The 68,786-nt window shown below is 58.9% G+C and overlaps 2 protein-coding genes and 1 pseudogene across 2 annotated transcripts; 1 reads left to right on the top strand and 2 right to left on the bottom strand.

The window, feature by feature from the left end:
* Nucleotides 1-8,906: 8,906 nt before the first annotated feature.
* Nucleotides 8,907-10,203, bottom strand: FOXL3 (forkhead box L3). Its single transcript, XM_065920181.1, has 3 exons — nucleotides 10,097-10,203; nucleotides 9,575-9,743; nucleotides 8,907-9,317 (listed from the first exon to the last, which is right to left on the bottom strand). The coding sequence occupies exons 1-3, from the start codon at nucleotides 10,201-10,203 to the stop codon at nucleotides 8,907-8,909; spliced, it is 687 nt and encodes a 228-aa protein (XP_065776253.1).
* A 1,186-nt stretch (nucleotides 10,204-11,389) lies between these two features.
* Nucleotides 11,390-12,404, top strand: LOC136158389 (inorganic pyrophosphatase pseudogene; annotated as a pseudogene).
* Nucleotides 12,405-20,932: 8,528 nt separating this feature from the next.
* Nucleotides 20,933-52,196, bottom strand: FAM20C (FAM20C golgi associated secretory pathway kinase). The gene is made up of 10 exons (XM_065923623.1): nucleotides 51,583-52,196; nucleotides 49,673-49,848; nucleotides 45,129-45,207; nucleotides 29,336-29,428; nucleotides 28,885-29,000; nucleotides 23,683-23,863; nucleotides 23,016-23,125; nucleotides 22,777-22,858; nucleotides 22,189-22,248; nucleotides 20,933-21,753 (listed from the first exon to the last, which is right to left on the bottom strand). The coding sequence occupies exons 1-10, from the start codon at nucleotides 52,194-52,196 to the stop codon at nucleotides 21,504-21,506; spliced, it is 1,761 nt and encodes a 586-aa protein (XP_065779695.1). The 3' UTR covers nucleotides 20,933-21,503.
* Nucleotides 52,197-68,786: the final 16,590 nt, after the last annotated feature.

Genomic DNA, 68,786 nt, shown 5'->3' with positions numbered 1-68,786 from the left:
ATTGTAGAGTCTTAGGTCGGATTTTAAATCCCACTGCCTCTACCGTCTGGCTGAACTTAGCTGGGCTTTCATTAGATTACGGGGTGCTTTGCACACAGTGGTCTCCAGCAGAGACCAGTGGTCTGGTCGGTGAGGCCGCCGGAGTCCCTGAGGGGCAGCCATGGGGGCAGGGGCCCCCCTTCCCGCAGCTCTCAGTGTGGCCTGGCTGCCCCCCGCCACACCCGCGTCCTCTCCCAGGGCTCCCCAACCTTGTCACCCGGGCTCCTGAGGCATCAGCCTTCCCCCCGAGGGACTCCCCGCTCAGATGTCCTGGAGGCAGGAGGGCGCCAGCCCCTGGCACGTAATGCAGGCAGGAGAGGGCGGTGACCCGGGCCCCGTGACCTTCAAATGCCTCCTGGCCTGTGTGCCCTCCCCGGGGTGGGGAGCAGGGGCCTGGCGCGGAGCTCCCCGAGAGCAGGCAGGGAGCAGGACTGGGACGGCATGAGAACCCGGATGGAGGGGCCTGTGGCCCCGAAGTCCTCAGACTCTTTGCAGGAGGCCCGCCACACTGCCCGGGGAACGTGGGTGCAGGTCTGAGGCTGCGTGTCTGGCCCTGCCGGGGCCTCCCTGAGCTTGACTGTCACTGATCATGGCTCCCTGGGGTGCGCACAGCAGGACCCAGTTTGTTCAGCAAACGTGAAGTCGCTCAGTCGTGTCCGACTCTTTGAGACCCCATGGACTGTAGCCTACCAGGCTCCTCTGTCCATGGGATTCTCCAGGCAAGAGTACTGGAGTGGGTTGCCATTCCCTTATCCAGGGGTTCTTCCTGACCCAGGGATCGAAGCTGGGTCTCCTGCATTGCAGGCAGACACTTTACTATCTGAGTCACCAGGGAAGCCCAGCAAAGGCTGGGTAGCATTACCCCTCTGGGTCTCCAGAGAAAGGAGTGTGTGGCGCGGTGCATGATGTAGCTCAGAGCGGCGGCCTTCGGAGTCTGGGACTGTGGAAAGACGTAGAGCTGAATGGATTGTCAGAAACTCCCACCGTCTTCTTCCACAGGACCGGCCCTTCCTGGCCATGCCTTGGGGCACAGCCCTGTGACTGGCTGTGGACGCGGGATGTCTGTGGAACTGGTGCCTGCAGAGGACTCACAGTTGGCCTGCCCTCGTGTACCCCTTCGGCCATCACATCAAGGAAGGAGCTTCCGGCCGGGGGTCTGAGCCGCAGAAACAGCGCAGTGGGCAGCCCTGGCCCCGGCCTCCCCCCGCCTCCCCCCGCCTCCCAGGCTCAGCTCGGCTGGAGCCCAGCCCCGCCCGCCCAGCCCTACTCTGCACCAGCGAACCCTAACCCTAACCCTAACCCTGAGCCCCTTGGTGTCGGGTGGCGGTTTCTCAGCAAGCGTCACCAGGAGCCGACAGACACAAGGGGGGAGGGGCCACTTTTTACTCTAGCCCCAAACATTTTAAGCAGATTTGATGTAGTTTAGAATAAAAAGCGGCGGCGTGTAGAGACCTGCAGAGTGGTGGGGTCAGTGTACATCCAGCTGGGCCCGTGCCTCTGCCCGGGGAACCCTGACTGTTCTGGGAGCTGCTTGGGCTGAGACTGGCCACCCCAGCTGTTCATTGGCCTGGGATGCCGGTTCTGAAGTGATGGGTCTGGACAGGGGGAGTCAGGGTTTTTCTCATTTAGTGGGTCTGTTTTGGCAAATAATCCTTGTCCTTAATCAGTTATATGTGGGGAGTGACTGGGGTTGCTTTGGGTTTCTCCTCAGTGCTGAGAGCCGAAAGATGCCCCACCTCCAAGTGGGGCACCTACTGCCTCCAGGTGAGAAGTCACACCTGGAAACCAGTGTGTTGGCCCTTCTCTGCTGTCTCTAAGTGGACAGATCAGGGAATGGGATGATGTCGGGAGTGACAGAGGTGACACCACTGCAGATCTATGATTATTCAGACGATACTAAGGGGGATATTGGGCTTCCCTGGGGGCTCAGAAGGTGAAGCGTCTGCCTGCAATGCGGGAGACCCAGGTTCAGGCTCTGGGTCGGGAAGATCTCCTGGAGAAGGAAATGGTAACCCACTCTAGTATTGTTGCCTGGAAAATCCCATGGAGGGGGGAGCCTGGGGGCTACAGTCCATGGGGTCGCAAAGAGTCGGACATGACTGAGTGACTTCACTTTCACTTCACTTTTAAGGGGGATATTAAGGTGGCGCCAGAGGTAAAGAACCTGCCTGCCAATGCAGGTTAGATGTCAGAGACGTGGGTTCGATCACGAAGATCCCCTGGAGGAGGACCGGGCAATCCACCCCAGTATTCTTGCCTGGGGAATCTCAAGAACAGAGAAGCCTGGCGGGCTACAGTCCATTGGGTCACACAGGGTCAGACTTGACTGAAGCAGCTTAGCACGCACGCACACACTGGGTTCACACTTCATAGTGGAAGATGGAATTCTTTCCTCTCGGGATCAGAACAAGGCCCGGATGCCCACTCTTGCCATTTCTATTCAACCTTGCATGGAGGTTCTAGCCAGTGCAAAAAAGCAAGAAAATAAAGGATTGGGAATTAGGAGATAAGACTCAGAATTTATTCACTGAGGACATAATCATCTATGTTGAAAATCTGATGGAAACTACAAAAAATGAATACGTGAGTTTAGCAAGGTTTTGGAATACAAGACCCATATACAAAATTAATTGTAATTCTGTAAACTTCCCACAAACAATGATCTAAAATTTAAAAATACAGTTCATAGTAGTATCGGAAACATGAGGTACATGTGAAGATGTCAGTTTTCCCCCAATTGATCTATGCTTCAGCACACTCCCAAACCATCCCAACAGGTTTCTCGTGGAAATTCACAAGCCGATTCTCACATTTATTTGGCATTTCAAAGGCTCTAGAATAGCCCACCCAACTTTGAAAAAGAAAAGCAAATTTATGCGGCCAACACTCCCCACTTGCCATGTGCCTGGAGGCTAGTGCTGTAGATACAGTGCAGCTGTTCAGTCACAGAGTCACCTCTGAGTCTTCGAGATTGCGACACGCTAGGCTCCACTGGCCTCCAGTAGCTCCTGGAGTTTGCTCAAGTTCATGTCCATTGAGTCAGCAATGCTATCTAACCATCTCATCCTCTGCTGCCTCCTTCTCCTTTTGTCCTCAACCTTTCCCAGCATCAGGGTCTTTTCCAATGAGTTGGCTGTTGGTGCCAAATAGACGAGTAAATCCATGGACCACAGCGAGAGTTTAGAAATACACCTAAACACGGACGACAGATTCCCTACAAAGACATCAATACAGTCCCATGGGGAGAGGGACTTAATGGTGCCGAAACAACTGTATGGGGAAAATAAACTGTAACATGTTCCTGATGCTGCACCCAGAGCTTCATTCAAGGTGGAGCCTATAACTCAGTGTAAAGTATAAAACTGCGAGCTTCCAGACCAAAGTGTAACATAAGACGTTTGTGACTTAGGGGTTACAGGAAAGGCAGTCAGAGAAGGCTTTCTGGGAGGCAGCCTGAGCACTGCATCTTACAGTACAAACATGAGCTAGCCAAGCTAAGAGGGGAAGGTGCCCAAGTGGGGCCTGCTGATTGGATCTGTACAGAGAGCAGAAAGCCAGGCAGGCAGGCATGCTCAGCTCGGAGAGCTGGTGGCTCCCAGTCTGGGTGGGGAGCAGGACGTAGTCAGGGTCTCTGGAGGCAGAGACAGGGAAGAGGCCCTTCTTTTCTGCAGTTGTAGATGTGCTAAGAAATGAAGAATAACTGGCCAAACAGGGCTGTGCTTTCTAAGAGTAGTTTTAAGGCCGACGTCTGACAGGATTTGATGGACTGTGAGCGTTGTCCCGTTTGGAGATGACATAGACGGCGTACCTCCTGCCGTCCTCTGCAGCTGTGAGGGCTGGAGGCCCAGCAGCCCGGCGCTAGGGGCCTGGGACCGACCTTGGCTCTCAGAGGCTGCCGGGCGGCCTGGGGGAGGGTGTTTGCCCTGTTTGGAGTGCCCTGCTCGAGGCTACAGCCACAGGCGGGCAGGAGGCACCGAGGCCTGGGCGGGGCAGGGCAGGAAGCAGGTGCCTAGAGGTCTTGGGGAGGACGGTGCCTGCCGAGTGTTCTGTCTGGCTCCTCAGAGATGCTCCCAGGGTGTGCTCTCTCTAGGGGACGTTTGGAAAGTTCCCATGGTCTGACCCTGTGTCTGCACCGCATCCTGGGCGTCCTCAGCACCCGTGGATGCGGGGCCTGAGTTCTGGACACACATTCCCACCTGGGAGGCCACAGAGGCTTAGGCCTGCAGCGAGGCGCCAGCAGTCTGGAGGTGATTACGGATATAATTTCTCTGAGCGTCCACGAGCAAGTGCCCGACGTGCGACCCCACCCCAAGTTACGCCTCAATCGGTGTTAGAAGGCATTTGACATTTGCCTTTGATTTATGTCCTAACTTTCACGTCCAGGGGCTCTGGTCCCGTTCTTCAGCTGCAGTCACTCCTCTGAGAGCGCTTCTCACCGCGTCCTGCTAAGTGGCTCCTGGAGGTGGGTCTCACTAGAGACCCCGTGGACGCCCACCAGCCACTCCGCAGATGAGCTGTTCAGCAGACCTGGGGCTCCCAGGGGCCTTTGCTTTCACACAGATTTCTTGGCACAAAAAGGATCGGAAGCAACGTGCTGCTGTGATGCACTCTCACACGTGTACACTGGTGTGTGTGCACACTCGTGGTGCACAGCTGCCCGAGTACACGTACTCACAGGGGTATGCTCGGCTCACCCCCGAGCACACGCAGTGCACACTATTCACACCCACGCATGCACACTCAGCAGGGCTCGCAAATGCACACTTGGCCAACAGGCGCCTGTGCCTGTGCATGCCCAGCGTTCAGACACACGCAGAGCACCCCCGGTGGGGAACCCTCTCTGCTCCTGATGCTCAGGGCCCAGGGGGGACAGGACTTCCTGTGGTGCCTGATGGGCACAGCAGCCCCAGCGCTGGTGCCCTCTGTCTGGACCTATGTCAAGGAGGGTGACAGGCCTTGCCCCAGCCCCCCAGGCGCACCAGGCCTTCCTCCTGAGTCGCCCCTCTGGCTGAGATGCATATGGGTGAAGGGGGGGCCCTGTGCCCCAGAACCAGCAGGGTTCCCTCTCAGGGGGAGCGGGCCCTCCTGCCCCGGTCACCCGGGTGCAGCACGGCCTTCCAGGGCGCCTGAACGCAGAGGGGTGAGAGCTGGACCGTCAGCCTGGGGCCGGCCTTCCAGGTGCTGGGGTTCACTGCTCCCACCTTGTCTCCCGCACCGCGAGGTCCCAGGATGCGTGGTCCGTGGCTCACCGCCTCCATGTGGATGGACGGAGACCGGTATGAAGCAACGAAAGGCACCAGTGGACATGGAGCCCCTCACCAGCTGGAGCGCCCCGTGAGTGTCTGCAGAGACAGCAGTTCTGAACCCTCTTCAGGGACGAGCAGCGTGATCACAGGGCTTGGTGGGCGGTGGGGACCCACTGGTCGTCCCAGGGGCACTGGGCTCCTGGGCAAACAGTGTGGACCGGAACCACCCCCTGACGGGCGAGTGTGAGGGCCCAGCAGGACTCCGGGAGGGACTGACCCCCATCCCCGCGCCCAAGCCCAGCACGGAGCAGAGCAGGCCCGGTGGGCCCCCAGTGCTCCCGCCTGGTTTCTACCTGTTAAAAATGGCACAGCCGTGAGACCTCCCCCAGCCTATTATAAATCTAATCCCGCGAGTTTCAGCTGAGTGAGCTTACATCTTGTCTGGACTCTGGGCCTGAAGTTGCCTAAAGCTGGGGAAGCGTAATTTCCTGGATGCCAGGACAATTAATTTGTCCTCAGTGGCCGCCTGACAGCTGTGCCTTTGGTTCTGGGGAACTGTTTTCTCCAGAACAGCAAGGTCCATTTACATCGGACGAACTTGGTGTTTTTAACGGGATAAAAACAAGCAATTTTGCCAGTGTTTATGGATTGTTAATTTGGCTGAATACAAACTCACATTACCGGTAACGGACTGTGTCGTCCCTGAGCTCCTCTTGAAGTGATACTGGGGGCTGCACCCCAGGCCGAGCCCCGGGGCTGGGGGCAGTGCGGACCTTCCTGACTTGGAGGGCCGGAGGCCGGGCTGCTGGGGGCTGGGAGGCGGGGGTCAGGTCCCACCCCGAGGGCTCGCATGCTAGTGAATGCCGCGAGTGGGCGGGGGCGGGAGTGTGATGCCTCCATCCTCCCAGCCAGAGAGAGCCATCCCGCCTCAGACGGGCAGCCTGGGCCCCCGCAGTGGGGAAGGTGGGCTGGGCCCTGCCCCGCTGAGCCTGTTTCCTTATCTGTTCCTGCTTCACGGAGTCGGGTGTCTGCTCTTCTCTGCTCATGGGGCTGCTGGAACCGCAGGACGAGGCCATCCGTGTGCGCATGTGGGCTTGGCCATCGGGGCCCTGGAGATGGGGGGCTGCCGTCCAGCACCCGCTGTTGTCTCGGGGCTCCCACCCTCACCTCGGCTGTCCGGGCTCTGTTGGGCCTCGCCTTGTAGCACCAGCCCTGGTGGAGGCCCCTCGCCTGGCGGCTGCTTGGAGCAACAACACCCACAGTCTGTGAGCTGGTGCCGCACCCCGGGAGCGCACTTCGCACGACGGCAGCTTGATCATGGCTCCCACGTGCAGCCCCGGCTCTGGCTAATGGAAACTCGGTGATCCGTGGCACGTGTGGCAGACATCTGCTCAGGGTAATGTGCTGGTGATGTACGTATTAGTGATCAATCAGTGGATTTGCAAGAGAGGCATAAGGTATTTAATTATAACTGTGTTAGGTGGGTGTGCGTGGTGGAGGCGACGTTTGAATAGGTCAGACCAGCCCTCATCCTGCTGTGTTGTTGGGGATTAAATGCCACTCACTCTGAGGGCTGCGGGCCTTTCTGCAGTCGAAGGGTGTCACATGCTTGCAAATTGAAAATGTCCCATTGCTTCGAAAAACATGATTGATATCCTTTGCAAAACAAATGCTACAGTACCCAGATCTCAAAGCCTGGTGCCGCCCCTTGGCTCCAGCCACTTGATCACTGGAATGAAACTCAGGAAGAGAAGTTGAAAGATGAAACGAAACTTTATTTGCTCAGATGGAAGCAGAAAAATATACCCTCAGTCTGTATGTCGTATACTTGTGTGTGGAAACAGCTGTGTCCTATCACCATCTGAATTATATCTGGTATAATTTAAAATGATGTCAGCACAACTGACAATAGACTGTAAGTAACAGGAATGAGACAGACACAACACAGGCCCACAAGGCACACGCATGCACACACATGCACACACTTGCGTGTGACCACGGCACGGAGGAAGCCTGAGCCCAGAGTCACAGCTTGAGTCCCAGGCCTGGGCCACTGTGCTGCACGTCTCTGACCTGTATGGAGCGAGGGCAGCAGGGTCGGGGTGCTGGCCTGCGGGGAGGCTCAGCACCGTGCCCGGCCGACCCGAGAGCCCAACGACACTGGCTGCGCCCCCAGGAGAGAGTTCTGCTGGTGGGTGTCTGCGAGGGCGCGGCGACCTCAGTCCTCTCTGGTTGACCTGTTGGTGGCCTGAGCTGGCTGAGAGCGCATTGGTGGCGTGAGTGGGCATCACTACCAGTGACCACCTTTGGAGTCAGGGCCAGACACGCCTTCTCAAAACCATGAAAGGACCCCAAGGGGTTTCTATTCACAAGGCGGATGAAATCAGGATACTGTGACTTAATGAAATGCCCAGTCTTCTGAATCAGGGTGCAACCGTGTCTCCGACCGATTCAGTCTCGCGGGCCTGCCTCCTTCATCTACCCCAGACCCAGCTTCTCTGAGTCCGATAAAGCAAGACAGTAATTCCGAGTCGAGACAGCAAGGCTCCTTGGGTGTGTTTTTGCCGTTTACAAAATTAGCCAATCATCGTCACCTAGTGAATCAGATTAGGTGTAATCCATACTAATGTTCAAATTAAGTCACGGAAAGCAATTAACGCTGGGAAAAATTGGCTGGTGAAAAATGATAAGGTTGGTCAAATAGTTTCACTGTGCATAATTGTGTTTTTTAAATGCCCGTCTCTACCCAGTAGTTATATCATTTACATTTCAAATGGATGCACCCACCTCCAATGCTTGTAATTGTGCACTTCCTAACCGTACACCTCACAGTGTAGCAGAAATTTGTCAGCCGTCTGCTCTGGAATGTTTGCTTGGAATGTGCCAGAATAGGGCTTCCTCGCTGCTCAGGAGAATCAAGTGTGCTTTGCCCCCACGCTGTCCCAAAGGCCTCCCCTCTTCACCCACCTCCCCACCGCACCCCCCCCGCCCCCCGCCTTCCTCCCCCCAGTTCCTTCCTTCTTTCCTGTATAAAAAAAGTGCACAGAATTTTTTTAAACAATCGTCAAATATTCAGCCCACAACACGAGACGCACTTGTCACTTCCAATCACATCATTCATGACAGGGACACAGTCAAAAACCTTGGGCAACGTTCACAGGATCAATTAATAGCTGACTTGACCGTCTGCACTTCGTTTTTATTGTTTTCAGCTAGAGAAAACGCCCACCAACTCCACCCAAGACACTCAGCTCACCCGCAGCAGTCTAGGAAGCGACCTCTCCATCATTACCTTGACTCGAAGTGATCATGACCCTGACCGTGAGCTCTTAGCCCTCAAGCAAGATCCCTGGGTGAGTCAAGAGCAAACCCTTAAAAGTCCTCCAAGGAGAACTGGTGGGTTTTATCTGAAGGGGTAATGGGGCAACAGGGAAATGAGCGCCTTTCAGCCTGTCACCTCTTTCCCTCCAACCCAGGCAGGTTTCAGCACTGAGCCTGAGTCTGTGAACTTTGTGGAGTGTGGCAGAACCTCATTTCTTTGCTTCAGGTGGACTGAAATCACCCCGAAGACCCCAGACTGACCAGGTGCCAGCCCTGGAGGGGGAGCCGCCTCAGTGCCTCTCACATGGTCCAAAGGTGGAGGTTCACCTGGCGGGCCTCCAGCGGGGGGTGTCTGCCCTCTTGCACGTGGGGTGATCTGCATCCAGGAAAGGGGTCAGGGGTGGAGAGGATGTAGTCAATGCTGAACTTGATGTCCCTGTGCGCCTCCCTCCCCAGGACGGCAGGGCTGGCCGGGGTCGGGGGCTCGCGGGGGGGGATTGGGGTCGCCGGTGCGCTGGCCGGGTCAGGGGGGCCCGGGGGCGCCCCCGCATCTGTCCCGCGCGCACCCCTCGCTTCCGCGCCCTTGGGGCCGCGCCGGCGCCGTCGCCGGCGGAAGTTGCCGTTCTCGAAAAGGTCCAGCAGTGACTCGCAGCCGCCGGCGAAGGTCCAGTAGTTGCCCTTGCCCTTCTCGTGGCCGTCGGTCCGTGGCACCTGTGCGGGCGAGGGGCTCAGCGCCTGGCGTGCTCCCGGGGGGCCCGCCCACCGCGCTCACTCGGGGAGCCCCTGGCGGCCCCGGAAGGATGCCCCGCCCTGGGGGTGGGCGAGTCGCTGGGGAGCTGGCGAAGGCTACCCGTGAACTTTCCAGCGCACGCCGCTGCAAAATGCACCCCCACCGCCCAATCAGGGGTGCCTTGGTCCAGGGGTCCCCGAGCCTGGGACACTCAGGGGCCGCCCAGGGCGGGGCTCACCTTGACAAAGCAGCTGTTGAGGGACAGGTTGTGGCGGATGGAGTTCTGCCAGGCGCGCTGGTTGGCGCGGTAGTACGGGAACCTGCGCATGATGAAGTCGTAGATTCCAGACAGGGTCAGCCTGCCCGTCGGGCTCTGCTGAATGGCCATGGCGATCAGCGCGATGTAGCTGCAAACAGGGGCGCTCAGGCTGGGCCGGAGAGGGGGAGGGACCCCGGAGCGCGTCTGTGTCTGGAGTCTCCTGCCGGCCATGCCCGCGCGGGGACCACTCCGCGCTGCCTTCCCCGGGGCGCCGGGGAGCTGGGGGCGGGGGTGGTTGTTGGAGTGGGGCCCCCTGAAGCTCCCAGCGCAGCTCTGCGCAGACCCGGGAAGCTCACCCTCACACCTGGGGCTTCCCCGGGGAGGCTGGAGAACCTTCTCGGTTACCTCCTAACGTGCGGATGAGAAGTGAGCCCTCCCGCGCGCGAGCCGGTCGGAGGAGGGCCCCCGACCCCTGCGGCCCTGGCCCGGCCCCGCGGTCACCTGTACGCCGGCCGCGTGAGCCGCTTCTCCTCGTCCGAGCTGCCCGCCGGGTAGTCGTCGGCGTCGTAATTGAAACAATTGTAGGGATACTGCGAGCTGTCAAACATCGCGGTGCGCGGGCCGCCAATGCTGCCGCCTCCTCCGCGCCGCCCGCCGGAGCGCTCCAGGTCGGCGCGGAGGTTCTTTCAGGCGCGGACCAGTGGCGTCTGAGCTGCCGGCTGCTCTCCGCCAGAGCGGGGAACCTGGGCTCCTGGGGTCCCCCCGCCCGCCCCCACCCGTCCTCTCGCATCCAATCCCGGAGCGGGGGAGGCCCCTGAAGCCGGTAAAGCGGCCGAGGGGAGCGGAGAGCGGGCTCGCGGTGACCCCCTGGCTAGCGGAGGGAGGAGGGAGCCACGCGCTGGGTGGTCCGACCGACGGCGGGGGCGGGGCGGGGTGGTGTGGGTGGGGGGGCACCACCTCCCGCTCCCGCTTGTGCTGCCCCAGACTTCAGGGCGGAGCTGCCTGGGTCCCCCGAGCCTGAGCGCACCCCAAGACTCAGAGGTCCTTCCCTGGCTTCTGGCTCCCCCAGAGAGCACTCCCGAGCTGCCAGGAGCCGGACCAGAGCCAGACACAGGGTTCAGCCCACCCTGGCGCACTCTGTCCCTGCTGTGCCGTCTCGCTTGTATCCTCCTTGGGGGGCCTTTTGTGGAGCTCTGAGCCCAGTGGCCCCCTGCTCTGTAACTTCCTCCTCAGCCAAGCCTCTGCTTCACTGGTCCCTTCTGGGGGTCACTGGTGGGCACCTGGGGAGAAAAGACAGGGGGAGGACGTTTTAGCAAGAAGTGAGGTGGGATCCTAAGGAGGGCCCTTTGATTCAAGGTGGCCGTACCAGCAAAAGGCATGTCCACGAATAGTCTGCAAAATTCTGGCCATGAGCCCTGTCAGTGCATCTGCCCAAGGCCAGGATACCGGAATAGTCTTCTTCCAGAAGATTCTACCTTCGAAGCTGCACCTGCAGCTCTGAAATGACCTGTGCTCCGTCCAGCCTGTTGCCCCAGCAGGGGATGGTGGCCGGCCTGCTGCTGTGGGCGCCCAGGACCCAGGGCCGCTGTGCCAGCTCTCTCCCGGCTCCGACTCCTGCAGTGGGACCTGAGGTGCACTCGGGCTCAGACACAGTCAGGGGCTCTGCAGCATCGTCTCTACCAGGTGTCAAAATGAAAAATGCTGGGATGTGGGAATGTCAGACGGTACAGCCCATCAGGAAAACATTTTGGTTGTTTCTTTAAAAACTAAACGTGGCCGCGCCAGTCTCCACAGTGCGCAGGCCTGGAGCTCACTTCCTGTCATTTGGAGCTGCCTGCGGACTTGTGCCTCTGTAGCAGTAGCGGAGGCGGCGGCTGGTCTCCGGCAGGATGAGCGGCTTCAGCAGCGAGGAGTGTGCGGCGCCCTTCACCCTCGAGTATCGAGTCTTTCTCAAAAATGAAAAAGGACAATATATCTCTCCATTTCATGATATTCCAATTTATGCAGATAAGGAAGTGTTTCACATGGTGGTTGAAGTGCCACGCTGGTCAAATGCAAAAATGGAGATTGCTACAAAGGACCCTTTAAACCCAATTAAGCAAGATGTGAAGAAAGGAAAGCTCCGTTATGTTGCAAATCTGTTCCCTTATAAAGGATATATCTGGAACTACGGTGCCATCCCTCAGACTTGGGAAGACCCAGGACACAATGACAAACACATTGGCTGTTGTGGTGACAATGACCCAATTGATGTATGTGAATTGGAAGCAAGGTGTGTGCACGAGGGGAAATTATCAGAGTGAAAGTTCTGGGCATTCTGGCTATGACTGACGAAGGGGAAACTGACTGGAAAGTCATCGTCATTAATGTTGAAGATCCTGATGCAGCCAATTATAAAGATATTAATGACATCAAGCGGCTGAAACCTGGCTACCTGGAAGCTACTGTGGATTGGTTTAGGAGGTACAAGGTTCCAGATGGAAAACCTGAGAATGAGTTTGCTTTCAATGCAGAATTTAAAGATAAGAACTTTGCAGTTGACATTATTGAAAGCACTCATGACTACTGGAGAGCATTAGTGACCAAGAAAACTGATGGAAAAGGAATCAGCTGCATGAACACCACAGTGTCTGAGGGCCCCTCCCAGGGTGATCCTGATGCCGCCAAAGCCGTTGTGGACGCTTACCACCACCACGTGAATCTGCCTGCACAATACCAGCAGGTGTGGATAAGTGGTTCCATCACCAGAAAAACTAAGGCGATTCCTCTGGAATACAAGCTGATATTGCTGCATCCTGCTTGTCGGAAAGTGTTAGGTGTCAAAGCAGTAGCTTTTCCAAGCTTTAAATTTATAGAACTAATCAGTCAGATTCTGTTGTCACCAATCCAATATATTCATACGTTATCCATCTAAGAGCATTTGTCATGTCAACTAAAGTAACTTTTAGTTCCTGCTTAAATATCAAGCCGGTTGTAGTTTGGAAGTCATCTGTGACTGAGTATGCAAGATAAGTACATATTGGATGTATATGTTTGCCATGGGTTAGGAAATAAAAATTATTTTGTTTCAAAAAATAAAAAAATTAAAAAAAAAAAAACCAAACCTGCTGCTACCGTGTGACCCGGCGGTTGCTCACTTGGGCATTTATCCCAAGTGAAGACAGAACTTTATGACACTTGTGTTCGTGTTCAGAGTGATTTTATTCCTCTTTTCCTCAAATTGGACTCAGCCCAGATGTCCGTCAACAAGGAGGCTGTTGGTCCAGCCCCACGCCAGGCACCACCACGGCACCGAGGTCCGGCAGCTGATCCAAAAGCCCCCCTGACACAGTGAGACGGGCAGAACCCTCCCCTTCACAGCAAGAAAACCAGTGACCTGCACACTCTCGACTTTTCTTGACTCTGTCAGAGAGCTCAGGTTAGGGCAACAATTGAAACTCAGGGGACCAGGCCCATCACGGGAGAGCAGTCCTGAAAGCCCGTGCCTGCTCCGGCAGGCCGGAGCGGAGAGTTGCCGAAGCCACACGAGCGCAGAGACCCAAGGACGGGCGGGGGCAGGGCCGGCTCTCCCGTGGGTCTCGCTGCACCTGGGAGAGGAGAGGATGCAGGGGACAGTCTAGAAAGACCAGGCTTGGGGGTGCGGATTGGCACAGCGCCCCCGGAACCCATCTGCGTCAGCCTGGGGAGGGCCAGCCAGTGGGGGTCTCGTTCCCAGGGTGTGGCCGGTCCAGAGACAAGGTCTCGGGATGAGCTTCTGCCGCCTAAGAGAGTGGATGGTGGGAGAGGCGCTTCAATCTGTTCACTTGTTTAATTGAATTGAACATGAAGGCTGATCGGTTAGAAAACCTTCCCAACGTGTTTTGGTTTCTTAGGCGTCTGAACCTTGCTTGGCTTCCTTCTGAAAACGACTTATTATTTGGGTCATTATTTGGGGCCTGACAATGGGAAGAACGGCGTCTCCCACCTGTAAGCTGGAAACATCCTCAAGACACTGCTGAGAATGGCGGCCCAGGCATCAGCAGGAGGCCAGCAGCGACTGAGAGCCTCTGCCTTTCTATGCTGACTCACTTCTCAGGATAGCCGTGAGCCAGGGCGACCGCGCAGTCCCCTCCACGGGCCGGGAGGGTGACCAGCTCACCGGAGTCAGGTCACCCGTGTGGGACCCAGGCCCTTCAGGGGAGGACGCGGCTGCAGTTCCAGGGTCGGGCAGCCTGTGGGCGCTCACAGGCCTGGGCACAGGGAGGCCTGTGTGAAGACGGGGCAGCAGCTGGGCATGAGGGCAGCCCTGAGCGCCCGCAGCCCTCCCCCAGCACGTCCGACATAGACGTGCACGGACGACCCCAGAGAAGACGAGGAAGACGGGGACTGCATGTGACCTCTGTCGGGTCTTGTTAGCCCTTACTCACACACTTTTGTATTTTGTAATTAAAAGTTGTGTTTGTTACAGAAGGTTCATAAAGGACAGAAAGGTTGAAAATAGAAAATCTCACAGACAGAAGCTGTCCCCCTCCGCAAAGGTGGAGAGAGGACCTGACGTGCCCTGTCGCTCCGCTGTGGCAGTGACCGTCTGCCCCTCTGGGGTCCTCTCAGCCTCATCAATCTGGACTCCTCTCGGGAGGGGGCTCGCCAGGCCTGAATCCCAGGAAGTGAGACCACCGGGGGCCATGCACAGGGGAGTGGGAACCCTTGAGCCCGGCCGTGGAGTCTGCATGGGCTCGAGCGAGGATTGCAAAGGCCTGGGCTCGGGGCTGGGGGGCAGGCGCCCCTGCAGAAGCAGCGAGTTCAGGGTTGGGGGCAGCCAGGGCTGCTGAACGGGGGGCTGAGTGGGCAGAGCTGCTGGGGTGCTGGGCCACGCCCCTAGTCCTTACATGGCCCCGCTGTCCGGTGGGAAGTGGACCCAACCTCCGAAACACGTGATCTGCCATGGGAGGGGGGCGTGGGAGAACACACTGAAGTCACCCAGGCTGGAGGCCAGGAGACCTTCCAGGATGAGGTTTTTGAGTAGCGCCTGGGGTCAGAACAAAGTAAGGGTGGGGTGGGGCCCACAGCAGGGTGGAAGGCGGGGCTGCGGCCCAGGGGTGCCCGTCAACCCTCCAGATAAATTCTGTCCTCTCCTTCTTCAGTGCTAAAATATTTACCAGTGCACAGAACTCCTGTTGAACACTTGCTGAACACTGACCCATTGACCCCATGGGTGTCTTTGGGCCCGGGCGCTGCACTGCGTCCTGTCCAAAGGGGTGGCAAGGCTACCTCCCCCGGCTCCGGGCCTGCCCTGGGGGCTGGCGGGGCCCGAGCCTTGTCACTGAACAGGCAGCCAGCCTGCTCTGGAACCCATGGCAGGCAGGGCTTGCTGACAGCTCAGCGGGCCGAGGGGCCCATTGGGCCAGCAGCTACATGTCGCTGCTTCTGAGGTCTTGGATTCTGATCGTGAACGCAGGGATCCGGGCGGCGCTTCCCAGGCCAGACTCTGGTCGCCTCTGCCCGAGGAGGCTGGTCTTGCCTTTCTCAGGGTCCCCTCTAGATGGTGCAAGGGAGCCAACCACAGCGCGTCCGCCGCGGCCTCCCAGGCTCCCCCAGGACAACACTGACCATAGGGCACGTCCCACCGAGTGTAGCTGGGGAGCTGCAACCTGGAGCAGGGCGGGACAGCACTCAGGCCTCAGGGGGAGTGCTGGCCAATCAGAGCCCCCACAGCCCAGCGGGACTGCTCTGGACCTGGGCGGCCTGCTGTGGCCCCACAGGCCCCCTGCCACTGCCGGCCCCCTCTTATCCCGTTCAAGCTGCAGGCCGGGAGCCGCCCCCTCCTGGGGGTGAACACAGTTCCCAGTCCCCGGCCAGCCTGCAAACCCCTGCTCCTGAACGCCAACTCCAAGCAGACTAAGAAAGACCGAGGTGTGGACCCCGGGCTGGAGAGGGAGGGGGAAGGGAGGGGTGGGAAGAATCAGGAGACTGGGCTGATTCACAGGCACAGCCGCGTCTAAAACAGACAGCAAGTGGGAAGCTGCTGTAGAGCACAGGGGTGCCCTGTGGGGCTCCGTGCAATGCGGGGTTGGGGGGAGGTCCAGGAGGGGATTGTTGCCTGGAAAATCTCACGGACAGAAGAGCAGGCTATAGTCCACGGAGTCACAGAGTTGGGCATTTGTGAGCACACTCACATAGCTGATTCTGTTGTACGGCAGAAACTAACATGTTACAAAGCAACTGTACCCCAATTTTAAAAGGGTAAGAAAGGCCCCTCTGTGCATGTGGGGGCCCCCAGCGTGGGCTCTCCTGACCAAGGTGGGGTTCGTCCAAGCCCTTCCTGCTCCCAGGCTTCTGGGCGCCTCTGCTTCTGTCCCGTTCTGTCTGGGTGAGGGCTGGGGCAGTGGGTTGAGGGAGAGTTTTTAGGGGGGACTGCGCAGGACCCTGGGAGGGGAGCCTGGGGGCCCCTGAATCCAGCAGCCTGCACCTCTGGGCGTGGCCTTTGGGGGCTGGTCCCAAGAATTGCACACTTGACCTGCTCCCAGGTGGAGAGGCTCTGGGCAGGGCCGGAGTTCACCAGGGGCCTCCTTGTCCTCTGTCTGTCTTGGGCTTGTGGATGGGGGCTGGGAGAGATGCTGAGTCGCCCACCTGCATCCCTGCAGCCGCACAGACACCCTGCATCCCTCAGACCCAGGGGGCAGGGGCTGCGCGTGCCTCCCACCCAGGCACTGGCTGACTTGTCCACTCACCTGCTTAATTCAGGAAGTGCTCTCTGCCCTCAGACGGCCGCCAGCTCCTGTCCCCGACTCTACATAACGAGCTCGTAGGCTGACCAAGGAGGGCTTTTGTTTGGATTTCCCCCCATTTGTTTTTTCAGTCATGCTTGACTTCTTGCCACTTTCTCCATGGCCCCGTGGCAGGTGCTGTCCTTAACACTTGTGACCAAGCACGCCGCCCAAATCTCGTGGGGAAGCCGGCTTCCCAGAGAGGGATTTAACAGCAAGCCTCTCCCGGCCTGTTCGTGTCCTCCGCCACCCTGGGCCCCCGCAGCAGTCTGAGTCCCGGGCACCAGGCACTCCCGCGATAACTAGGGAAAGTCCCCTCGCCCGGCTGGGTTCAGATGGTGAACTGGGCACATCGGAATTCAGGTTCCCGCACAGCCGCGCTGAGACGCACACAGGACCAGGCAGGGGGCCCTCGCCCGGCTCACGGCTCAGCCCTGCCCCCACCTCTCCTCCCGTCCAGCAGCTTTGTCTGCTGTTTGAATCTGTATCAAAGTAATAGACAGACTGTGGCTCAGATCATGAACCCCTTATTGCCAAATTCAGACTTAAATTGAAGAAAGTAGGGAAAATCACTAGACCATTCAGGGATGGCCTAAATCTTATCCCTTACGATTATACAGTGGAAGTGACAAATAGATTTGAGGGATTAGATCTGATAGACAGAGTGCCTGATGAACTATGGGCAGAGGTTCATAACATTGTACAGGAGGTGGTGATCAAGACCATCCCCAAGAAAAAGAAATGCAAAAAGGCAAAATGGCTGTCTGAGGAGGCCTTACAAATAGCTGAGAAAAGAAGAGAAGCGAAAGGCAAAGGAGAAAAGGAAAGATATATCCATTTGAATGCAGAGTTCCATAGAATAGCAGGGAGAGATAAGAAAGCCTTCCTCAGCGATCAATGCAAAGAAATAGAGGAAAACAAGGATGGGCCCAATAAAGGACTGAAATGGGATGGACCTAACAGAAGCAGAAGATACTAAGAAGAGGGGGCAAGAATACACAGAAGAACTTTACAAAAAATATCTTAATGACCTGGATAACCATGATGGTATGATTACTCACCTAGAGCCAGACATCCTGGAATGCAAACAAGTGGGCCTTAGGCATCACCACAAACAAAGCTAGTGGAGGTGATGGAATTCCAGATGAGCTATTTCAAATCCTAAAAGATGATGGTGTTAAAGTGCTGCACTCAATATGCCAGCAAATTTGGAAAACTCACAAGACTGGAAAAGGTCAGTTTTCATTCCAATCCCAAAGAAAGGCAATGCCAAGGAATGTTCAAACTACTGCACAATTGCACTCATCTCACACACTAGCAAAGTAATGCTCAAAATTCTCCAAGCCAGGCTTTAATACGTGAACTGTGAACTTCCAGATTTTCAAGCTGGTTTTAGAAAAGGCAGAGGAACCAGAGATCAAATTGCCAACATCCCCTGAATCACAGAAAAAGCAAGAGAATTCCAGAAAAACATCTACTTCTGCTTCATTGACTATGCTAAAACCTTTGACTGTGTGGATCACAATCTGTGGAAAATTCTTAAAGAGATGGGAATACCAGGCCACCTTACCTGCCTCTTGAGAAATCTGTATGCAGGTCAAGAAGCAATAGTTAGAACCAGACATGGAACAATGGACTGGTTCCAAATTGGGAAAGGAGTATATTGGTCAAGGCTGTATATTGTCACTCTGCTTATTTAACTTACATGCACAGTACATCATGTGAAATGCCAGGCTGGATGAAGCACAAGCTGGAATCAAGATTGCTGAGAGGAATATCAATAACCTCAGATATGCAGATGACACCACCCTTATGGCAGAAAGCAAAGAGGAACTAAAGAGCCTCTTGATGAAAGTGAAAAAGGAGGGTGAAAAAGCTGGCTTAAAACTCAACATTCAAAAACTAAGATCATGGCACACAGTCCCATCACTTCATGGCAAATAGATGGGGAAATGATGGAAACAGTGAGGAACTTTATTTTTTGAGCTCCAAAATCACTGCAGATAGTGACTGCAGCCATGAAATTAAAAGACACTTGCTCCTTAGAAGGAAAGCTATTACCAACCTAGACAGTATATTAAAAAGCAGAGACATTAATTTGCCAACAAACATCTGTCTAGTCAAAGCTATGGTTTTTCCAGTAGTCATGTGTGGATGTGAGAGTTGGACCATAAACAAAGCTGAGCGCTGAAGAACTGATGCTTTTGAACTGTGGTGTTGGAGAAGACTCTTGAGAGTCCCTTGGACTGCAAGGAGATCAAACCAGTCCATCCTAAAGGAGATCATTGGAATATTCATTGGAGGACTGATGCTGAAGCTGAAACTCCAACACTTTGGCCACATGATGCGAAGAACTGACTCTTTAGAAAAGACCCTGATGCTGGGAAAGATTGAAGGTGGGAGGAGAAGGGGATGACAGAGGGATGAAATGGTTGGATGGCATCACCAACTCAATGGATATGAGTTTGAGTAAACCCCAGGACTTTATGATGGACAGGGAGGCCTGGCATGCTGCAGTCCATGGGGTCACAAAGAGTCAGACACGACTGAAAGACTGAACTGACTGACTGAATAGACGGATCCAGTTTCAAAAGTCAAGTCACATCCGATCAGATCATGGAAAAGAGTGGACCCCCGCCCGCATCACCCCTGTTCCTGAAGCAAAGACCCAGAGAGATCGCTTTGTGTTTGTCTCCCCGGGTGTGCTGGGCTGTCATGGCTTGTCTGCACGTTGTCGCCACGCTTCTAAATGGCAAACATTTTATTTTGCAAGTTTTACAACTTCCCTTTTTTTTTTTTTTTTTTTTTTTTAACCTCCCATCTTCCTGCCTGAGAGAGGCCTTGGGCCTCCCCAGTGCCTTTCAGTTCAGCTGCATCACATTCTCCTTTTGAGGGAGACAGCGCTGAGCGCTGACGTGGCCGTGCCTGGGAAGCTCATCACGGCCGAGTGGACTGTCCTGTTGTCTTTCCTTCCTGGTGTGACCGTTACCCAGATGTCACCTGTCCCTAGGCCTGTCTTCACTTTGACGAGGGCTCCTCCGTTCTGCTCTTCCTGGGTCTGAGCCCGCTCTGTGCCTTTCACCGTCACACCGGGGGGGCCAGGCCTCCCTGCCGTTTCCCTTTTCCTGACTCCCTCCCCGCCCCCAGCCCACCAAGCAGCATCTGCGGGCCCTCAGGGTGTGTGCGCACAGTCAGTTCGCTGCATGTCCGTCTGTCCTGCGTCACCTCCCGGCTTCCGGGGGGTGGCCTCACGGGCCTGCCCGAGCTCTGAGCCTCTGACTGTGCCCCCTGTGGTGAGGGGACGAGACACTGTCCTGCCAGATGGGTGTTCATCAGACTCCTCAGGAGCCCCTTGCAGCGAGGCTTCTCTAGGGTCTGACTGTGCATCACCCAGTCTTCACAAGAATCCTATTCACTCAGGTGGACTGGAGACCCCCAGCCCGCCTTCACCGGGAGCTTCCGACCGAGTGATTTTCCACCCGCCCCCAACTTGCCCCTTGGCCCGCCGGCCCCACCTCCGGCTGTGCTGGGCTCCCAGCCAGTCCCGGACTGAGGCCCTTTGTCCTGGCTGCACTGAGGCTGAGCGAAGCTGTCTCCAGGGCTTACCTGCTGCCCAGCTCTGAGCCCCTGGGGCAGCTCCGCGGAGCTCAGGGCCTCCTTTCTGAGGCTGCGTCCCCTCTGGGGGGAGGACATGCCCCCCAAATGTGCCCCTTGGACGTGGCCGTCACTTTGAGGAACAACGGGGCGGACACTGCCCTTTGGGAAGGAACGTTCCGTGGCTGAGAGAATCCTTCTCTGCGAGTGTTCCTCTCCGCCCAAAGCGGGGGTGACTCTGGATCTGGAGAGACTCTTACTGGGGAGAGCACGAACTTAAACACATGTAACCACCACAGCCTTGTCCCTGCTCCCCCTGGCCACCCCCAGAGCAGGCTTCCCCCGCTCCCTTCTCCTTCTGTCTTCAGCTCAGGGAGTTCTGGCAGACGGGGAAGCTCTGGGTCGGGACCAGGGCTCAAAGGCCGCTGCACCGGAACACCGCAGACGGGGCATCTAGACGCAGGCTCTTCTCTGTGTTCTGGGGCCTGGAGACCAGGCCAGGTTTCTGGTGGGTCCTCTCTTCCAGCTTGTGGATGGCCATCTCCTCCCTGAGTCCCCATGTGGCCCCCACGTGTGTGCCCGGACAGTTAGGGGACAGGTGAGGGAACTCTGGTGAAGGCACAGGGGCTGTGATTTCTCTGCTCGAAGAACACGAGGTTTGGGTGAGCCGTCGGCCGGCAGGCTCATCCAGGGCCCGGTCTGCCTGCAGGAGGTGCTCTGACCCCCTGCATCCGTCAGCGGGGCCCTGGGGGGCTGGGTCTCTCTGGCCACCCCTGGCTCAGCCCCAGTGCGTGCCAGCTCCTGCGGGTGAACACGGCGCCCACGTGATGCCAGCCCTGGAGAGACTCGGGGAGCTGCACTCAGTTCCCTGGAAGCAACCACACCAGGCATGGGACAGGCAGCCCCTTCTTCCAGGACAGACACTGGCCGTGCTCAAGAGTGGACAGGCTGCTGGGCAGCAGGAATTGAGGGACGCAGATGCCAGTGAGGCCCTAGCTCATACTTGCTGAATCTTTATTGCACTTTTACCACATTGCAAACTATTCCACGAAAATGCCTTGAAGGCAGCCAGCCGCATGACCCGTCGCATGTGCACCGGCTCAAGATGGTGCCATGAGGTCAGAGCGGCGGCTGGGGCATGGCTGGTCCTTCACTTCGAAACCCACGCGGTGTTCATCCCTTGATGCGAGTCTGTGAGGGCCTCGGGAGCCTCCTGTGGCCCCGGGAAGGGAGGAGAGTTTCTACTGCGAGCTCAGTCCAGAGTGGGAGCCCTTCTCGGGACCATCTAGACCGGCTGGGTGGCCCCATGTGTGACCTGCGGGGTGGTCAGGGTCTGTACAGGTAACATCTCTATGTATGTACATGTACACCAGGTACAAATACAAAACCATAAGTAAAGGCTTCCTTTCCGTAAAAAAGGGTGCTGGCCCGCCACCAGGCCTCCTCTGTCCGTGGGCACAGCGCGCGCCCCTGGCTGCCCGGGTCTGAAGTGAGGCACGTGCCCCGGCAGCCATCTGCCCATGCGGGCTCACGTCCCGGGCGGCTGGCCTGGCTGCGGCCCGCGTTCACTACCTCCCGGCCGCGGCTCTGTGCTCGGGGCCCAGGTCGTCCTCCACGACGCTGTGCAGCCCGTCCTTCTCCACGCAGTCCCTGACCGCCCGCAGCACGATGCGCAGCCGCCGGTCCAGCGCCTCCAGGTGCGGCTGGAACAGCACGGGGGCCACGCGGTCCGCGCGCAGGGACTCGGCCATCAGCAGGCTCAGCCGGTGCTCCTCCTTGGCCAGGAGCTGCAGCCGCAGGTACGTGGACCTCCGGATCCTGCCGGAGACGGAGATCAGGCTGGCACCCGAGGAGCAGCCTGCCTGTGCCCTCACCCCTGCTCCGGATGGGCCTCGGGGGCGCTGGGGAGGGTCCTGCCTGCAGTGAGGTCCGGCAGGCCCCATCCTCTCCAGCAGGAGCGGGTCGGGAGGCAGCCATGGCTCGGCTCAGTCTCTGGGCCAGGGGGACGCGAAGCAGGAGGCTGGGCCCTACGGCCTGTCTCCCTGGTTGTTACAGGGAGGGGCTGGGCTCGGGAGTCACGTGGGGGGAGAGCGGGGGCCGGGGCCCTCGGTGTCGTCCTCTGCATGGAGGGCGGGCCGTTGTGGGGGCAGGGAGCTGGGTCCTGGGAGGGGCGCCACCTGGCAGGGTGGGAAGGCTCAGTCTGGCCCGTGGCTGCGGGAGGGCTGGCCGGGCGTCTGCAGGGGCAGGGCCTACCTGCAGCACTGCTGTAGAGGCACCAGGATGGACAGCTCATCGTGAGAGTGCTTCCCAAACCTGACGGAAGAAGGGCAGAGCTGGGGGGTGGGCGGGGAACACGTGGGCAGAGCTGCCAGGCCGCGAGGACCCCTGGGCTGGCTGGGGGGCCCGGATCCTGCTGTCCCCAGCCCCAGACGCAGGGCCTGGGATGAGGCAGGTGCCCAGAAGCCATCTGGCCGCTGGACCGAGCAGACGCTCGACGGTGACAGGTTGAGGCCTGGCTGGGTGGACAAGGCCCGAGGGCAGGGCAGCCTCAGCTCTGGCCACAGGGGTGGGGTGAGGGCCCCACACACAGTGCCCAGGTGCCCAGAGCTGATTCCCCCGAGGTGTCTGGGCACTTGCAGCTCTGACCGCCAGAGGGGCCTGAGCCCTGCACACACGCCTGCTCTGGAGGCCGTCCCACAGCTCACAGGAGCCCTGGCCAGGACCCTGGGTCACCCCGAGGGGCCTTTAGAGGTCGGGCCATCCTTCCCACGGAGCGCCTGCCCCCTGGGTGTGTCTGGGCCGGGGGACAGCCGGCCCCTGGCGGTGCCTGGAAGGACTCACCCTCTCCCGTTGTCCAAGTGGATGATAAATGTCTCGTTCCCGAACTTCTCGAAGGTCTCGTAGTGATGGCGGTCCATGTTTCCTGTGGGGACAGGCCTGCTGGGAGCCTGCGTGAGGCTCGGAGGCGAGCCCTCCCTCCCCGTCTGGCCTCTGCATGGGGAGCACCGAGGACGAGCAAGCCCGCGGCGGCTGGACCTGAGCTGGGCATTCGCCGGGCGGGCCGGGGGCCCTGGACATACCCATGAGGAAGTCGAAGATGGTCATGTCCATGACATCCAAGATGCGGTGGCTGCTGTCGTAGGGGGGCGTCTGTTTCACCTCCTCGCAGTAGTCAGGGTCCACTTCCCACCTGCAGGGGAGCCGGCATCAGAAGGGCAGACTCGTCTGCAGGACAAGGAGGCCCAAGCCACCCCCTGGGGCTGCCCGGCTCAGCACAGCGGATCCATGGGGCAGCCAGGGGGCCCAAGAGAGAAAACGTGTCACCGCAGAGCGAAGTCTCTGCAAGTGACAGCTGCCCATGGTGGGCTGAGGCTGCGTCAACAGGAGCATGGGGCCGGAAGGTGACTGAACCACACCACCGGAAGGCCATGTGTGTGGACAGGCTGGGACAGCACACTCGCAAGGATGTCTCCATAGCTGGAGGAACAGCGTCTCTCTCAAGAAGGGAAGGGATCTGAAGCCTCGTCCAATCGTGGAGAGACCCCAGGGGGCAGTTGGCCCCCAGTTCCTGCGTGAGGGCCCTTTCTGAGTATTGGCGGCCTCACACTAGCTGTTGCCGCTCACACTGTCTGGTGTGGACGAGACCCCGGGCTCGTTCTCTGCTGCAGGTCGGGCAGAAGCCAGCCCTCCCGAGACCCCGGGGAGGCGGGACTCCAGAGGCCCCGGCTCAGCGTGTCCCCAACGCACTCTGCCTTCTTGCGCTTGTGGTATGAGCGTCGCCAGGGGTTCCGCCAGGTCTTCCTCTTGGCCAGGGACAGGTCGGGCAGGAAGGCGGCCAGCGAGCCCTCGATCTGGTCCGGCTTCCCGCACAGGGCGTGTTCCGTGGAGCAGTAGTAGGAGCACTCCCCATAGAAGCAGATGTTGTTGGCTGTGGGTGGAGGGGGCAGTCAGCTGGGGCCCTTGGGCGGGGTCTGCGAGTTGGCACTGTGTCCGACTCATCCCTCCTTGGGCGGGGCCCTCCCGCCGTCTCACCCTGGACTTCAGCCACCTGCCCGAGCCCTGTGTTGCAGACCACAGGGCCACATGGCTCAGGACACAGAGCTCAAATCGGAATCTGGGTTCTTCCTAATCACCCTCCAAAGTAAGCCTGGGGTCTGTGGAGGTTCTGTTCAGTCGTTTGCAAAAGGTCCTCATTCCAAAGTGAGGCAGCGTGGGGGAGATGCTTGCAATCGTGACCAAATAAGCACCCAGTACTTGCACAAGAACCCTTCCGTCTCACTAATAAAAAGATAACCCAATCTGTAAATGGGCAAAGGAGTTCAAGGATCCTTCTCAAAAGAAAATATAGAAATGGCCAACATGGACAGGAAAAGATGCTGGGCACCGTGAGTCATCAGGGAAATGCAAATCAAATCCACAATTTCTCACCCACTAGGACAGTTTTGATCAAAAGAACAGATAATAACCAGTGTTGTTGAGGGTGTGGAGAAATTGGCTGCACCCTGATACAGCCGTGGTGGGAATGTCAAATGGTGCAGTTGCTATGAAAAACAGTCAGAAAGTTGGATACAGAACCGGTGACCCAGGCATCCAGCTCCCAGGCACATGCCCACACAGACACTAGACACAGATGTTCCCAGCAGACCGTCCCGAGTCAGCGTGGCTTGTCCGAAACATGGGACAGCATTTACCACAGAAGGAATGAAGCGGAACACCGCATGGACGAACCATGAACATTACAGACAGAGCCAGACACCGTGCACTTGAAACTCTGGGAACAGACAAACCTACACAGAAGCTGCAGGCTCTCAGAGCAGGGGGGAGGGGAGGGTGGGGTGACTTTGAACAGTGATGGTTTCTTTCAGGGTGAGCAAATATCCTGGAATCAGTGGGGACTGTTGCACAACACGGAGAATGCACTAAAAACCACTGAACTGCACACTTCAAACATTGGACTTAAGACGTGTGGGTCATGTCCCCACAGGAGGAGAGATTCGAGAAGCGCCCCTGTGCTGGGCGGCGGGCGAGTCTGTGCATGCGTTTTCCTACGGAACCTAGGAACCGTGTTCTCGCGCTCCATCACTGCCTTTGTTTGAGGGGGAAGCAAGCCCCCAGCCCAAGGCCCCTGCGCACCGGCCCCCACCCCGCCAACAGCAAAGCCTGCCCCACCCTGCACCTCAGGGTCCTGCAGCCACTGCTGCAGACCCGGCAGATCGAAGACCGCTCAGCCTGAGGTCTCTTGTGTCGGCACGATTCAATCTCAGCCCCGTTTTCAGGAGGAAAATCCTCTCCAAGCCCTGGAATTCGTATCTGTAACCTCTAAGCCTAAGCTGGCTTTAGACGGAGTCATGTGAAGAGACAGGCATTTCCTGGGCCCACAGCCTTTTCCTAGTCAGAAACCCAAACCCCGCCTGTACCGGGCCGTCAGGGTGGGGCTCTGCAGCCCTGTGCGGGGCCAGGGGCTTCACTCCCCTGAGCCTCGGTCTCGGAACACCGGGCTGTGCAGTTCCTGACCCGGGGAGCAGAGAGGGGCGGCCCACAACCCGCCTCGGCGCATGGAGAGGCTGGGCTTGGGGAGGCAGTGCCCGTTCCCCTTGACTGTGACGCCCAGGGCAGCAGGCCAGTCAGTGGGGAGGACCTGAGGACTCAGACGGGAAGGGCTCCCTGGGGAGGGCCCTGGTCTCTGAGGATCAGGGGTCCCAGCCTGCCAGCCTGAGGGTCCCGGAGAATCCAGGCTGGTTCCTCTCTGAATGTTTCGGGGCTTTGCTGGAGGGAGGGGTGAGTCCTTGCCCATCTCCGACGCCCCGTGGGTGTGTGGGGGGTGTCACAAGGGGCGGGGGTGCTGGGGAGGGGTCTGTCAGCTCTGGGAACCCCTCTGGCCCCCGGCGGGAGTCTGGACACTAACCGCAGAGTGACAGAGGCCCAGGGACCACCCCACCAGTCCCTGGCCAGCGTGGGAAGAGCTGGTTTAAAGGTGGCTGACTGGCGGGGAGGAGCAGAAGAGTCTGGGGGGTGCACAACTGCCCTCTCCCCATCCGCCGCGCCCCCTCGCCGGCCCCCCTCCCCGCACACCCCGCCGCCCATGGCCTAGAGCTGCGCAGGAGGATGCGGGCTGATCTCGGGATAAGAGACGCAGCGATGGAGTCACCAGGAAAGCAGGAGAAAGGTGTCGCACGGCAGACACAGGCTTGGCTGCGGGCCCCCACTCAGTCCTGCGGTGACGGGCACTCGGCTGCCCCTGCCTGACACTGCCCCCCGCTGATGCTGCCCCCGGCTGGCCGGCCACCCCCACCTCTCAGCCCATCGGACACCCCAGTTTCCGCGGGCTGCACACGTCCCCCTGATCTTGACGGACCCTGGAGCAGGGCTGCTCAGGGCCCTGAGGCTGGAGGCAGCGGCTGGACTGGCCTCCCGCAAACGCTGCCTCTGAAGCCTTTCCGCTGTGCTTCTACACCCCCCGACAGGAGCAGAAATGCCAGCAAAGCAGAAACGCTCCAAACAGAATCTGAACAGGCCTCATTTTCTACAGTGAGATCAAAGCTGGTTCCTGTTAGCCTGCTGCTGCTTAAGAGAAAACCAAACGCTTCCCAAGGCTCTCGGGGAGAAATCTGGCTGACGGAGCAGAGGCGGTGGGAACAGAAACAGTCTGGGCAGAGAGGGCGGGTGTCGGAGGCAGCAGGCGGAGCTGAGCCGGAAGCCGGCAGCTCCGAGGACAGGGGGCAGGAGTGCATCCAGGCGGGGACCCACAGGCCCGGGAGAGCGGCCGGGAGCTGGGGCCCCCGCAGTCCTGCCTCTGGGACTGGCCAGGCTGAGCGATGGTGCGGCTCGGGGCGAGGGGGGTGTCAGCGCTCGGGAGACCAGGGAGACCCGGGCCCGGGTGCGGACGGGTGCGAGGGTGGGGCGGGACGCCAGCATCTCAGATCACCCGCCTAGACTAACAACTAACTGTCTGCTGACCGCGGAAAGGAGCCCTTGCTCCTTTACAAACCTCCATAAGACAACACAGCTCTAGGAACATGGCAGGGGCGCAGCTAGGAGGCCCCTGGGCCCCAGAGGAAGGGAAATCCAGCAGAGAAACTCCTTGATTCGTCTCCATTTCTTGAGATGTCAGACTTCAGTCCCTCCCCTTCCTTGCGACAAGTTATTTTGTCCCTTTCGCTCGGGCTTATCAACCGGTTCAGAAACCAAAGAGCAAACACTGGACAGGCTGCGGAACTGGCGACTCAGGGTCATGCCACGGCGGGAGAGACAGAGCCTAGTGCTCCCGCCCCCTGGCAAGAGGCCGGTGGAGGCAGCCCCTTCCGGCCGGAAGGCGGGCTGTGGCCGTATGGAGGGCGCAGGGCTGGGAGGGGACTCGAGGGATGGACCGGTCACCTTTGCTGTGAGGATGCTACAGGTGTAGTGAAACGGCTCAGATTCCAAGTGGCAACTAAACCATTTAAAGCTGGGGTGTGGGGAGGGGGGGCCACTGGGGGCTGGGTGAGGCTGTGTCCCCGGACGTGACCGAGGTGGGCACACACCCCCATAGGCTGGTGGGGCCCAGGCAGGGTGGCCAGACACCCTCCCAACAACACTCTCGTCTGGGCCCTCGATTTCGTCATGTGGGCCAGACACTCGTTCACAGGGGATGGAGCCCTCTTGCCTCGGGGATTCCATCCTGCTCTCCTCTCTATGGGCTCGGAGAGGAGGAACCCTGAGCAGCGGGTGACAAAGACATCCCCTGACGGAACTAGGGCTGAGTGCTGACCAGCTCATCACGAGGCCGAGAATTGTGCTGACCTACAAGGAAGGGGCTTCTGGGCCAGCAGATCTTTAGACTCGGCGAGTGCAGGACCTCGTGTGGATTCTGTCTGTGTGAACTGGTTGGGCAGGTGCCTGGCACGGCTGAGGCGTCCCTGTGGGGTCGGGGAACAGGGCCACACCCTGTGGGGTCTTGGTGGCTCAGCTGGGTCACTCCACTCCACTGTGCCGGCATCACTGGGACAATGCATGTTCCAAGACGAAATACAAGCGACAAAAGCCCCAGGATGTAGGAGGGGTTCCTCGTGGTCCAGCCTCGGGAGGGGGCACCTGGCCAAAAGGGGGTGGTTAGAAAGGGAGCCCCAAGGGTCAGATCTGACACAAGCGGGCAGACAACTCCTCCGTGTATGCACTGAAGGGTGACACCATGGAGTCGGGGCCTCGTGCACCTGGAGTGGGCAGGCCCAAGGGCAGGGCAGTACCAACCCTCCAAGGAGCAGTGAGGCTGCCCCGCCCACAGAGCCCTGAGCCATGGCAGGGTCTTTACGGGGTGTTTTTAATCTAGGGGCATCCAGAGGACGGAGGTCCACTCTGGCTGCACCACCTAGAGAAGACTTCCCAGGAGGCTGGGAGTTTGCCTCAGCCTTTGGTAGCAACATCTACCCCAGCTCAGGGGCGGTGTTGGGAACAGTGAGACCACCTGGCAGCTCTGAGACTTAGGGCTCGTGGTGCAGGGTGAGGCACACACAGTCGCCGGGCCAGGGTGACGCTCACACAGCCGAACCAGGGTGAGGTGCACACAGCCGCCGGGCCAGGGTGATGCGCACACACCTGAACCAGGGTGATGCGCACACAGCCGCCGGGCCAGGGTGATGCACACAGCTGAGCCAGGGTGTCGCACACACAGCTGCCGGGCCAGGGTGACGCACACACACCTGAACCAGGGTGACGCACACAAGCCGAACCAGGGTGAGGTGCACACAGCCGCCGGGCCAGGGTGACGCGCACACAGCCACCGAGCCAGGTCGCTCATAACCAGGGGCAGTCCTGGTCACCCGGGGAAGGGGGTCACCCGGGGAGGGGGGTCACCCTCGGAGGGGGTCACCCAGGGAAAGAGGTCACCCGGAGAGCGAGCTCATTGGGAAGGGAGGTCACCTGGGGAGGGAGCTGAGGTCACCCGGGGAGGGAGCTCATTGGGGAGGGGGTCACCTGGGGAGATGAAGAAGGTTCTCCACAGCTTCTTGTCCCTCGTGACGTCTCGGATCTCCTTGGTCATGTTGACCAGCCTGCCGGCCACAGGAGGGACCCGGCGGAAATCCAGGATCCTGGTGGAAGGACCGGGAGAGGCGTCCTCACCTCGTGCTCTCTGTCTGCTCCACTGGATCTGAATGGACTTGCTCTCCTCTGTCAGGCCCCAACCTCCCCTCCTCCCCAGCAGTCAGGGGCCCCGCTGAGCCCAAAAGAAGTCTGTCCTCTTCCGCAGAGCTACCCCGGACCCGGGGCCACCAAGGGAAGGGCTGTTCTGTGGGACTTGCGACCTTGGGTCTCTCCCAGAGAAGCGGACACCCCGGGTCTTCTGGCCCTTACTCCTGACAGCCAGCTCACAGCAGCCTGCGCCTGCGCGGGGACGATGACACAGCGTGCCTGTGGGGGGACTCACCTGTCCAGGTGGAAGGCGGCGATCTCCGCATTGTGCCTCTCGTAGTCGGAGAAGTAGAAGAAGTCGGGAGGCGTCTCCTGCTCCCTTGTTTGCCTGGAGAGAACAGGACAAGACAGAAGGAGTTTTCATGGCTGAATCCTCCCAGTGGAAAGGGGTGTAGCTCGTGCAGCTCCGAGAAGCTGACTCTCAGACTCCCAGGGATCCTGGGAGCAAGCGTTAAACGCAGTCACAGGGAGGGCCCTGCTCCGAGGCCTCTGCTCTGCTGGAGGCGGAGGTCTCACGCCTTCCTGGAGTCTCCCCAAGCTCAGTCAGCCTCCCCTCCCCACCAGCCTGCAGCTCCCAGTGTAAAGGGGGTCTTCAGTCCAAGGAATTCAGTCTTCAGTCAGAGGAATTCAGAGTTTGGGTAAAGGTCCTACGGTGTGCATGTGAGCACCCCGAAAGCTCTGACAAGGCCTGCAGCCTGGCCCATGGGGTTCACTGCAGGCACCGTGTTCTGCACGCATGAGACCTGCCGGCTAAGCTCTCACCGCGATCTGTTGCCTCTTCCTCAGAGGTGGCTCCTTCCCAAGCCTCCCCTGGCCCACAGTGAGCACGGCCACCCCGTCCCTCGCATCCTGGGCCCCCAGGAAGCCCCGCTGGGCCGGCCGCCCCATCTCCGTGTGCGCGTGCAGTGAGGGGAGCACAGCCTGGCCCTGCTGGGGCCCCATACTCCCCGAGACGGGAGAACGAGGAGGTCCAGGAGCCCACGGCTCTGATGTCCTGGGCACCCCCGTGAGCAGCAGACAGCCCCCCACCCAGCCACGCGCAGGGCAGTGCTGAAGGGCGGACGTCACCCTGCGAAAGTCAGTCACCCTGCAAACACAGCGACGGCTGGTGTTTAACCTCACACATGGGGACACCTGCCCCCGTCCGAGGCTGAGCGGGAGCCAACAGACTCCCTGGATGAGATCCAGGTCTGCTTCGGGCCCGCCTCCACCGCCGGGACCCTCTCTCCAGAAGGCACCACCGGGAGGAAGCGCAGCCCTCAAGCTACAAGAATCTGCAAAGGTCACAACCTTTCCCCGAGCGGGGAACACAGATCCAGCCTCCTAAGGCCTGGCCCACACCTCCCCTCAGGGCGGAGGCCGAGGCCAGGCTGGGACGCACCAGCCCAGGAGATGCAGCCCATTTTCCAGGTGACGCTCCCCAGCCTGAGGCCTTCCTCCCCGGTACGCAGCAAGTCTCGGCCAGAGCGCCTGGAGCCGCCCGCCAGCACCGCCAGCCACACGCGCGCAGGTGCTGGGACCACACGGCCACCCTCGGGACGTGAGGCTCAGGCCGGCAGGCTGCACGTCCGCTGGTGGGCCCCTCACTCCCTGTGCTCTTAGAGCACCTGACAGGACACACGCTCCTCCACGCTTCCCTGAATGTCACCTGAATCAGCTCTTCCAGGAACCAGCTTGTGACTGGCAACAGACCACTGCTCACAGCTCCAGCAGGGGTAACACTGGCCAGGGCAGGACTCTGGCTGGGGCAGCCTGGCCTTGCCCCGGGCCCTCTGTGAGACTCACAGGGTCACACGCACGGCTGCTCGTGGCCCAGGTGCAGGCCACTTCGTCCCCAGCGGGGCTTCTCCGTCACAGACCCTGGAGGGGGCTGCAGGGCGCCAGCAGAGGGGAAGGCCACACTCGCAAAGGTTCTGAGACGTCTTGGAGACCGAGTCCGGGTTTCCTGGTGGAATACCCTGATTTTAAACGCTGGCAAGTCAGTTTTTTAAGAAGACGCTGTGGTTCAAACCAAATGAGTGCAGCTCCCTCACTGGAAGTGGCCTACGGCCCTGTGTCTGCAGCTGCTGGCGGGCTGGGCATTTCTGAGGTTGGAAGCGGCTGCTGACCCAAGTCCCTGGTTGAGCCGAGCACTGTCTACACAGCGCTGGTTCTCCAGAGTTTAACTGGAAAAGGGGTGGTGCAGATTTCAGCAGGTTTCTTTTCTGCAGACCCTCTGTGCGCCTGGAGCATGCAGACCTCAGGACGGCCCCCTCCAAGAGGCGTCTTCCAGTCGCCTGCAAACCCCACCCAACACGTCCCTGGCCTTTTATTTTTTCAGTCTGTTGTGAAATTAAGAATTATTTTTGTTGGAAAGTATGTCAGAACTCACTGCCAGCCTGTGGCGCAGAGCCCTCCAAACAGAGCCCTTTAAAAAGTGCGGTGCAGTGGGCCCTCAGACCCCGCCCGGGGCTCTGGTCACCAAGTCTGCTGGGGGTGGCCTGCACTGCCCCCCCCCCCCCCCCCAGCCCCGCACGGCTCAGCAGAACCTCCGTCCACAGTCACCACCACCACCACTATCGCTTTGGCCTTTGTCCCTTGCCTCGACCTTGGCTCACCCCAGTGAGGTCACCTGGAATGCCGGTGGCTCTGAGCCCACGGCTCTGGGAGAAGACCAGACACTTCCTGGAGGCTCTGTGACCAGGTTCCAGAACAGTCCCTTGCTCCTTCCCGTCTCCCACCTCGGGGTTTCCCAGTGACCCTCGTCCCCGGGCCATTCACGGGAAGGCAGCTCTGCTCACCCACTGCCGGATGCCCTTCCAGCAGCCCAGGCCTGAGAGGAGACCGCGGGGTTCAGGGCTGTGAGTGTGTGGGGAGGGGGTGGGTGGTGGATGCTGGCATGTCCAGGGCCCAGCTGCTGAGCCTGGCACAACCTGGGAGCGTCCGTGGGAAGCCGGGGGCCAGGGCGCTGACTCCTCTGGGGGGACTAGGGCTTCTTTCCTCACCTGTCTGCCCACTTTTCTGCCACTTTCTGGGTTGCGCTGGGGAGCAGCAGGTACTTTGGAAAAGTACTGAACCCCACGCACCAGGCAGGAGAGTGGACTTGATTGAACCAGGTAACCTGGAAGCCTCTTCTTCCTCCAGGTGCCCTGGCAGAAGGTGTGCTCAGGTGTGGGAGGGGAGGCGTGGGGTGAGGCCCGTCACAGGCCTTTTCCTGGGAAGGGGGGCATGCGGATGTGAACAGGAGGTGCTGTTGGAGTTGGGGCTGGCTGGGCACCTGGGGCTCGCTCTGAGCGGGAGGGGCGGGGATCCGGGGAGTGGAGATCAGTGTTCCCTGGAGCTCAGGTGTGCGGTCCTCCTCTGCTGACTGCGAGGGACTGGGGCTGACGGCAGTGCGCCCACCCGCAACCAGGACCTCCTGGGAGCAGGAGCCTCCCGGGGCCCACCCCCACGGAGAGCAGGCAGCACCTGGAGTCCCCACACTGCCTTGGAGGTCAGCCCGGCACCCCGGCCTGGGGCCTGCGCGGCAGAGAAATGAAAAGCCTTAAGGCTGACTTCCTGGTAAAACAGCAACTGAGGAATAAGGCAAACCATGGGTTAGGTGGCCGCTGGAGTCAAAGAGGGCCTTGGCAGTCGTGACAGGGTGAGGAGGGGCAGATAGGGAGAAGCTGGTGGAAACGAGGAGGCCTCAGAACGTCACACGCCTCCTGGCCCAGAGAGGCCAGCAGAGAGCAGGCTCTGCAGGGCACCCCGATTCCTTCACACCCCAGGTCCGTGAAGCCCTGCCAGTGCTCCGGGCCTCGCGCGTGTCCTTCTCTCCTGCCTCTCCAGAGGACCAAGCCAAGCCCTTTCCTTCAGAAGGACTTCCTTGAGCTCAGAAGAAAGCACAATGATACCCGATTGTGCTTGTTCAGACTAAAGTGAGACTGACTACTATGCTGACCTCTCCCAGGAAATCTGTGATCTAAATCCCCAGAACCTATGAACATGCTACCTTAAACGGAAAGAGGAACTCTGCAGATGTGATCCAGTTAAGGATCTTGAGATGCAGAGATTATCCTGGATTATCCCCATGGGCCCAACATCATCAAAAGTGTACTTAAAAGAGGGAGGTGCAGGCAGACTTGACGGTAGGAGAGGCAACACTGATGGCTTTGAAGACAGAGGCTCTGGGGGGGGATCTGTTTCCTTCTCCAGCGTCCCTCAGCAGAAAGTCAACTCCCTGCAGAGTATCTGGAAGCCCACAGCCCACAGATCCATTTCAGCTTCAGACCTCCAGAACCACGAGACTAGGGCTGGGTGGCGTTAAGCCACCTCACTTGGGATCGTGTTTTAGAGCAGCACCAGGGGACGAATACGGACAACAGCACAGCAGCTCAAAGGACGCAGGGTTGAGCAAGCTTGGAGAGGCTGTGAAATTCAGTCTGTTTCCTCCAGAGCTGGTCATGCTGAAACCACCATACTTGTAAGAAATGACGCAGATTTTGAGAGAAGGCGCCTCTGTTTCCACAGAAGCCTCGTGGGCCCTCCTTGGGCTGCACGATTCATCCTTGGGCAGCCTCTCAAGGCTCTGACCGTTGTCCCTGTTTTTTGGTTATTTTTAATTTTTTGCTGAGAGGCAGGTGGGATCTCAGTTCCCCAAGCAGGGATTGAAGCCCCCTCGCTGGGAGCATGGAGTCCTAACCACTGGACTGCCAGGGAAGTCCCCTGTTCTTGTTTTAATGACACAAGTGGTCTACAGAAACACACAGCTAGAAATGGCAGGCCCTGGTCAGGAACTGGGTGTCCGAGGCTCTTTCCTCTGGGCTCCCAAAGTCAGACATGGCTCCAGTTGCGGGGCCTGAAAATCTGCATTTCCTCAGGGATCAGAGCTACCTCCAGGCACAGTGAGGGTCAAAGGTGCTGGCCCCCAGCCACCTGGTCAGGCGTCTGTGCTCACAGGGGAGAAGGGGCCACAGCCCCAGAGGTTCAGCAGCAAAAACCATCCCCGTGTCCCCAAGCAAACTCCTGGCTCCTGGGGAGGACGTGCCCCCTGGGGGGTGCCTCTAGTCCCTGCCAAGTGCTGCCCCAGCTCTCACAGGGCCTCACCGTGGTGCCCCCCGGGGCCGCTGCTGGACCACCGTCCCCTCCGCAGAGGAGCAGCCCCCCGGCTGTTCCCACTGTTACCGTCAGCATCTCAGCCTTCCTCAACTTGTGGGAAAACAGAGAACTGCTTTGGTTAAAAATAGAGTAAATTGGCAGCTTATGACCAGAATCTGTGAAGGAACAAAAGCCAACACTTAACCGGCTCTTCCTCCGAGCAGAGTGCCCTGCTGAGGGCCTTCTGTGTGCACACTCCCTGGGCTGTGATGCAGGGTGTCTCCCGCCCTGTAGGCAGCCACACAGCCAGTGAGGGGGTCCAGCTCCAGACAGAGGGGCCCCAGCGCAGGGCCCAGCCCATGGGGACCCCGGGCTGAGACGCGAGGCTGGGGGTGCCCCGGGCGGGCGGGGGCCCCTCTGCCCTGGACGTCTGGGGCGAACACTGGTGGGGAAGCTCTGCCCACCCAGGCCCGCCCTGGCTGCCACCCTCGCCAGGGTGACGGAACGGAGCGCCCCTGACGCCCTCTGTGAAGTGTGGCAGGTACGGCGGCTCGGGAGGGGGGACCCCTGCAGGGGGGGCAGAGCCCCGCGCACCCCGCCCCACCCCGCCAGCCTGTGCAGAGGGGGACGGGGCCACGCACTCCCACGCGGTGAGCAAGAGAGAGGGCAGCCAATCTCAGGTCAAATTCTGGAAAAAGAGCACCTGTGCTCAGGGCACACACAGCTGTCACACGTCTTTCCTGTGTCCCCGCCTGTGCTGAGGGCCCCGAGGTGCCCGAGCTCAGGATGGAAGCTGAGGCCCAGACAGAGGGGCCTGCCGCGCGTCGGGCGGGAACGGGAGCATCCCAGGGCTGGTGAGGTGGCGGTGGGTGGGGAGCTGCCCCTGCAGGTCCCCACAGATAGCGCGGGGCTCCCGAGGGCCTCCCCTGGGTCCCCGAGTAAACTGCAGATGACAGCACAGCCTCCGCAGAACTCTCCAGCGCCCAGCGCTGCTGCCAGAGCTGCACCCACATGCACTCGCACGGTCAGGGTTCGGGGCAGGCAGTCTGACTGGACCCCCTCCCAGGTGAGGTGGCAGGGTGGGGGGAGTCTGCAGACCGCAGAGCCCAGCAGCTCCTGTCTCCCCTCCGCCTCTGGGGAGGCCCTCTCCTCCTTCAAGCACTGGGACTACGGGGCGGGGGGGGGGGGGGGGCGGGGGCGTGTCCTGCAGTTCTGGGGACCAGGACCCAAAGTCAGGGCCCGGGTAGGTCACATCCCCCCAGGGACTAGGGTGCAGATCACTCCAGCCCTGTCCCGCTCTCTCGGGGGCGCGGACTGCTCCAGCCCCGCCCGGCTTTCTTGGGTCCTAGGTCTGCCTCCATCACCACATCTCTCCTCCGGTTTCTCAAATCCAAACCGAGGACGCACATGATTGCGCGTCAGGTCTGCTCAGGAGTCCAGGTGACCGCCCCGTCCTTGGGCCCTGACCCCTCACTTCTGTGAAGACCCTGATGCTGACCAGGTGGCACCCTGGGGTGGTGGCCACCTCGGGGACGAGGCTCTGGCTCCCGATGGGGGCCGAGCCCACAGGGAGACCTTGCTTCTTGCCAGACGCACCAGGTGGGCGAGGGAGCAGAAGCCAGCCTTCCTGTCCCGAGTCTCCTGCCACTCACACGGCAGACGGCAGCCACCTTGTCATTAAGGAGATATATTAAGCTGTTTAATATCAGGGTTTCAGTGGCAGATGTTCAGGGCGGGCCGGCCGATCCGTCAGTAGCTCTGCTAATTCTGGCCCCTGTGGGGGTGGGGATCTGTTTGGGAGAAGGCACTTGTCTTACTCAGAACCTCGGGCACCTGCAGTCCACTCCTACCATCCTATCTTCGTGTCAAGGAGGACTTTCCTGAAGGCCACGGGCCTCAGGATGACCAACCCGAGGACGGGACTCAGGCAGAGTGGGCCGCCCCCGCAGGCCATGGGCCAGAGCATCAGGGCCCAGCTCTGACTGGCCGCCATCAGGGGGTCCCAAGGGGCTTTCATCCCCGCCAATCCCACCCCACCTCAGGGTCTCCAACAGACAGGTCTTCAAAGTGGGACATGGGACTAGTCGCTCACTTATAGTTGGGTAAAATAACTCAGAAGACACTCAAGTGCCTTAAGGTGGATTTCATGCAAACCAATCTGAAAACAATTCAAAGATCTGTTAACTATAAAGCAAGTCTGACATCGCTTCCATTAAAAGGAACTGTAGTGACACTGGTTTTCCAAGACAAAGAGGCGGGGATGGGGGGCGGGGGTAGATCTGCTTGAAAGTGGAAGATCTACTCTGTTCTAAATACTGTTCTGCCAGCTCGTCTGGGGTTTGAGGACATGATTAAGGAATAGAATTAGAGTGGAAATGAGTGCACGGCGACAGTGTACACAGGCCCCCAGTTCATTTCTTTCTGTATTTAAGCCCCTGTTCCTCACCTTTTTATTCAAGGAAAGAAAAGCTGCCCCTAGCCTACAGCACTGTGGAGTAAATATTTAGCACCAAGATGACTGCTGTGATGCTGTTTTTCTTCCCCAGCATAGGGGATAGATTCAGGCTCATTCTTAAGGCTTTTTAAGAGCTCAGGTACGCAATATTTCCTGTTGGGGCATAAAAAACAACCAGCTGATCAAACTACTCTTGAGACCCCCAACGTGGCCTCTTTCCCAGCACGAGGGAACTATGGCCAGAGTTTCCTCCCTCCTTTTCATCTTCTGCCCCTTCCACGACAGCACAGCGACAACCCTCAGGGAGCAGAGCCCAGAGACATGAACAGCAGACAGAAGCACAAAGAGACCCTCCGCACTGTTGTGCAGGGTGTTTTCGGAAAGAACGATTTGCTCGCTTTGATTTGAACAGAGAGGATAATCTTTCCCAGAAGCTCCCAGGGAAACATGCCATGGCCTGCCAGGGTGGCTGTCCTGAGGAAGCTGGAAGGCCTGGGAGACAGCACAGCCCCCACCTGCTTGACGGGGGCGAGGCGGGGCTGGGCCAGAACTACACTCGCGGCAGGTTGTACGAAGCTTTTACTGTGTACCTACTTCCTTGCCAACCTTCCTGCAACGGTTACAGAGTTATTAATCACTCCAAACTCCCAGTGGGAACAGGAGAAGACAGCGGACTCCTGTGGTCACCTGAATTATGCAGTTTGGGCCCACGGCAAGCCAGCAGGGCATTTGTGGAGCTGGAGTGATGGCGCCCCGGCCCCTCGAGCCCGTGGACGGCAGCGGCCCAGCACAAGGGCTGGGCCGGCCACAAGGACCCGTGGGGCGGCCCGGGACAGGCCCTCCTCTTGGCCTCTGATTCCTGGGGACACTGGATGGGTCACATAGTAGCCCCACAGCGCTGCACCCAGGGCTCAGTGGGGGTCAACCGAGGCTACGGACAAACCGCAGGGCTCTGGGAAGCCCAGCATACAGGACTGGGGTAAGTGCAGGGAGGGGAGCTGGGTGCCAGGGGCCCGCTGAGGTGGGGAGGCCAGGCCAGCTGTGCACAGCGCAGCCACGGGGGGCGGGAAGGCTGAGCTCCAGCGAGAGGTGGCCTCCCGCCTGCAGCGCTTTGGCTGCCACCTGTGTGCCCCTTGGCTCCAAGGAATTCCGGGGCCTCCGGACAGCTGCTCAGGGCTGGATTCTCTGGGAGAGGCTTGTGTGCGCATGCTCCTGCGCGCGCGCGCGCACACACACACACACACACACACCCTCTCCTACACACACACACACACACACACACACACACCCTCTCCTCCACAACAGGAGCCTGCGTACTTAGAGTCTCTTCTTGCGCGGTGCCTCTGAGAGGAGCAGGGGGTGTGGGCGCCCCCCCATCCCCAGCAGAGACCCCGGATCCGGGGCTCCCCGGTCAGCTGTGCCCGACAGGCCGGGACCTGACGTCCGAGACCCTTGGGCCCCAGCAAGCCCTGGCCGCCCGCCCACTCCTAAATCACATTTAGACCTTGGAGCCTCAATTTCCTCCTCCTTGAAGCAGAGCTGGTGATAAAAATAAAACAACCTGACACACCAGTGACAGGGTCCTGCCTCTGCCAGTTGGAGCGGAGGCTGTAGAATCCTGACGAGCCCAAGACGAGAAGGGCGTGGCCCCCTGGAGTGGGAAACCCTGGCCCAGTGCAGCAGCCTCGGGGAGACCAGGCTGCAGCACGAACAAGGAGCACGCGGCGGGCAGCGGCGGGCCTGAGTCCCTGCAGGGCTGGCAGCAACGCACCTCTACAGGGCTTCCTCCAGACCAAGGCGCCCAGGGCAGGACAGAGGGGAGCTGCTGCCTGCAAATGCAGGGAGTGAGCCCCATGGGCCAGACACAGGGGTTAGGCTTGGCCTGGTCCAGGGGGCAGGGCGTTCGTAGCCTGTGAGCAGTCCAGGCTCTGCATGTGCCGCCATCACAGGCACTGGCACCCAGCCTGGGCACTGGGGAGGCATCTTACAGACACACCGGCAGCAAGGGATGGGGGCAAGGAAGCGAGGATTCCCGTGTCAGGAACGGGAGGGCAGGGGGTCACGCTGGGAGGTGGAAACTGCAGGCGTCACCAGAGCCTGGGGGCTGCCTGCTGCTCCTGATTTGGGCACCTGGTTACTTGCCTGTGCTGCAAAGATCTGCTTACCATCCGTGTGCATTTCTGTATGAATGCTCCAGTCAATGCAAATGTATATTCTAAGAAGGTGGGAAAGTGGAGAACTCGAAGTGTTGGTAAAGCTAAAGCTGTGCTGGGTTTTACCAGCACTGATAACATTTGCCCCTGATCTAATCAACCCCCCTTGTCCAACACACAGAGGAAACCAAGGCAGGCGGTCGGTGAACCCATCCACAGCAAAGATGGAAAACACTTTCCTGCGTTCGCCACCAGGTCTTGGGAAGCAGTGTGGGGACACACAGAGCTCAGTCTCACCCGGACGTGGGGACGTGGGAGAGGGCTGCGTCGTCTTCCCAAGTCCTAACCCAACCTGTGACTGTGGCCTTGTTTGGAAATAGGGACATGGCAGGCGGGATCCCGGTGGATCAGGCTGGTCCTGAGTTCAGTGCCCGACGTCCTCATAAGAGGGTGATTTGGACTGAGACACACAGGAGAGGCCGCGTGACAACGGAAGTGGAAACGGGAGTGATGTGGCCACAGGCACAAAGCCAAGACTCGACGCCATGCTCGGGAGGGAAAAGGTGGGAGGGACCCTCTGGAGCCTTTGGGGAGGCGGTCCTGTGACACCATGGTCTCCGACTCTGGACTCTGGAGAGAGAAGAGCTTCCTGAGGCCCTAAGCAGCCTGGGCGGTAATGCTTCCCCACGGCAGCCCTGACGCCCACACGGTGTGGATACGCGGGCTTACAATCGAACTGCCCTACAACTTAAGGACCCAGGAAGGAACCTACGTGTTACTGATGTCGAAGATCACAGTGGCCACTGCTCTGAGACCTGAATAGGGACCATGCAGTGGCCACTCCATCACACAGTGGTTTCCCTGGTGGCTCAGTTGGTAAAGAATCTGCCCGCAATGCGGGAGACCTGGGTTCCATCCCTGGGTTGGGAAGATCCCCTGGAGAAGGGAACAGCTGCCCACTCCAGTATTCTGGCCTGGAGAATCCCATGGACCGTATAGTCCATGGGGTTGTAAAGAGCCGGACACGACTGAGAGACGCTCACTCCCACTTTCGGTGGTCTCTCCAGCTCCACCTCCTGCTGGCCGGAGCCCTCGGGCACGTCCCCTGCCACTCTGAGCTTCAGCCTCCCTGTCTACAACCAGGTCTACAGGCTAACAGTGGCCTCTCTGTCTGGCCCACGAGGCCTGGCATGGTGCCCTTTCCTGCACCTACGACCTCAGCCCCACCTGCCTCCAGGCCAGGTTGGGGCCTTCCTTGGGGGCACCTCCCACGGCCCCCCCAGCTCCCGAGCCTTGGACAACAGGTGCTCGTTAAGCCAGACTCGAAATGACCCATTTCAGATTCGCTGAGCCTGGCCCACGGGGCTTTTCTCTTTCTCTTCCGGTTTGCAAGCAAGGCTGGGCCTGCGGAGTTCTGGCGGCAGGCCCGTCTGTCCCGGGGGTGTCGTCTTGCTGTTGGAGTTATTTTCCCCTCACAGCGACCTGGGGGCAGGGGTGCTTTCCTTCCCTCCCCGCGCCTGAACATGCTTTGGATCCCAAACCACACGCGGCACAGAGGGCTTTGTAGCTCTGGGTTCCAAACTCTCAGGTGGTGACCCAGCTGTTTTGGTGGAGACGGGGACTTCAAAGCAGCCTAAGCAGGCTGCGGGGAGTGATGAGTCTCTGCTGGCCAGTGACCTGAGCAGAAGCACAGTTGCAGCTCGCTCTGCAGCCTGCATTCAGCTGTGCACCCTAAACAGCGCACTCAATATTTGTCATCCCTCTAACGTCTACAAGTCAAAACTGCAAACCCCAGGACAGCCAGACAATTAGCAAGGATGGACCTGGGGAGGGTGCTGCAGGGGCTCCCAGACCCCCACCAGTATGAACCCATGGCCTTACTGGTTGAAGACAGAGAGGTCCCAGAAGGGCCGGGACCCAAAGCATCCTGTTGTCCAGCCTCAAGCAGCAGAAGGCAGCTGTGGCCCAGAGATGGCACGGGGGCTGCAAGGCCTCACAACAAGGATGCCCTCCACAACGCGGCCCCGCCTTGTGCTCCTGGCCTGCCTGGACACCCCCCGCAGGGCCCCCTGGTCACTGTCCCCCAGGCCGGAAGCCTTCATTCTCTCGCCCCAGCAAGTCCGTCCCCATGCCCAGGGCGTCTGCCTCCCTCCACGTGTCTCTGGGACCCAGGCTTGTCCCCGTCCTCACCCCACACCTCACCTCTGGTTCCCGGTGAGCCCTCCCACCCTGCCAGCTCTGTCCCTGCACAGTGGGGGAAGAGAGCACATCCAGGTTCAGATGCCTACCTGGCCTCATCTCCCCACAAGTTCTGTCCCAGGGAACTTTCTGTGACTCTGGGCATGTCCAACATGGCTCCACCAGCCACATGCAACCCCTGATGCCCAGGTGTGGAGAAAGACTAGGATGCAACTTCATCTCGTTTAAATTAATCTCAGTTTAGAAAGCCTCTGATGTAGTCCTCTACACAGTGGCCCTGGGCCTCCAGTCTTCAGAGGCCACCCAGTCCTAGAATGTGTCTCCTCCTCCAGGCTGGACTCCTGGCCTGGGGTGATGCCCACTTGACGTTCACACTCGTGCTCAGCCCTCCTTCCCCTGTCTGTCCTGCAGACCAGGCCTGAGCACCAGGCCCTGCGCCCCAGGGTCAAGGCCCTCAGAGGCAGGAGGCCAGGCTGGGCTCACTGTGAGTGCGGTGGCTGAATGCACATTTCTACCAGGAGGTGGTCACAGCCAGCATCATGAGCAGGCTGGAAGCTTCCCTTCTAAGGAGCACGGTGGAATCTGATGCACACTCTGGCTTATCTGTGCTGTCTCGCTCCGCCTCGCCAAACCGCCAACCCCTCCCGGCTTCCTTCCATAAACGTGGTGCCGTGTCTCCTAAAGCCAGTCCAGTAGAGTTTAGACCTCGGTCCTCTGCCTACAACGCCCTCATTGACAGATGGGTAAACTGAGTCCCGGGGAGGGAAGGAACTTACTGGAGGTCATACACGAATGGCCTTGTCAGGCCTCCTGTCTCTGTGGACACACCAGGGCTTCCATCCAGGCACACACATCACCGGTACCACTGTGAGCTAGCATGGACCTTTTCTGATGTTAAAATTTAAATACTGCACCAAAGCATGAGCAACAGCATGACAGTTGAACCCAACACCCTCCAAATGAGAACCTTGTGCCTCAAAAGATACCATGTGTGTGATAAGGATCTTGAACCCAAATGTATGAAGAATTCTCACAACTTACTAATAGAAAGACGACCAACTGAACAGCAAGTGGCAAAAGATCTGAACAGACGTTTCTCCAAAGAAGATCCAAATGGCCAACAGGACGTGCAAAGATGCTCGCGGTCATTAGTCAGGAGAGAACTGTGAGTCAGAACCGCAGAGAGACACGGTCCACCCCCACCAGGATGGTGAAGATCAACAGGGATGATAAAGACAAGGGCTGTGGAGCCTGCAGAGATGGCTGGGGAGGGCAGCTGCCGGGAGAAGCAGCTGCAGCTTCTCAGACAGTTACACTGAGTTATTCTGGACCCAGCAATTCCACTCCTAGGTTTACACCCAAGAGAGATGAAAATACATGTCTACCCAAAAATCTGTACACAAATGTTCATACAACGTTATCCATACACTCAAAAAGTGGAAATAAGGCAAATACCCGTTGACAGATGAAAGTAAAGTAAAGCAAGTAAATCAAGTAAAATGTGGCCCATTCACAGCAGGGAGCATTGTTCAGTGTTTGTCCACAGAAAGGAAGGAGGCTCAGACACTCGCCACGACGTGGACGAACCCTGAACACCCAACGCTCAGCGAGAGAAGCAGACACAGAGGCCGACAGCGACTGATACTGTTCACGTGAAATCCCAGGATGGGCAAGTCCACAGTGACGGGAAGCAGACTAGGTGTGTCCAGGCCTGGAGGAAGGACAACTCTTCACAAGATTTCTTTCCGGAGTAACGGAGCAGTTCAGCACTGTGGGGATGGCTGTGCAGGTCTGTGAACACGCTGAGAGCTACTGGGTGACAGACTCCAAGTGGCTGAATTTCGATCTATGTGAATTGTATCTGGACAAAGGTGCTAAAACATCTTGCTCTAGCACTAAAAGCAAGACAATCCAGCAACTGACAGGCTAATGTGCTAGTTATACACTTTTCAACGTCTATTAAAATATACCCATTAGACTATGAGTGGCCCCCTCACACCACGGGGATCGCACCCTGCAGCCCTGCCCGGCTCCGCTCCGGCCCCAGGACCGTTTCCGCCTGGGTCCTCTCAGCGCAATCCTTCAGGATCTCAGAGAAAACTACCACCTGCTTAATTCAGAACATTCAGCTTACTAAGATATTATGAGCTCACCGAAGAAAGCTTTTTTTTTTTTTTTAAAGGGAATTATTAATCATATATTTATTTTCTTAATGCTATGGTCAGAAACCACAGCTGCTTTCCTGCTCAGACCATGGCTGTGGGGGCAGTGGTGTGCCCCGGGGTCATCGGGAGGGTGGCGGCTGCCAGCGACCAGACCTCAGCAGATGCCGGACTTGGGGTGGGTCAGAGCCCGGAGCCAGGGCGGGTGTGGGCCAGGCCAGCAGGAGCGGCGGGAGGGCTGGCCAGGGTGTGAGGTCAGCAGCATGAGCCCAGCAGAGCCTGCCTTGCGGCCAGGGCCCCCTTCCCGGAGCGCAGTGTGCAGGGAGGCTGGCCGTGCATACGCCCCGTCCTCCCTGCCTCAGCTTCCCCGGCCACCAGGGGATTCCCCACACTGTTTCCATGGCTTCAGCCCAGCCTCAGCCTCAGCCCATGGGACATGAGCTGCGCCCTAGGCTGACCCTCCATGTGCGGCCTTCGGACAGGAACCCTGACATCCTTTCTGGCACACACAGGCTGAGGGCAGAGAGTTCAGGGCAGAAGGGGGCAGACGTGAACTCTGCGGCCTTTCCAAGCGGCCTCCGAAGCCTGGCTGCCCGGGTCTGCCAGGCCACAGAAGCTGCCACTCGCGCCTCCTGTGACCATGGAGGTGATGGTCACCCCGCGGTAGGGGGAGGCCGGGGAGGCTGAGGGCGGCTAGAGCCTGGGCGCCCTGGCCTTGGGAGGCTCCACAGTCTGGTCAGCCTTGGGCGGTCTGCCGCCTCACCAAGCCCTGATTCCTGCATCTTTACCTGGCAGAATAATAAACAGCAATGACACTCCCACCCCACAGAGATGCCTGTGCACTAAACCACATGCTGTGCAAGCCGTCGACGTGGGCGCAGCCCCAGGGCACCTGCACACACAGCACGGCTGGATGCCCAAGGAGAGGACTGACCCGGGAGAGTCCCCCGAGAGCCCCACCCCAAGCCAAGGCGTGTAGCCATCCGAGTCCCAGCAGCACAACGCCCCAAGCCCTGGGGCCCCAGCAGAGGCTGCCCTGCCCGCGCCACTCGGCTCCCACCCCCCAGAGCCAGGCATGGGCCCACCTGCGGCTCTCCACACACCCGGGGTCAGTCTGCTGGACTGTGTTCGAAGCACCCGGGAGACGGGAGGCCTGTGCCCCAAAGTGCGGCTGGGGGAGTGACAAGGACGTGGTGGGTTTTGGTGCTTGTCCTGGATTCCCGTGACCGCCAGGGAGGGCCAGCAGTGAGAGTCGGAGCCCGAGCCCGCCTGGAGCACCCTCCTCCCCAGCACATCGCCGGGATATCAGGGGCCTGAAGGGGCCCCTCTACTCAAGCTCCAGCCTGAGAGGGTGTGCAGGGGCCCGCGGTGCCAGGGGATCCTGTCTCCTCCAGGGCCCACGGAGCCCACGTGCAGCCCGCGTCACCCCCCCAAACGCTAGGGGCGCGTGCACCTGGGTGGTCGGTACAGTCACAAAGCAGGGGCCGGCCAGTTGCCTTCCCTAGTCCACAAGGAGAAGTGAACTTCCCCCACACACTGACACTGAGGGGCCTCACGGACCCTTGGGGGTGCGGCCTGTGCTTTAAACATGATGAACCGTCTCGTCAGGGCAGAGACGGCCCCATGTGAAACTAACCGAACGGCCCACAGGAGACACCCAAGCCCCAGGACCGCCAGAGTGGACATCACATGCCACAGACGTGCGTGGTGAGTCTCTGGGGCTGTCTGCCTTCCAAATGTCCCTTCTCCACACTCCCCAAGATTTTCAGATGCCACTGAGTGCTTCCTTTTGATTTGGGGAGCATGGTTTCTATTTTATCTGGAATAGGGATCAGGGGTCAAATCAGCTGACCTACTAGCTTCAGAAATAAAGCTTCATGGGCACAAGTGTGCCCATGCACATAAAGCCTGGCTGTCTTCTGGCGAGAAGACCAGGGCTGAGCAGCTGAGATGCGACCTCACCGGCCTCGCCCCCTCCCCGCCCACTGGCCGGGCACTTACTTCATGGGTTTGAACAGCGCCTGCCCGTAGTTCTGGAAAGTCATGATGAGCTTGAGCTGTGTGCCGCCCGACTTCATGGCTGCAGTGGGAGGGAAAGAGCACGGTCAGCTGCTGCCCGCGGAGGCCTGTGAGCACAGACGCATGGGGGAGAGGGGGGTCCGAGACCCGGGCACAGGCCGCGGTGTGGGCTCAACGTGAGGGCGCGGGGGCGAGGGGGCGCAGCGGTGAGCCAGGGTCTGGGACGGAGGCCTGAGACAGGCGGAGCGTTCAGGGTCAGGAAGGGCTGCCTGGGCTGGAGGAGCCGTAGCAGGAGGGCAGCCGGGCCTGGGAACCGGGACGACGGCGGAGGAATCGGAGGGCCGCACAGGGGTGGCGGGGTGCGGCTCCCCACCCTGCTGGCGCCCTAGACCGCTCCTCCGCTTCCCCGACCGCAGCCGCCTCTCTCGAAGGGGGGCTCCACACCCTCGCCCAGCGCCCCCATGGGGCTGGGGCAGGGCTGAGACCCACTCGCAGGAAAGGGAAACCACAGCATCCCCTGTGGAAAGCAGCTCCCGCCTGGGGCTCGGACTGAACCCACTCAGAAAGTCGTCCGCTGGAGTCCAGGGACACGGCCGTGTTGACTCAGGGTGGACGGAGCGCGCGCTGGGTCAGCACCACGGACGCTCTGTCCTTCCGCTTCCGCCCGATTGCGGAGAGAACGGAGACAGGACGCAGCTGTTCGCTGCCTCCCCCTGGAGCCCCGAGGTGCCTGGGTCCTTCCCCCGGGATGACAGAGGCCTTCTGGCCCCGGGCTGGGCATCCAGCTTACGGGGCACTTTTGGTTCCCCACCGATGAATCGGAAGAGCTCCAGGCACTAGGGCCCAAAGCAGTGGTGTCCCTGGGTGGGCACAGGACCGTGGCCTTCCCGGCCGGAGCTGCCCTCCTGAGGGGCCTGCTCATTAGGCAGGGTGGCCTCGCGGCCTCCAGGCCTCAGGGGCAGCTGCCCAAGCAGGCCAGTGAGTGTCTGGGGCATCTGTCCAGTGGAGCCATCACCTCTGCTCAGCTCCACCCACGGCTCCATCCTGACCTGGACGAACAACTGCAGGGCCTGTGCTTCAGGTCAGAGGCTGCCGGAATCCTCTCCTGCTATGTGACTTCTTTTTAAATGACTCAGAGCACAGAGTAGTCAATTGGGTCATTTACTCTGTACGCGTAATTGTCCACGCTATTGATTTAATCGTCACCATCGTCACCAGCAAGGCCCAGGCCTCCACAGGCCTGGCTTCAAGCTGAATGGAGGCAGATAACATCTGAACTCTCTAAAGGCAGCCAGGGTTATTACAACGCAGCCAGGAGCCCAGCGATAAAGAAATCTCTCTGGGGGTCTGGAAAGAGCCACTCTCTTTGCCACACCTTCTCTCATGTTCCAAGACTGAAGAGACCGCTCAGGGCAGGACCAAGTCGGGAGCTAGGGGCAGGAATGAGCTGACCACGGGCAAGCCCGCCCTCTTGGAAGCCTGTTCCCATATTTGCAGGACAGGACTTGGGAGATGGGCTGGATTTCTAGCTCTTCTTCTCTTTTAAGCTCAAAAGGACAGTGCTGCTGAACCCTGACTTCCAAGGCTGGTTCCAGGCTCCCATGAAGTGCTGCACCCCAGACTCCCACGGGGCCTCTGAGGGCTGCACCCACCCCCAGGTCACAGTAGTGCCAGGGGCAGGGCCCCCAGCAGCAGACAGCTCTTGTCCAGGGACCCCTGTCTCTAAATCCACCCTGTGGCTCTGTGAGGCCAAGGGCCCAGTCAGAAACCACTGTCTCAGCAGTGGGGTTTTTAATCAAAATGTCCAGCTGGATGGGAGGGCCACCACCCCACCCCCACCCCCGCCCAGGGAAAGCATCCATTCTCCAGGGGAGGCCTGTACCTGTCCAGACCAGCTCCACTCCCAGTGTGATGCTCTGCTTCTCCAGGAGGAGGGTCTCCTCCCAAGTGTGAGTCTGTGGGAGCACCTCCGGGCCCAAGGCCGCGCGGAGTGGGGCTGAGCATCCAGCCAAGGCCTTCACTGGACTCCGGCTTGCCCAGCGCCACCACCCCGCCCAGAGGTGCCACAACCTCTGCTCCCACCTCTCAGCAGCCCCTGAGGCAGGCTTCAGACACACACCCTCCTCCAAGATCTCTGGGAGCAGCAGCGTTCAGGCGACAAGAGGCGCAGGGGCGTCCATTCCAGAGGACATGCCACTGGGGCGGGTTGGGGGCAGAGCCCAGGAGTTAAACACACCGTTGTGTCCACAGAGGAACGTGAGAGCGTTCCCTCCAAGCGAGAAAAACGGAGATTCAGAAACAGCCTCTCATTTTAGCTTTTGCCTCCATGTCCGTTCATGTTGGGTCGGGTTTTGCTGTTAAATGGGTTATGATTTTGGATTTGCAAGCTGGAGATTACAGGGTCGAGGTTATGACCACCTCTGTGATCTACAGAGACTCCAGGAGGCCCACAGAGCTGGATTTGTCTGCCCAGAGCCACTCCGGCCCATGACGGGGGAACCGGGACACCTCGGGCCCGCCGTTCACCATGGGGAACACCGCCCAGGGCCGTCACCAGTCTTCCCATGCTCATCAGGCACCTGTGAGTGACACCCTGGGTTCTGACCAGCCCATGGCCCCAAGGAACGTGCTGGATTAGGGCCAGCTGGCCAGGGTCATCCAGCAATGAGAGCAGCTCCAACAGCCCGCAGGACACAGCTGGGCAGGCCCTCAGTCCAGGTCCCACCGCTGGGCACAGAGCAAGCCAGAACTCTGGGGTGGGGTCCTGGCCACTGGGATGTCAGGCAGCCTGGGCACCAAGCCCGGGACAGTTGGACCCGATGGGGGTGGCCCGAGGTCAGTCCCCAGGGTACGGAAGAGGCCTGTCCTCTTCCTCCAGTGGCTCCCAGGGCCCTGGGTGCAGAGCAACGTCCGGTGAGAGTGGGGCGGGCGGCCGGCTGTGCCCTGAGGGCTACGGGGAGCCTGGCCAGTCCATGGGTTCCTCCCAGCCCTGCCTCTACCGAAGGCCCTGCTCAGCGCCCAAGTCAATACAGCACACGCCTGGTGCACAGGCCAGCTTCCCGGAATAAGACGCAACGTGCCTGAGCCTACTGGACAGGTGGGAGACCACGGTGGACAGTGGCCTGCAAGCTTGAATGCTGCACTTCCCTAAACCCTAATTTTCCAACGCTGGTGTAGTTTCCCCCCAAAGTCCTGTGTTCCCTGCCAGCTTCCACCATGAAAGCCTTTGCCCCATCCAGGACCCGGTCCTGCAGGTTGGAGATCCCCTCCTGGACTTTCTCTGCCCATCATGTGTGCATTTCTGGGCCCCCGGAAACAAGCAAGTCAGTATGTAGCAGAAGTCTGCCGGGGTTGGGCTTACCCCAGCTGCTTGCCCAGATGGGGCCCTGAGACGTGGAAGTGCTCAGGAGGGCCTGTGGAACAGACAATGAGTGGTCACCGCACTGGGTATTTCTCTAACAGCCTCGTCTGTTCAGGAGGGCAGGGGACGCGCCAGCTGCGGCCTCTCCCCAGCAGTCCTCGCCAGCCGCACAGACCGCATTTCAGCACAGGGGGAGGCTGGAGGCGCTCAGATTCCTCCTGGGCGGCGTCGAGCAGGGGAGACCACCACCTTGCCCTGGCCAGGAGGGTGTTCATCGTGTTCTCAGGGTGAACTGCCACATGCTAGGAGGAGGGCGGGTGCCAGAAATAGCTCAGCGCCGGGCTGAGACACCCAACACAGCCTCTAAGAAGCTCTGGAAACCCCCAGCTGCCAGCCTCGCAAGCAACACCCAGTTCCCTGGCGCTGGCGACAGACAGAACCTGGTTAGCAGAGTCCTTTAAGCCACAGGACAGTCCAGACATCAGGAAGACGTTGCCCGGAGTCCTCTGCTCCCAGCATCGTGCTCCCGAGTCCTCCTCCACCCTCTGGGCCTCCCAGGACTGCTCTTCCCACCCAGGGCCTCTGCCCGCCCTCTCTGCTCTGGGAGCCACTGGTGACTAACCCGGGACCTTCACAAACAATCGCCTACAGGCCTGAGAACAATGGCACCGAACCTCCACGCCTAGAGACCACTGCTGACACATTTTCTTGAAATCAGTAACTGGGTGCCCTGAATCTTCTGCTTTAGCAGATCCCAAAGTCCTCGGAGATGTCACCTCCAAACTACTCGGTGCATGGGGCTCTGCCCCAGGCAAAGTGGAGCCATGGTCACTCCCCGTCCGCCCCGAATCCAGAAGCAGATGTGAGCTTCAGGAGACTCTGGCTTCTCTGAGGTGTCTCCCTGCGGCTGCCAGGGCTGACCCTTCCTCACCTGCAGGGTTGGCCCCAACCCCCCTGCCCAGCAGAATAATAGGATGGGCTGGGTGGCATTTTGTCCTACCTTGCTTGTTTTGCAGCAGAAGGCAGCCCTTCCCTCTCCACCATCCCCCCTCAACTACAGACAGCATTGAAGGCCTGTGGGCGCCTCCTCCAGGAAGGCTGCTGGTATAACTCGCCCAGGAGGTGATGCTTCAGCAAGGAGCCGGCCGGGCACAAGGGAACCTACCCACACTGGTGATCTTCTGGGTGCCCAGGTCACGGAGCAGGGCCTCCACTGCTGGGTTGTGTCGAGAGTACAACTCATATCGGTTGATGCCGATGTGGAATTTGAGCCAGTTGGGATAGGAGTCCACGGCCGCCTCCCCGGTGGGCAGGAATCCATCCTCAGGACCTTCATGTGGCCTGCACAAATGAAGGTGACCCAGGTCAGCAGGGAAAGGACAAACAGCAAGGCCTCGGGACGGACGGGGGAGTTGGCACCGACGCCAAGGTTTTCACTGTGGATCCAAACAAACGTGGGTTTATTTAGAGGAGCCTCTGCTCAAACAGGACCCTGCGACGTCCGCACTTTTTCTGTGGCTGTTGTTCAACCGACTAATAACATATCTGAAGGCCCGTAATTCTCACTTACCCTCGAGAGACGCCACAGACAGCTATAACTAAAGGAGACCAAACCCCAGCTGTCAGCGCTAGGCCCCGCCGGGTCTGTCCTGGGGTCTCTGAAACAGCCTGGCCAGCATGTTGCCAGCCTGGGGTATGAGGGGCTGCTGCCTTCCTGGGGGCAGACGAGCCCAGTCTGGCTGAAGCCTTCACTGGGTGTTCTGCTTCAGGGCAGCAGTGATGCAAGAGGCTAAATTTGATTTTCAGGAAGCAGCCTTGGGTGGGGAGAGAGGAAAGTGGTGCTCACTCCAGCCCAAGTGCAAATCGAGGACCTGCTGCCCACGTGGCCCGTCCTTGTCTCTGGAGTCAAAGGGCCAGTCGGAGGGAGGACAGACCCTGTTTGCTGCCAGAGGGAACAGCGGAACCTAAGTGCTAATTCACCTGTAAGTGAGGCCTTTTCAGCCAAATGCTGCCCCACGATGGACATGACAGGTCACAAGAAGCTGCCCAGGGGTCCCATCGCTGACTGCTGCTCCGGACTCTCTCTCTCTCCGACAAAGAGGCTCAGGCCTGGCTCATGGCTCTGCCTCTCAAATGCTGAGCATTTCGGTGAACCTGGCCAGCAGACAAAGCTCAGAGGCTACCAAACACCTTGGTGTGTTTAGACTGAAAACCCTGGGCCTGGTCCAAATGCAAAGGAGAAAGGCTTTTATGAAATGTTTTGGAAAGCTGGCCTTTCCCCTCAGCTGCTTGGGTAACCTTTCGCAGGTAGTTATTTATGTTGGCCTTGCTGGTTAATATTTCATCACCCTGGGCTGCAGCATCTGCTTACTTTGGTCTGTGTGGCTGAGGGCCTTGGGGGCAGGGGTTTAAAGAGGTTAAAGGGATGCCCCTGGGGACACCACTTGCCTTTTAGGGAGCCGCTGCTGTCTGCAGCTGGCATGGTTGGCACCTGGCTGGGAGAGCCTCTCAGTAATGCCTCATGGGGGTCAGCACGCCCCTCACTAATTTTGTTCTCAGGGAGTGGTTTACAAAGCTCCTTAGGCCGCCCCAGACCTTCCTGACGTGTCCACCAGAGCAGCATTGCCAAGTCCCTGGAAGCCGGCAGCCAGTCGCTTCCCAAGGAAGCGCTTTCTTTCGCTCCAGAGACCAGGCCCTGCAGGCCAGCCCTGCTTTCCCGTAAGTGCAGAGCCGACTCTTCCCGGCTCCCGCCTGCCCCGCCTGCCTTCCAGGCCAGTGGCCACAGGGAAGAGCTCCCAGCCGCCCAGCAGTCCTCCTCAGGGAGGCGGTCATTCTGGAGACAAAGGCAGTGCCTGGAGTCTGCCTGCTGTGTGCTCCCAAACTCCCCTTTCTGGGGCTCCTACTGCAAGGTCCACGCCCCGGGGAGTCCCTGACCCTGACACTCTACACAGCACCTCGGATGTGCAAGGGCACCTCCCGGGAAGCGGCCCTGGGTGCTTTATTCTCAGATGGCTCCTGGCTGCCTCTGGAGTCCAGCCTTCCAGCACCCACCTCAACGACCACCGCCCCACTCACCAGTCTGGGTTCTCCCCCGTTGCTGCCTTGGGGTTGAACCGGATGTCACTGTTCACGTTGAAGAGGACATCGCCCTCCGTTAGAGGTGGGATGGGGGCCTGGTACAGCGGGTGCTGGAACAGCCTGGCTAGGAGGGAGCCGTCCCGGCTCAGGCCAGGGGGCGGCACAGGTCCACGCGGGCCGGAGTCCGGGAGGAGCGGCCGGTGAGCCGGGTCTGGGGGGCGCGGGGCGCCGGGCTCCTGCCCCGGCGGGGCGCCCTCGGCCGGTTCGGCTGCGGGGTGCAGTTTCTCCAGGGAGTGGGACGTGAGGTTAGAGGAAGGGTCGGAGCTGAAGTCCTGCAGTATGCGCAGCGTGTGCTTGTTGGGCCAGCCCGCGTCGCCGGCGGCGGAGGCTGCGGCCGCCAGCTCCCCTCCGGGGCGTCCGCGCGCCTGGGCCCATCCGGGGGCCGCCGCCTCCGCCGCGGGCTGCGCGCAGGAGCAGCCGGGCTCCCCCGAGGGCCGCGCGGCGCTCCGCTCCAGCTTGGGCAGCAGATCCAGCACGAGGTGCAGCGCACAAGCCGCCAGGAAGGCCATCAGGATAAGCACGCGGAACCTGCGCACCAGAATCATTTTCATGGTCCCAGACGACCGCGGCCTGGACCTCCGGGCGCCCCCGGAGCGCCGCCCGCCAGTGCCCCTCTAGCCTTGATTCGGCACGAACGCGGTGCCGCGGCGCGGGTCAAGGTCCATCTGGCGTCGACCAGCTACCAGCCCTGGAGCTGTCCCACGCGGAGGGCGCCCGACGCCAAAGCGCCCGCTCGCCCGGCCATGTCTGGGCAGTTCCCTCTCGCCTCTCCGGAGCGGCGGCGCCCTCGGCCGGTCCGGCCCAGCGGCCCTGGTCCGCGGAGCTAGGGGCGCAGCCTGGTGAGGCCCCGCGAACGTAGCGGCCCGCTTGGGTCTCCGGGGCCGCGGCCGCGCTCATCAGGCGCGCAGGGACCGGACACTTAGGCCCATCCCGGCCCAGGCGCGGCGGCCCGGAGGTGACGGTGGCGGGGGCAACCGCGCGGCGCAGTCCGATCCGAGGCTCGGCGCAGTCTCCACGGCTTCGTGGGCCGCGCTGGGTGCCCGGCCGGCCAGGCGAAGGGGCGGCTCCCCGGGCAGGACTCGGCGCTCTCTCGCGCGCGCGCGCGCGCGCTTCGGCCCGCAGGTGAGGACCTGGTGGGGGCCCCCAGGGCGCGGGGCCGCTGGGACCGAGGAGAGGGCGGGAGCGGGGCCGGCGAGGTCCGGGGCAGGTGCAGCGGCCGTTCCCCGAGCGCGGCGCCCTCGCGGCCCAACCTCTCGCCGCCCGGCGCCCCGGCGGGCGGGCAGATATCCGAGCGCCGCGGAGCCGCCCCCCGCGTCAGCGCCCGCAGATTGGCGGAGCTGGCGTCCCGGGAGTCCGGGCCTACTCCGCTGTCTCCTTTCTCCTCCCCTCGGCCGCGCCCCGCGATGCTCTGCAGCCCCGGGCCCGCTACAGAGAGGGCGCCTCCTCCCCGCGGTGTGCCGAGGGAGCGCGGAGAGCTAGGCGGAGGGCGCGGGGGCCGCGCTGAGCAGGCTCTGCCGAGAGGGTCCCCGCGCCCCGACCTCGGCCCGCTTCGGCCTCCCGGCTCTCCCGGAAGAGCCGAGGGCCGAAACCCGGGCCAAGTCCCTCCCTGAGACCGCTGGGCGTCTGCGCCGCCGAACGAGCTCCCCCCAGGCGGCGACCTTGTGCCTCACGCCCCCGCCTCGGGCGGGTCCCGCGCCCCCGGCAGCCGGCGGGGACGGGCTCTGGGGCTGTGGCCGCCGGCCCTGGAGAAGATGAAGGGGGCGGGGTGTTTGGCCCAAGCCCGGAGGGGAGGCCTGCGCAGCTTCGGGGCTGCTGCGTGCGGGGCCACTCCACCGCCAGGGGACCAGCCTGCTCCTTAACTCTGGCCCCGCCGGCGCCCCGGTTAGAATCTGCCTGGCAGGGAGAGAGGGGCCTGGGTGTTCGGAACCTCCCTGGCTTTGGGCCGGACAGTGTGTGTGTGTGTGTGTGTGTGTGTGTGTGTGTGTGTACAGAGTGTGTGTGTGTGGACAGTGTGTGTGTGTGATCAGTGTGTGTGTGTGTACAGAGTGTGTGTGTGTGTGGACAGTGTGTGTGTGTGATCAGTGTGTGTGTGTGTGATCTGTGTGTGTGTGTGTGTGTACAGAGTGTGTGTGTGTGTGGACAGTGTGTGTGTGTGTGATCAGTGTGTGTGTGTGTGTACAGTGTGTGTGTGTGTGGACACTGTGTGTGTGTGTGAACAGTGTGTATGTGGACAGAGCTGTGTGTGTGTGTGGAGAGTGTGTGTGTGTGTGTGTGTATGTGGACAGAGTGTGTGTGTGTGTGTGTGTGCATTGACTTCACCACATTAGCAGAATCGGCCACCTACAGCTAGAGGGGCGGTACCCCTGGGCCCAGGCAGCTTCTGGACCCCCAGTAGGAAATATTAATGTGCATTTTGGCCTGAAATCATAGTTGGGATGGTAGGTGAACCTCGCCAAGGGAGACATCTCAAACACACCCACCACCAGTCTCCCTGCCCCCTGCCCTTTGGCCCTGCAAGTTTCCAGAGCAGGTAGATGACGCCTCTCTGGCAAGACTGAGGGGAGGCCGGTCTCTGGTGGGGGCCCTGGGTGGGACCCCTACTCTCCCACTGACTCACTGTATTCCTCTCTCAGGACCAATGTTTCCTCCAGTGTGGATTCAGGGTCCACTTTTCCTGAGACTCAGCACTGAATCTCAGTGCCTGGCGAAGTGACTGACAGTCAGAAGGTGCCCATTAGATACTTGAGTGAAGGAAGGGAGTCCCAGCCCAGCAAGTCAACAAAACAGATGTTTCTGAGGCCATCTGAAGCCTGTGAGGGCTGGGCTCTCCTGGAGCTGGTGTGGGTGATTGTTGGGCCCAGGGCTGAGGGTGGGCGGGGAACAAAGTGAGGTGGGCTTGACTGGCGACGGAGGTTTGGGGGCATTCATCCCCCAGATGTGGAATCCCTCCCTCCCTCCCTCTCACACTGACAGTGCCATTTGTGCGCAGATAAGGTAACTCTGCACAGGGTTACTCAGAGACCAAGGAGGTGATGCAAACTGCGATGGAGGTTGAGAAGCAGCCCCCAATCTGGGGAGGGGAACCAGGCAGGAAGGTGCTTAGGTCTGAGATCATCAGAGCATCTCCCTTGGCCCTGGGGTTCTGTAGGCTCCAGCCCCACAACCCAGGCCTCCCACGCTCAGTGTCCTTAAGTGGCCATGGGGTGGGCAGACCCCAGGAAGCGTGGACATCGGGGCTGGGGCCCTCGCTGGGGCTCTCTGTGACTTTGGTGACCTCTCCCCACAGCTGCTTGGGAGATATGACGGCTCCCACACACAACTCTCCCTCTATTTCAACTATCATCTGATTAAAGCCTTGTCTCACTAGCCCCACCCACCTTCTTCTCAACCTGCCACTCAAATTATTTTGCTACTGACACCATCATGGTACCAAACCATCTTCTGTTTTCTTTTATGGTTTCTGCCCCTCAAAACACACATGCTTCACAGATCAGTGCCTTCTTCACACCCTTGCCCCGGCACGTGCAGGGCATGATGTGTCAAGGAAAGAACCATGAGCCACTATCCAACTTGGGGTCCGGTGTCAACAGGAGAAGATGACAGAAGCCTTTGAAAACAGAGCGTTCACTGCAGGAGGTCAGGGTACTTCTCTTGTTGCTCAGTCAGTAAAGAGTCCGCCTGCGGTGCAGGAGGCCCGGTTTATATCCCTGGTGACCCACTCGAGTATTCTTGCGTGGAGATTCCCATGGACAGAGGAGCTTGGTGGGCTATAGTCTATGGGGTCGCAAGAGTTGGACATGACTTTTCGACTAAACTACCACCACCACTGCAGGGAGTCAGAGAATGAAAACTCCTGGCTGAACCTTTCTGCCTGGTTCCTTCATATTTTGCTCTGAGAAGTAATTTGGTTTGGTTTAATGGACTCATCCTAGGAAATCACAAAAAGGAAACATATACATACATACACAGACATGCACAGACACACACACAGAGGCACAGCCACAGACAGACATGCACACACACTCAGACACACAAGTGGGTGTGCAGTTTGTTGTTGTCCAATCACTTAGTCATGTCTGACTCTTTGCAACCCCATGGACTTCGGCACACCAGGCCTCCCTGTCCCTCACTGTCTCCCTGAATTTGTTCAAACTCATGTCCATTGAGTTAGTGATGTCCTCGAACCATCTCACCCTCTGTCGTCCCCTTCTCCTCCTGCCCTCAACTTTGCTGAGCACCAGGGCCTTTCAGTGAGTCGACTATTCCCATCAGGTGGCCAAAGTATTGGAGCTTCAGCTTCAGCATCAGTCCTTCCAATGAATATTCAGGGTTGATTTCCTTTAGGATTGACTGGTATGATCTCCTTGCAGTCCAAGGGACTCTCAAGAGTCTTCTCCGGCACCACAATTCGAAAACATCAGTTCTTCAGTGCTCAGCCTTCTTTATGGTCCAACTCCCACATCTGCACACGACTACTGGAAAACTATGACTTTGACTATATGGACTTTTATTGGTAAAATGATGTCTCTGATTTTTAATATGCTGCCTAGGTTGTTCATAGCTTTCCTTCCAAGGAGCAAGTATCTTTTAATTTCATGACTGCAGTCACCACCCACAGTGATTTTGGAGCCCAATAAAATAAAGTCTGTCACTGTTTCCATTGTTTCCTCATATATTTGCCATGAAGTGATGGGACCAGATGCCAATGGTCTTAGTTTTTTGAATGTTGAGTTTTAAGCCAGCTTTTTCACTCTCCTTTTTCACCTTCCTCAAGAGGCTCTTTAGTTCCTCTTTGCTTTCTACAGTTAAGGTGGTGTCATGTGCGTACCTGAGATCATTGATATTTCTCCCAGCAATCTTGATTCCAGCTTGTGCTTCATCCAGCCCAGCATTTCCCATGATGTACTCTGCATAGAAGTTAAATAAGCAGGGTGACAATATACAGCCTTGACGTACTCCTTTCCCAATTTGGAACCAGTCGTTCCATGTCCAGTTCTAACTGTTGCTTCCTGACCTGCATACAGATTTCTCAGGAGGCAGGTCAGGTGGTCTGCTATTCTCATCTCTTTAAGAATTTTCCACAGCTTGTTGTGATTCACATGGTCAAAGGCTCTAGCGTAGTCAGTGAAGCTCACATGCACACAGACACGCAGGGTCGAAACTCCCTTAGGCCTCTGCTGTCCTGTCCCTGGGCAGACACTGGGCCAGGCGAGCTGCTTCATGAAGGGCACAGGAAGGTTAAATGCCTTAATCTGAGATCAGGGGGCAGTTCTGGGGACTTCTTTCTCCCAAAGACTGGTGCTGCAATACACCAGTGTCCACCAAGTCAAGCAGTGCCAGGAATTACATGGAAAGATCAGGCTGGTACCACAGAGGGAATGACGCACACTCCGGGTGAGGAGATTGCTGCTTAGCAGGGACAGCCCCTGAGAAAACGACATTTGCGTAGAAACCTGCCGTGGAGGGAGCAGCAGCTTGGAGGTCTGGGGGGCTGGCGTCCTGGGTAGGCCCAGCCCGGTCCTGTGTCTGTTGAGGATTCTGGTCTGGAGCCCCTTTCTCTGTTGGACCACTTCCCCCTGGGCTTCTTGAAGGCAGTCTGCCCCGGGCCCCTCGGCTGCCCTGCAAGGGCTGGAGGAGGTGCTCGCTGCAGGGCTGGGTGCACCCCGGGAAGCAGGTGCTGGGCAGAGGACAAGGGCGGTCCCAGCGAGGGGGAGTGCTTCAGGTGGAGAGAGGAGAGGTCCGGGGATTGACCCAGGGGTGAGGTCCCCTGCATCTTCCCCGTTTAGGGCCCCGGGCTCCCCGCCTGCCAGATGCTCCTTGAGTCCTGCCTCGGTGAGACCGTCATCCTCAGGGAGGTGGGCCTTGCAGTGTGCCGACCTCCGGGGGATGCAGGGAGCCGCCCGCGGTCCTGCCAGGGGGCACCGTTAGTCTTTTCAAGCAGGAAGGCTGGTGCCTGGACAGGGAAGGGCAGGGAAGTTGCGGCCTTTGTGCTGAAGAGGAGTTGTGAGCACCTCGTGGGTGTCGTGTGAGGCAGTGGGACCAGCCCTGGAGCCTAATCCAGTGTCGCCTGGGAAGGGGTGCCCAGGAGACTGGGCCAGGCTGGGAGGAGCCCTGTGCCCTGAAGTGGGCGTGTGCGTGCGGGGTGGGTAGGGCCGCCCGGCGCAGGGTGACCGGGGTCCTGCCTCAGTGCCTGGGGGACATTCCGGGGGGCCAGGACCCTCCTTCCCGAGGGACAAAGGAAAGCAGCGCAGCCTGCCCATTGGCTCACCCCTGCCTGTGGGTCACCCTGCCCGCCCCCCGCCCAGCCTGTGTCTAGCCTGCTGAGCAGGAAGGAGGCCCGCAGGGGCCCGCCCGCCACCTCGGGCCAGCACGCACAGCCCTGTGTTTTCAAAGGATGACTCATCTGAGACCCACCGGGGAGGCTCCCGGGCTGTTTACCACAGGCCTGCCCTGGCCACAGGCTATTCTGGGAGCTGGAGGTGGGGGCGGCTGGCCTGGCCAGAACGCTGGCCTCCAGGTGGGGGGCGGAGTCCTGGTCTGCACAGGGCATCCCTATGTGCCTGCCCAGGCATCCCAGGGTTTAGGGGGCGAGAGAGCATGGGGAAACCCCTGCCCTCCCCGCCTGCCTGGACCTGGGGCTGGGGTGGTGATGGACCTCCGCAAGGGGTTTACTCTGACTACTAGCAGGAGGGGGACAAGAAGACCAGTGCCATCTGCGCCGAGGGAAGTGTCCTGTGGATGAACCTGGACCCCTGACCCTGCCAGCGGCCCGTCAGGCACCTCCTGCGGGGACTCTGGCCCATTCACTCTCCCACCTGCAGCCACAGCCTGAGGGGCCCCTGGGAAACAGAGCCCCTTTGTGCTAACTAAACAACGACAGATCAAAAGTAAAAAAAAAAAAAAAAAAATAGCGAATCAAACAATAAAAAAGCTTGACTTTATCTTGTACATTTTATATCACTCAAATACATAATTTATATTATTTTCTGTCACATATGGTATAGCCACCAAAAACTGACCATCTATCAGGAAAATTGTCAAGAAATTTCAAAGGAAGAAAATTTATAGTCTGTTCACTGAGTGTGTGTGTATGTGTGTGTGTGCACATGTACACGTAATAAGCATATATAATCTACGGTTGGTTCATGGAGTCTGTTTGTATATATACCCACGTACATGTATACAGATACACTTGCGTGTATCATTTACAGTCTGTTCACTGAACACAATGCAGTTTCATTTTTAAAAAAGTTAAGCTTTAAAAATATTTCTACCTGGAAATTAATACCATGAATAAAAACACTGCTATAAATAATTTGGGGTTTGTGAAGGAAACCAAAAAGCAAATTAGACTATTTGAAAATGAACACAAATGAGAATAGTACCTGTGAAAACCTATGGAGTGCCACCAAAAGGGCTCTCAGAGGAAACCTGGAGTGATAGCTGTGTTTGTTTTGAAACGGTAATGACTAAATGAACTAAACTTTCAACTAGAGAAACTAGGAAAAGAACAATAAAACAAGCCCAAATAAAGAAGGAATGATTCCTACAGAACAAGCCAAAACCAAATGCCATAGAAAACAAACAACATAGTGGAGATAGCGAATATTGTAAGACAAGAAGGTATTTCTCTGAAAAGACCAGTGGAAGAGGGAAAGCGCTGTGAAATCTGGTGGAAAAGAGGAGAAAGCCAGGCCTCTGGGATAAGCGGGTGTGGCTATGGGCGCGGGCTCTGGTCCGCAGGGGAGGGCAGGGTGTCAGAATTGTGTGAGATCTCCGTGGCCCTGGGTGCGGGGCGGGGTCCCCCGGGGCCAAGGGCGGAGATCTGCAGGTGGAGGACCAGGACACAGGTCTGGCGGGGCGTCCGGGCGCCGGGGCAGAGACGGCTCGTGAGGCTTCTGCAGCCCCGCTCTCCCAGGAGCTCCAGTGCTGGTTTGTGGGTCTGGGGCTGGACACTGCTTGCTGGGTCGGCCAGCTGCGGCACTGGCAGCACCAAAGTGCTCCGTCCTGTGAGCAACCAGGCACCACAATGGAGGCACCTCCAGATCCAAACAGAAAGGCATGCTTGAGTATCGGGGCACTGCTTTGGGGCCGCTTGGGTCATCCAGGCCGTGGCCCCCAGTTTGGGAGGTCCTGGAAGGAGGAGGACCTGGTAATTAAAGACATTCTTCATGCAGTCATCTCTTTCCCTGTGATGACCGAGGGACATTACTGGTTGTCCACTGCTAACCTGAATGTCAAAAACCAAAATTGAGAAGACTGACTAAATAATTTTGTCTCCAAGTTACCAGTGACACTGTTCTGTGTTTTCCTGGGTGTAGGGGAATAATTTTAGAAGCAGGCATTTTGTAAAAAGGCGTTCACCAAACATCATTATTTTATGCATGAGTGTAATTTACACGCTTACTGATTAAATGAAAATGCAAATATCAAACAAATAAGATTTGATATTTAAAGGCAAATGCAAGATTCAAGTGAGAGAATAAATTACAGCAAAAATTCTTAATCAGAGCTGTCAAATATCCGGATCTAGAGCAAACACCTCATGCTGACATGCCACGTGGTGGGATGTCAAGTCCCCCCGGGGGAGCAGCCTGCTGTAGGACCTCCCGACGCCTCTCCAGCTTCAGGTCCAGCACTCCCCCGGCTGCCACAGCCGTGCTTCCAGTGACGAGCCACGTTTGAGAACCCCATCCAGCTCACGAAGAGTCCATGAATCCTCTAGAGTCAGGGGGACCTGGCCAGAGGGGACCCCCACAGCCCTCTCCAGGGGCAACCCCCTGAATTAGGGCCTCATGTTTAGACCAGGCAAAACCTGTGTTCTCTTTGCTACCATGGAAACAGATACAGGACAGAACCTGGCGCCTCCTTCCTGGCACACTGGAGACGTGGAGGCCGCGGGCGTTTCTGGCCCAGCCTGCCGGGGCATCTGGGGTCAAACGGCTCAGGAGCACAGCCCTGCCATGCCTCACCCAGAGGGATGGGGCCTGTGTCCCGAGACGGCTCACGGGGCAGCGTTTGGTAGGGTCAGATGGCGAACATGGTAAAAGCCAGGGTGTAAAGTGGCTGCACCTAAGAATCTGGAAACAGCTGCCCAGAATGGTCTTTACATCGGAAAGTATGCCATGAGGTCATTATTTGGGATTTTATAGGCCGTTTCTTGGCTGAGCCCTGGGCTTTTCTTTGCAGAAAAGCGATGCCGTGCTTTACGACGGCAGATGGCTTTCATCACACCTCTGTGCCATCGCTCTGGTGACAGGCAGTGCGCTGCCTGGGACAGGTCACCGAGGGGCTGCAGGCGGGCAGAGCCTGCAGACCGAGCCTTGAGCGGGGCCCCCAGGTGACCCCTGACCAGGTGTGGTCCCCCCTCCATCCTCCCTGCCGGTCGAGCGTTTACAACAAGGACAACGTCTATGCCCCGCCCATGGGCACGGCCTGGCCCAGATCAATCTCGCAGGGACGGTGCTCACTCCGGGCCCCAGGGAGGCCTCTGGCCTCCCTCCTCCCTCTTTGTTCTTTAGACACCTGCAGGAACCTCCTTGGCCAAACCCTATCCTCTTTATGAGAAGACAACGAAAGCAGCTCCTCCTCTTTGTCTGAGCCTCTCCACCCCAGGCCTTCACCAAGGGGTGAAGGCCAAAGGCCCCCTCCTCCGTGTGCTCTGCCAGACGCTAGGTAGACAGACCCCCGCCTGCCTGGGGCTCCTGTGACTGAGGCCCAACCTGCCCCAGCCTCGCTGGTGCTGCAGCAGAATTAGGTCAGGGTTGAGTGCGCTCCAGGGAAATCACTGCGTTCGGCCCAAAGAACGCGTGGCTTCAATATCCTCCCAAAGCTTTGGTTCCTCGTCTGCACTGTCTCCAAAAATGAACGGAAAACGTGGGCCCACCAGAGCTGGGCCAGCTCCTGGGAACCAGCTGAGCCACAGGAGGAGTGCTTGGAGAAAGGCTGGGTGCGGCACCCAGGGCAGGAGTGGCAGGGCGGGCCCCTGGTGGGGACCAATCCCAGGTCGGGGCAGAGGGACTGAGGCTGGCCAAGACAGGAGGGGTCCAGACCCTTCTCTAGGGGGTCCCAACGGCCCAAACCCACATCACCAGCTCCAGGCAGGAGGAGAGCCGGGCGCCAAGTGGACTCACTTCTCGCTAGCTCTTCTGTGACTTGAGTCAACACAGCAGGGGCCCCGAGCCTCCTGGACCACCGTCCCCACCAGTCCCTCTGAACAGAGCCGGCCCCGGGGTGTGCCCCGCAGACAGGGTCTGACCGTGGTCCACACTGGGGCTGCTCAGAGCCGTCTTGGTTTTCTCTGAGGAGGCAAGGGAGGCCTCTGAGAGGCTGCCGGAGCAGCAAGTTCTCTTTAGGAAGCGCCCTGCCCCAGTCCGCAGGAGACCTGCTGGGGAGAGGACCCTTCCTGGGACACAGTCTTGGCGAAGGTCTGTTCTCCCCCCGTCACATCTGACGTTCAGCCTGCCCTCTCACTTCAGAAGGCAGGTGTGAAGATCTGAATGATGTTTTCAGAGGCCTCCGCACTTTGGAGTAAAAATAGGGTTAATGAGAAGTGGAGAAGCAGGAGTGGAAGGCTGGACAAGCACTGGTGCCCACAATGACGCAAAGGAATGGGAGCTTTCCAGAAATTCCGCCCTGTAGTCACGGGGCTTCCTGCCCCAGGGCTGGGGTCCCCTGCTGGACCCATTCCCTTTGTGCTGCAGGATGGGCGAGGGGAGACCCCAGGATTTGGTTTCCCTCAGAGGCTCCCAAGGCCCTGCATTGCCCACAGTGGTGTGGCCTCCATAGATCACAGGGACCTGGAATCGCTCCCTTGGATTCTGGGTATACAGCCACCAGTGACAGGCAGCAGGGGCCCAGGTGTGACTGGGGGGCATTACTCCATCCTGAATACCTGGGAAGGATCTCTTGGAGAAAGTCACCAGGCTCCCAAAAAGCTGAGGAGACCCCCAGGGTATGGAGCCTCAGATGTGACCCCAATTCAGTGTCTTTGGACCAAGAACAAAGTGAAGTATTTGGGGTGTGGCTGATGTTGTTTTAAATACCTATGAGGCGAGCTGATCTAAAAACAAAACCGTTTTCTGAAACCACTGAGCTTGAAAGCAGCAGAATATTTGGTCCCCTCCCCTCCGGGTTCCAGTCCCGCCTCCGTCACGTGTCTGCAGCGGCAAGGTGCAGGGAGCCTGTGTCCACGTCCCTTCAGCTCCCGTGGTCCCGCGGGTCTCACAGGGCAGTCAGGGGACTTTAACAGAAATGCTGATTTCCCCGCTGGAGGCTGGATGTCTAGGTCTCGGCACCGGCACATTTGGCGTCGGGTGAGGTCTCCCTTCCTGGTCACCAGCCAGCTGCCTTCTCACTGAGTCCTCCTGGCTGAAGGGGAGAAGAGCTTCCTAGGGTCTCCTGTCACGAGGGCACTGATCTCGTTCACGAGGCCTGCACCCCCTGGCCCTCACCCACCCCCCAAAAGCCACCTCCTGGTACAGTCACATTGGGTGTTAGGTCTCAATACCCAAATGTGTTGGGGACCCAAATGCTCAGTCTGCAGTAGAAGTGGTGCAGAGCCGCCTGGGTCTCGGCTCATCCCAGAGCCCTGGTACATCAGTGAGACAGAAGGAGACTGACCCCTGCTTGGACCAGCCACCATCCCGCCTGCCCACCTTCTCAATAGCAGGGTGAGTGAGGGAGTGAGTATCGCATGCTCAGTTGTGTACGACTCTTTTTTGACCCCGTGGACAGGAGACCACCAGGCTCCTCTGTCCATGGGGCTATCCAGGCAAGAATACTGGGGTGGGTTGCCATGCCCTCCTGCAGGGGATCTTACCGACCCAGGCGTCTCCTGCACTGGCAAGCAGATTCTTTACCCCTGAGCCACCTGGGAAGCATGAGCAACGGAACAGTGTGGGAAGCGCCCGGAACTCAGGCCAGCACCCGGTGGGTAGCATGTGGCCTGGGAAGAGAGCTGGAAGGGGAGGGGGAGGTCAGTGAGCTCCTCTTCTAGCAGAGAGGCTCTGAGGGGCTTCCCTGGGGCCCCTACCGGCCCAGCTGCCAACCCAGCCCCTGCTCTCCTGGGGCCTGACCACCCTCTGCCCCACACCACCTGCAGACCTGCCGTTTCTGTGTCCACGCGGGTGCAGGCGGGCGGGCCCAGCTGGCCTCCAGGTGTCGGCGTTCAAAGCAGTGGCTGCTCCAGCCACGATCTATCAGCCTCTGGGCCAGTTATTCCCAGTTCCTGAGACCCAGCATTTCTCCTCTGCCTAGAAGAGCTGGGCAGCCAGGATGCCTGAGTCACCGGCCTCCTTGACTCTGCCCCAGCCCTTCATCAAGCCCAACGCAGGAGATCAGGGGCTCTGGGGTGACTTGGCCTCTGCCGGTGTCACTGGTGGGAGGCTGGGGCCCAACAAAACTTTACCATGGATACCTAAACTTCAATTTCATATGATTTGCACATCAAGAAAGAGTCTTCTTTATGTTTGTTCCCTACCACTTATATATACAAAGATCATTTCAGTTTGCTGGTAAGTGAAGATGGAAGCAGAACAGGATTCCAGAACTTCAGTATTCTGCCCTGGCCTCAGATGGCTCTTCTTAAAGAGACTTTGGTTTGCTTAACTTTATATACTAGAATATTGTATAAAGTTTCTTTTTATGCACATTTTTTTTAAAGACAGCTATGTTACTCTAGGACCACGCTTGCTGCAGAATTTGGAGATTCCTTCCTAGACTTCTGGGCCTCAGGCCACCTGTCCCAGAGCCTTGGTGGGGGGCAGCTCCTGAGACCATGCAGCCCCCAGCTCGCACGTATCAGACCACACGGGCCAGCTACCCCACCCACCCTCTGCAGCTCCTTCTGCCCAAAGGACCCCACATGCTGGGACCCTCCCAGCCACCCCAAGGCTAAGGGGTGGCCACCAGCCGGGGGAGGCAGGCGGCGGCCCAGGCTCCTCATGAGGGTCAGAAGCATCAGTTCTCTGGGTCAGACTCTGCTTGCTCTGGAGCTTATACAGAGCTGTGTGTACACTTCAGAGACTCGGGTCCTGGCCTGGGGGCCGGCACACAGCCTTACGCAGGTGTGGGAACCAGAAAAGAGACCCATGCCTCTACCCGGGTCCTCCCACAAGTCCTCCTGACTCAGGAGCCCACTGGGGCCTCAGGAGCCCGCTGGGGCCTCCGGAGAGCTCGGAAGGATCAGTGTGCCCCACATATCAGATCTCCAATCCACTCCAAACAAGCCCAGGAGGACAGCAGGCATGATGCCCTGGTCCTGCTGATGTGGGTGCAGGAGGGTCCCCGTCTTCTCCACCCCTTTGCAGGGTTTATGTGCAGCTCAGGGGCAGGAGGTGAAGGGCGATTTCCTGCACATCCTCAGATGTCTGGTAGGGACACACTGGTTTTCAGCCAGTGTGGGGGGTGTGCGTCCTCACAGCAGCTCCAGGCAGAGGACCCCTCAGAAGACCGGATTCAGAGGTGAGGCCTGAGCACCATTCCAGCTCCTGCCCCCAAAAGAAAAAAGGCAGAAACTTTCTCTTTAGGCCAAGGATAAATTAGCTAAGGGCAAATACAACACAATGATCATTTATCATCTCAAGCCAGAGAGGGGACTGGGAACCCTGTCCCAGCCTCAGGACTCAAGGTCAGAGCTTCTACTTTCCCTCATTATTTCTATTTTTAACAATTGTGCTCAGGCCTCTTGCAAAAATAGCAAGAGGTGAGAACACTTCAAACACTAACATGCTCCCCTTTGTCAGGAAACCGCAGGGATGCAGGAAAAACCGGCCAGGATCTGGGCGAATCGCACTGTGTTGTCCCCTACCAGGGTTGGTGGTTCTCCAGCTCACTGCGCAAGTGGGTAAACTGAGGTGGGCATACCAAGTTTGGCCTGAGATGAGGTCCTGGAGCCACGGGTACTGGCCCCTCTGAAACACAGGCCCCAGTGGCCAGAAGGCCCAGGTCCTGGTCCTGATGGCAGGGGAGCCACGCGAACAGGGCGGCCACCCACAGGGCTCTGACCGTGGGGCGGGCCTTCCTGAGCAGTGCCCGAGGGCTCAGACGCTGAACACTCAGGCCCATCACAGGGAAATTAGGACATGCACCTTTGAGAGGCGCTGAGGGACAAGGGACATACATGTGTGCACACACAGATGTGGGTAAGTATGCGTGTGCACACATGTGTGTTGGTGCATGTATATGTGTGCTGGGGCATTGAAGTACGTGTGCGCACATGTGCTTGTTACTATGCGTACACATGTGCTGTGCTCAGTCGGTCAGTCGTGTCCGACTCTTTGCAACTCCATGGACTGTAGCCTGCCAGACACCTCTGTCCATGGGATTCTTCAGGCAAGAACCCTGGAGTGGGCAGCTTATCCCTTCACCAGGGGATCGAACATTGCAGGCGGATTCTGTTTTTTTTTTCAATGGATTAATTTATTTTAATTAGAGGCTAATTACTTTACAGTGTTGTAGTGGTTTTTGTGCAGAAGGATTCTTTACCAGCTGAACTACCAAGTGTGTGCAGCTCCCTGTTCCGGGCCCAGAGGTCAGGAAGCCCCTGCTCCTCCCTACTCAGGAGGCTGGGTATCAGCCCCATCCTGGAGCAGCTGCCTGGAGGTGAGTGACCCATGGGGCCACGGGCCCTGCCATACCAAGTGCTAGACTCACCCGAGCGGGTCCAAGTCCCCCGGACCCTGCTGGTCTGGAAGGGTCACCCTCCACTGATGCCCCAGGGCCACACTCCCCTCTCTGCTCTTGTCTCCACCTGGGAGGCAGCATCTGCTCCATCCCGGAGCCATTCAGGAGCCCTGGGCAGCAAGTAGAGGCAGCAGGATGGCCATCTGCCCTGTCCTCCTGGGGGGCCCTCGGCAGCCCCGGCCCGCCCACGCCCCCCCCCCCCCCCGCCCTGGCTGGCCGTGGCTCCCTGGAAAGGACTCCCTGGGGTTGAGGGGGCCTGCACTTTTACACACCTTGATTAACCCTCTGGACTACTCACCCCTTTGTTAACTGAGCATGCGTGGCACAGTGCCCACAGGGAGCTGGGCGCACCCTCAGCCCTTGAGCATGGCTGCGTCCAGAACCGAGAGGTATGGGGTTCCCGGACGGCCACCCAGGGCCACTCATGGCCAGGCCAGCGGCGCCTCGCTCCTTCTCCAGGGTGGGTGGGGGCCCCAGAATCACTTTCTCAGGGGCCCCACGACACCCTCTCAGGACGGAGGCCGCTTGATGCACCAGGGCCCCGTTCCGCCGACAGCCCTGGGCCAGCGTGGCCTTGCCCCATGGGGGCAGCTGCAAAGCAGGCTGGCCAGGGCGGATGGCGGTGTGGACCCCTGACAGGGGGAAAGGCACAGGCCTGTGAACTGGTCCAAAGTGGGCGCTGCTTCCCACATCGCCCAAGACTCAGCATCGTAATATGACAGCCTATGGCCTCTCATGTTTTCCGTGGTCAGGGGATCTGGTGGCCTGACAAGTCTCCAGCCTTGAGGGCTGTCGTGAGGTGGGGTAGGGATGCTCCTAGTACAGGTCACACGGGCCTCTCTGCCTCCTTCTGCTCACAGCAGAATTGAAAGAGAGAGAGAGAGAGAGAGAGAGAGGTAGAGAGAGAGAGGGAGGGAGGGAGGGAGAGGAAGAGAGAGAGGGAGGTGGGGGGGGGGGGTCAGAGCCGGATCACTGAGCTCTGAGGAGGCCTCCACCCTGCACCGTCCTGCAGAACCTAGACCAGGGTCCTGGCCATGCATGCGGTGAGGCGCCTGCAGGAGGGTGCCTCTGGTCGGGGATGATGATGCCTAGACGTGACATGTTTGGGGGACCCCAGAGCCAGGCCTGTCCTCTGTCCCAAGTGCCCACCTGCTATCTTGAGCACCCACCCGGGTCCCCCCCAAAGGCAAGTGTCGCAGCCCTGCAGTCTGTCAGTCAGCCTTTTTGAAAGTCAAGACTCTTAAAGCTATTCATCCCATCGACCCCAGAAGGAAACTACCCAGCTGAAAAACAAATAAAAACATAATAGCAACAACAAGGCCTCCATTCCTAAAGATGTTTGTGGTACATCATGTAAAATGGCTTCCCCAGTGGCTCGGTGGTAAAAAAAACTCGCCTGCAATGCAGGAGACAGGAGATCGATCGCTGGGTTGGGAAGATCCCCTGGAGGAGGAAATGGCTCCCAGTCCAGGACTCCTGCCTAGAGAAGTCCAGGGACAGAGGAGCCTGGTGGGCTACAGTCCACAGGGTCACAAAAGTGTCGGACACGACTTAGCAACTAAACAAGCAAACAAACAAACAAACAAAATGTGTAAAATGCACACATGGAGGAAGAGAACATTTCAGCGTTGGAGGACGGGAGGTGAATCACAGTGGATGGTTATTGGAATATGATGCAGTTACAGCAGGTTTCAACATGACTTAGATCTTGAGAAACCGTGTCAAGTATGTTTTAGAACAATGGTATGTGCACCGGGCAGCAGCCACATGGAATGTCCACATTAGTGCTGAACATGTGGAAAAGGATTTGTTAAAGTAACAGGATTACAGGTGGTGTTTCCTCAGATTTCTCTCCAACAGAAAGATCCAGGCTTTGCTAACAGAGGAGATGAGAGCTCAGGGCCGGGGGTCCTCGTTGAGCTAGAAGGGCCTGGGGGCTCGGGGTGCAGGGGCTTGTGGAATGGAGCAGGGGGTCTGCGGGGGGGAGGTCGGGAGAGCGTCTGAGTGAGGGAGCCCCAACTCTGGGGGCCTCCCATCCAGGCTCCTTGTAACTGAAGAAACGAAGATCAATGATGCTAACATTCTCCCAAAATGATGGAGGAAGTAATTACTGGAAAAATTTAAGATAATGGGAAATGGGGTGTGTGCATATATGTTCATCCTTTAGTAAGTGGTGGTCACAGAAGGCAGTGCCTGGGCTGTTGTGACAAGAAGCTTCCCTCCCCCAATGTCCAGGCCCTCATTCAAGCTGAGGCTGGGCGGTGAGAAGCAACTGCCCACCTGGCTCATTTCATGGCTCGTTAAGCAGACACAGCAGACGCCCAGTCCTGCTCTGACCTTGAGGAGAGCTTGAACTTATGCACTGCGAAAGAGGCTGGACTTACCAAACGTCAGAGGGAACATTCAGGGAATCCTTATCTGCACAGAGTCGGGGGCCCATTTCCTCCTCCTGCAAT

The sequence above is a fragment of the Muntiacus reevesi genome, chromosome 2 (assembly GCF_963930625.1).
Source record: "Muntiacus reevesi chromosome 2, mMunRee1.1, whole genome shotgun sequence".
NCBI classification, from domain to species: Eukaryota; Metazoa; Chordata; class Mammalia; order Artiodactyla; family Cervidae; genus Muntiacus; species Muntiacus reevesi.
The sequence above is the reverse complement of the archived record's forward strand: the minus strand, read 5'-3'. Positions and strand labels throughout refer to the sequence as shown.

What these genes read in the sequence shown, in the direction of transcription:
- FAM20C (XM_065923623.1), bottom strand. Translation starts at nt 52,196, where the DNA reads ATGAAAATGATTCTGGTGCGCAGGTTCCGCGTGCTTATCCTGATGGCC. An exon ending in CATCTTCGACTTCCTCATGG is followed by an intron (nt 22,859 to 23,015) that starts GTATGTCCAGGG and finishes CTGTCCCCACAG; the next exon opens with GAAACATGGACCGCCATCAC. An exon ending in CCTCTACAGCAGTGCTGCAG is followed by an intron (nt 21,754 to 22,188) that starts GTAGGCCCTGCC and finishes CGTCTCCGGCAG; the next exon opens with GATCCGGAGGTCCACGTACC.
- FOXL3 (XM_065920181.1), bottom strand. Translation starts at nt 10,203, where the DNA reads ATGTTTGACAGCTCGCAGTATCCCTACAATTGTTTCAATTACGACGCC. An exon ending in CTCACGCGGCCGGCGTACAG is followed by an intron (nt 9,744 to 10,096) that starts GTGACCGCGGGG and finishes CCCTGTTTGCAG; the next exon opens with CTACATCGCGCTGATCGCCA. An exon ending in TCAACAGCTGCTTTGTCAAG is followed by an intron (nt 9,318 to 9,574) that starts GTGAGCCCCGCC and finishes TCGCCCGCACAG; the next exon opens with GTGCCACGGACCGACGGCCA.